We start from the raw sequence: 60,948 nt of genomic DNA, 5'->3' as shown, positions 1-60,948 counted from the left end.
TAAAAAATTACAGTGTCTATTTAGGGTCAATTTTATGTGTTCATGTACATATATTGACTTTTGAACAACCTGAACAAATGCAAAAATTGGTTCATTTGTTTTTTCGAACACCCTGATTGAAAATTCTGGATCCGCCACTGACTGTAATTCACATTTGTTGTATGCATATTGGCCTATTCTTGGCCTTTTTAGTTACTCATGTTGAAGATACTCCTGATCAATGTAAGGCTCGAGTGCAAATGGTCATAAAATCAAAAATGTTTGTTTAGTGAAAAAAAAAAAAAAAAGATACTCCTGATCAAAAAAAATTAGGCTCTACCTTATAGAGTATCAATTTGTTGCACCGGTAAAAGCTATTGCATGGATTACTATCAAATTTGCTTTCTTACTTTATGAATTATACTTTATCTTTCACGTTTTTTATAATGCAAAAATAATTAATTTTTGTCTCACTTTCCTTATATGACTAATTTGCTTCATGTTGACTTTTCTTTTGTGCTATAATTTGTGAAGGCCATTATGTTGGATTCTTCATATTGAAGTGCATAATACTATGAAGAAGTTAGTAATTTGTTTTCCTTGAAGATGTATGCTTGGTTAGTAATAAGCTTACATGGGGGTATCATGAATTGAGATGGAGATTGTTTTTTTAAAAGACAGTCGGTGCATGTAGATAGAATTAAAGAATAGAAAATAAAAGAAAAAGAAAAACAACAAAATGAAATTTTGAAAGAATTTGATTAATGAAAATGCAAAACAGATATCATAAGTCCGCAACTTGTACTGCAATTTATTCCTTAAAATGAAATAGAAAAATTATGAAAGAAAATATTTTATTTGCCAAAACGAAAGAAAAAATTGAAAAAGAAAGTGTAATTTAATGAACCAATATCACAACCTTGTGTTGCTGTTTTTCTTTCTCTTTTTTTTTTTTTTTTTTTCCTTTTCCCGTCCCGCTTTTAGTTATTATTTTTCATGATTTCACGTTTTCTTTTTATTTATATAAATAGAAAGAAGTTACAGAAGAACAACATTTAATGAATGAAATAATTAAATACCCTATACACAAATTTATAGATATTACATAAAGAAAATCATGTATTAAAAGTTACTACCCAAACAAACACACGAATTTGAAGGTGAAAATTTTCCTTTTAAATTCTGTTTCTTTCATTTCAATTAAAATTTGATAATGAAAAATGCAGTTCATTTGAGCATTAATTATAATAAAAATCATATATCTTTATAATATTTCAATACATTCAATTAATTTTTGTATATATATATATATGGATAATTTTTTAATGTTTTCTGTTTCAACTACATTGTTTCTTTTATATCTGAGCGAAGCGCGGACTAATTCACAAGTTAACAATTAAAGCAAGTGGATCAGTTGTAAAATCTTTTTTCCTAATCTCACTAATAGACAGCCCCTAAAAAAAGTCCTAAAATCTAATACTCATGCCTCAGCAATCCAACTTGTCATAGACGAGAAATTTTATCATGGGCGAGGCACACCAACTGGGCAGACATTAGTTGTGTGATATTCCTCTCAAAATTTGCCATGTAGAATTGGTGGATCCGCTGTCAGCACTCTCTCTCTTACCTACATTTCTTTTGGTTTTTTATTTTATTATTTATTTTTTTCTTTCTTCTCTTATTATATTTTTCCTCAATTTTATCGTATCTTCACTAAAATAAAATAGAAAAAAAGATTTCTTTTTTTTTCTTTGTTTTCTGAATTTTATTTCTAACATTCACTAATAAAAAGTCAAGGTTTCGGTTGTAATTTATTTCGGTTCCTAAAACTTGTAAATTACTTTTAAATTAAAATTACATAAAGAAAAAAAAATAGGAAGATGATTGTTAATCTCATATAAAGCATGACAATGATGAAGCAAAACAGAGTGAAATTTTTCACTTTTTCGTAAATCGTTTTCACTTTATTTGAAAATCAACATCACACAAATCATTTGAAATTGTATATAAAATATATAAAACTTGTTTTCACTTTCAACACATTCAAACAACCAAATATTCTATGCAAAAACTTACTTTATCTTCAACTCTAACTCCAAGATATCAAATAAAGTGAAAAATATTTTATTTTCATGGCCAAATGCCTACTTAGAAACTGATATTACTTGAAACTTCACTTTTTCTAATTTTTCTTTTGATTCTATATTTACAGTTCAAGTCTTTTGAATATATTAATATCGGTGAATACATTGGGAAAAATAAGAGAAAAATTCAAAAGCTTTGGCTAGTATCAATATAATTTTACAAATAGAAATAAGATCATAAAAATAAAAAGAAAATAATAAAAGAAGAAGAGGAGAAGCACACAAGTGATAAGTACTGAAAGAGAGTGTGCTGACAATGACGAGCCTTTTGCCAATTTTTGTTGAAGTGAGACCTAAAAATTTTGAAAGGAGACTCACACAAGTTTTGTCTTTCACATTATATTTGTGCCTCGCACATAATAAAATTTTCCGTCATAGACCCACTCATCTTCTTCTTTAGTCTCAATAATAATTACACACACACACATATATATATATATATATACATGTGAAATTTTAGACTAGAAGTTGATATTAATTAAAATTTTACTAGTAATTTTCACACACACACATATATATATATATATATACTCCGTGAAATATACTGAGTTCGATTAAAATCTATCTTTGCATCTTCCTCAGCCAATAACATCCCTTCTATTTCTCTTGTTATCTTTCTTAAGCAGAGTTGGAAGTAGAGTAAGGTACGGGTTCGGCAGGACACTGTAATTAAAGTCAAAATTCTATATTTTTAATATATATATACAAGTTAATAATTTAGGGCCCACACTATAAGAAAAAGTATAATTCCTATTTCAATTTATGTGAACCTATTTTCTTTTTAATTCGTGTCAAAATAAATGACCTCTTTCCTGATTTGAAAATAAATTCACTTAATGAAATGATTTACAGCCACACAAATATTCAAGACTTATTTTGAATCACAAGTTTTAAAAGTCTTCACTCTTTCTTAAATGTCGTGCCCATTCAAATAGATTCACATAAATTGAAACGGAGGAAGTATTTGATAATAATTTTTTTATTGCTATAAATTAATTATTATTACAAAAAGTATTTTTGGCAATAATTTTTTTTACTGGATAAACTTTTCCCAACGGTAATTATTGCAACAATTTTTTTTATTATTGCCAAAAATACTTTTTACAATAATAATCAATATTATGACAATAAAATTAAATTCTTTAGCAATAAAAAAATTTATTTGATAATAATAAAATTAAATTATTTTTGAATATTAAATTTTTTATTGTCATTTGTATACTTTCTGTCCTTTTAGTTCCAAGAGTTTCCCATTATAAGGGCAATGATCACAAAAAACATATATAGCTGTTCCACTCATAGTCTTATATTCTACACCAAAAACAAATCAACAGTACATATCAAATAAGGATCTCCCACTTATAGATGGATTTGAAGATTCAAGATCATGAGAAACTACTCCCTATCAAAGTTGAAGTTGAATCACTAGAAAATGATCAAGATTCCATCTCCAAGGAAGAAAAACACTATATAGGTGTCCGAAAAAGGCCATGGGGAAAATATGCAGCTGAAATTAGGGATTCAACAAGGAATGGAAGAAGGGTTTGGCTTGGAACTTTCGACACTGCTGAAGAAGCTGCTTTGACCTATGACCAAGCCGCGTTTTGCACAAGAGGTCCTTCAACTTGCCTGAACTTCTCTGTGGAAAAAGTGCGTGAATCACTAACAAAAATGGAATGTAACAACCTTAAAGATGGGTTGTTGCTAGCCCTAAAAGAGAAACACAAGAAGAGAAGTAGTACTTCAAGAAAAAAGAAACAAGTGAATAGTATTAAAGAAGAAGAGAATGTGTTAATATTTGAAGATTTAGGTCCTGATTTATTAGATGAACTCTTATCTGAGTACACCTCTTGTTCAAATTAGTCTACAGTTTTCCACATCTGTAAGTAAATCTTGTATTTCTTTGTTCATGGTTTAATTCTATATTGTTCGAACTATCCAAAATGTTGCCACACCTGTACCGTCGGATGCTCCAAGCACTGCTTTTGGAGGATTCGACACGCATGTGACGCATTTTTATAAGTCCGAGCAAAATAGGTTTAATTGACCATTCTTTTTTATTTGGTCCTTTTTTTCTGGTCAATGTACTGTTTCCTTTTTTTTAGTTAATGCAAAGGATTCAAAATCCTATAATTCACAAACTTTGATTGAAGCTGAGGTTGAAAAAATGCCTTTGAAAGTAACTAGATCGTGTTTGAACAAAAATTTCACATGAAAAAAAAAAAATCTTAATGTTCTGTAAGGGGAACACCCTTATTTTACCTGACATACGAATCAAACAAGTTTTCCAATATTTCATCAGTATTTCAGATATTGAATTTCAGTATATATTTGCAAATAATAATGTCCAAACCATTATTAATTTCATTATTTGTGAATAATGATGTCCAAAACCATTATTAATTTCATTATTTGCGGGTAATGATGTCCAAACCCATTATTTCTAGATACTAAACTTCAGTATTTGCAAATAATGGAATTTTTTTTTTTTTTTTTTTTTTTTTTTTTAGTTAAGGTGTACTTTTTATTGATAAAATAAGAAGTAATATTATTTGTTTTCAAACATCTTAATTCTTCTGCTTCTCCGGATATTCTTCATCTTGATTGTTTATCAGATATGATGTGTTAAATTTAAGTTGTTTTGGTGTCCATTTTCTTACTTTCTATTCTTTAGTTTCCATTGATTTCTTAATTTTAAAAGAAAAAAAAAATTAGACACACTTCATTTTCTATAAAGTTTTGACGTCTTACTGTTTTTGTGACACAAATTTAGATATTACTGACGTATTGTAATTACATGTAGAAAGATTTTGATCTCCAGGAATTAGAAAGTCATTATCATCTACTTTAACTTGAGGCTCCCACATACTCAAGTACTTCAACCACTAATTAGTATTAACTTTTTTAAAAGAAGCTTTAGCATAACATATGTTAGTTTAATTTTAGAAAATTGTCTTGTCTTTGGTCAAGGATGGTCCTTGAATAGGTCTATCATAGACACTTTGACATGATTAGATCACTAAAACATAAGTACATGTAACTAGCCATAATTATAGTTACCTTTGGTGCAAGGGTTTAATTGAATTTAATTCGCCGAAAATGATATTGAATGATATATTGCTAATTTCTTAAATTTAGTCTTAAATTTGCATAATTATTATTTCTATTGAGGTCCTACAAATTCAATGAGTTTTATTTTGGTACTGTTTAAATCGTTGATCATTCTATGCATTTGATTGATCCCGTGTTATGAATTCAGTTCAAGGATAGAAGATTCCAACCATAATTCGATAATGTGTTAATTTATTTGTTGTACGTTCGTAGAGGAAATGAGTTGTTATCTTCTTATATATGGGCAACTTTCAATTCATGAGCTAGTTTTGAAATTACTAGTTTTGAAATTAAGTTTGGCACAATGTTTAGTTCTTATTATAGTATCAGAGTCATTCCTTTTCTATTTCTTAGTTATTTATTATGTGTTGGGCCCCAGTGTTATGTTGTCCACGCTCCAGATGTTAAGCCTTGAGCGTGTCAGGATGTGTGCACAAATTGGTGGGGGAAATGGATCGTTATCTCCTTACATGGTCTCAGGCAATCATAATCCTTTAAGCTAGCTTTTGGGTTGAGCTAGGTCCGACCGTTCATTTCTTCATGGAATCAGTCCATCAGACTCACACATATTGGTGGAGCTTATATGATCTCCTACAATCATATAACCTTTTAAGCTAATTTTTAGAATTGAATTATGTCTAGCGTTCATTTTTTATTAGTATGGGATGCTATTTTGTGCCTAGTTAGTTTTTCTTTCTCTATTGTGTTTTGAGCTTTCATGGTTAAGACAGCACATATTATGTGATACCATAATACTTCTTTTAATTATGTGTACATACTAACAGATGCAAAGCTATAATTTTGAGTTTGTGAGTTCTGGACTGGAAAAATTTAATGCAATTTAGTGTGTTTTTAGTAATTTATTTATACATATAATGTGGATATTTAAATAAAAAAACAGAGTGTGAGCCAAAGTTACTGAAGTCTATTGGATATGTAGGTGAAACTCTAGCTACGCCCTTATATATTAATCAACTACTCTCCAATATTCTAATTTGATGCAAGAAAATCTAAATTTTGGGTAGTAATGTTACTCTATTTAAATTCATTTCATTTCCACACTAGTAATTATTATTTTTATTCCGAAAGTCTGTATAACTTTAAATCATTTCTAAAATTATAAAGAAATATATCAACTACCATAAAGTAATACTACTAATTAATTGGGAGTAACTAATAACAGGGAATTTGACGGAGAAGAAACTTAAGTTCCAAGAAATAACCACCATTATTCCTTATATTCAAAGCTGTTAACACCCGCCAAAACTCATTTGCAACAAAAAAACGAACTTCTTTACATTTCAGTTCTTGAAAACTCTCTTCAATGGCAACACAAGAATCAGCAAGAAAACTATTTGGACCCGGTTCATACCCTCTTATAAACCTTCTAAATCATCTCCAAAGCGACGACGATAATCTTCGTAAACAAGCAGAAACTCTGTTCAATTACACCAAGAAAAACTACCCAAATGCTCTAGTTCAGAAACTTTTCGAAACAGTTCAACGTAGTACCCCGAAAACGAAGATTCCAGGTATTCGATGTTATGATGTTTTAAGTGATATTTTACCAACCCTTTGGATTTCTCTTTCGCCAACTACAAGAAATGATTTAAAGATTGGTTTGAATTACAAGGTTTGGCTTGAAACAGATTATGAAATGCTCAAGGCTTGTTGTTCTTGTGTATCGAGTTTAGCGTGTTTGCTTTTCAAGAAAAATGAATGGGATATTCTGTTTTACTTTATGTTTAGGAACTTGAGTTCGAATTCTTGGAATAGAAAGTTAGGTGCTTTGTTATTATGGAATGATTTGATACCTAAATGTCCTGAGGTTTTCGGAATTTATGTTGATGTTTTGATTGAGGGTTTTAGGGCATTAATGCCTACTGTATCGGAAGATCATCGATGTGGGGTTGCTGCTGCTAGAGCATCTGTGAAGTTGATGTTGTATTTCGCGACTCCTTCGAGTTATTCCAAGTTTTATGGTCTTTTAGGGCATGTTATAATGACCTTGTTTATGGCACTTGGTGAGGAGGTTCTTGTTTGTAGTCTTCTTGAAGATTTGATTGTTTTAGCTGGGGTGGAGACCGCGTTCTTTAAAGTTCAATTTGATGTTGTTTTCGAGTCTATGGTTAGGTTAGCTGCTAATTTGGACTTAGTGGAAAGTTTAAGGCAACTTGCTATAGAGTTTGTTGTTACTGTTGCTGAGGATAGGGAGAGTGGATGTGGGATGATGCAAACGGTTAATCAAGAACTTGTTACGAAATTGCTTCTTGTGTTGATTGATATGTTGGTGGATATTGATGATGACCCTTCTTGGGGAAATGCAGCTAGTGATGATGAAAATGAAGGGGAGTTTAGTTCATGTGGTTATGCTATGGAGAGATTGGATAGGCTAGCAATTGCATTAGGGGGAAATGTAATTGTGCCTAATTGCCCTTCGAGCTTGTTCAACTTGTTGCATAATGAAGATTGGCAAATTCGCCATGCTGCCGTTACTGCATTTGGGCTTATTTCAGAGGGATGCTCAAAGGTAATAGAAATATGCTCAAAGGATATGGAGCAGCTTGTCGAGGCTATTCTGAAACTAATCCAAGATACGCACCCTCGAGTGCGCTGGGCAACAATTCGCTCAATTGGTCAGCTATCAAAGTATTTGAGCCCGTATTTTCAAGAGCAATATCAGCAACAGCTCCTTCCAGCTTTGTTAGAAGTACTGGATGATTTTGATAATCCCAGGTTGCAGGTACTTCACATCCTTTGACCTTACCCAGAAAGACTTCTATTCGAGAATTTACAAATAGGCTTAACTTCAATGAATATTGCGCATCGATGTTTGATATCATCCTTGTATCCCCTAACATGTTTACTGTGTATATTAGCTCTAGGCACTTCATGTTTCACTGTTATATCATCTTGTTAATGACATATGACCAATGTATTAACTTATTGTTCTCAAATTAAGCAATTAGTGCGCTACCACCTGCTAATGCTTGGCTTGGCCTGATTTTACAGACAGTATAATTTACCTTTAGCTTTTAGCATCTGAACTATATGACTCATCAAACTCATCCATTGCAAGTACATATGGTTGGCTACTAATATTTTCTCTTCTGCATAGACACGTGCAACTTCAGCTCTACTTTTGTTCAGTCACAATTGCAGTGCAGATGTCTTGAAACCTTACCTGCACAAGATAGTGAGTAAATTAGTCGGGTTTCTACAGGTATATCACCTTTACCAATCTACAACGTAATTATTTGTCCATGTGTATAAAAGTAATAACATAATGCTTGAGCCTGATGTGTTTATGTCAGAGTAATGACATAAGCTTTTAACAGTGATATCTCTGATGTGATTCGAGTTTATCTTTAACAAATAACTCGCTGTATTCTAGAGAGGAATGACAATGATGAAGGAAGCAGCTCTGGAAACTTTAGCCTCTTTAGCTATTTCATCACAGGTACTTCATTTTTCGGGGTTTGAAAAAAGTATTTTTCTTTCAAAGTTCTGGTGTTCTAAACTTCATTTGCCTGGGATACTGCAGGAGGACTCTGCATACATATATGATTCTATAATGCCTTATCTGAAAATTATCTTGCTAACTGCTACTAAAGATACAAGTCCCATGCTCCTGGCCAAATCCTTGGAATGCCTTACCATGATAACAATGGCTGTTGGAAATCTAGCAATCCTTGATTATGTTGAAAAGGTGAATACAGTTTCTATCTTTTCATTTTCTTCAAGCAGGCATTATATACATGTGGACTGTTTCCTTGAGCTGTCGATTTTGCCAACAGAGTGAACTTTTTAGACTTTAAGTTAGACCAACATAGAGGTAACCATTACTTAAACCAATCAGTTCAGCAAAAATGAATTTATATATGATTAGAAATGAGGAAAATTCGACTTCCATTTGTTCCTACACCAACTTCTTTTAAAGACTGAGCTTCGATACAGTTCTTATAAAGAAGCTGAAAAAATACATGTCATACAGCATGAAACTATCAACATCACTTAAGTTTGGACACTGCATTGAAATGCCGTGTAATTTTAGGTCATTACTGCGCTCATTTCACTGCAAGAAACTGACATGGAGGTGGAAGATCCAATGAGGTGCCTCTTGTTACAAGTATGTTGATGCACTCTCAATTTTCTTTTCTTTTCTTTATCATTTTTGGCTAATTTACACCAGAGACATTATCGGTTTTGTACACTTGATTCTGTTGCAGGCATGGGGTAGACTATGCAAATGCTTAGGGGTGGGTTTCATTCCTTATCTGAGTATTGCCATGCCCATTGTGCTAAAATCTGCTACGCTGAAGAATTATATGAGTGTTTCTAATAATTCAGATACAGATGATTCTGATGATGAAAGGTTGGCTTTTCCTATAACACTTGTATAAAATTTCACTTGAAATGCATGTCATATGTATTAGTATATCAGTTGCTTAGCCGAAAGCATCTCTCAATGAGTTTACTGACATTTATTTATGTGTAATTCTCAAAAACATACTCCTAAGAAAGGTGCAGAGAGATCTCATTTTATTACAACAGGTTTTTGTCAGTCTAGTAAGTATCTCTAATGTTTCTCAGAGGAAAACTAGGATCAACATCCCAGAGCCAACTATAATTCGACATTTTCCATGGAAGAACTTTCATGTCTATATGAAGCTATCTTAGGATTTGGCCACTATTATGTGTGAAGGATGCGTTCATGTAGATGTAGATTCATGTAGGGAAAGATGCACAGTACTTAGAAATTAATATCTAGGAAAACTTTTAACAATGTGGTTTTGATTTGTTCAGAAGATGCATTTTTTTTTTTTTTGACAATGTCCCAACATTGATTCACATAGATAGTTTGAGAAATGTAGATTCCAGCAAGTAATAAGAGAAAAAAAGTCACTGAAATAAGCAACTTATTGTGGATGTTTTGAACTGACATATAAAAATTATCTGTAGCATGATTGATGTCACTACTGGGAACAAAAAGATGGGGATAAGAAGTGCACTTCTGGAAGAAAAAGCCTTGGCGTGTCATATGCTATGCTGCTTTGCAGCTGAGTTGAAAGAAGGGCTCCATTTGTGGGTTAATGAGGTCTGTCTAGAAATTTACAGGTCATAGCTAAATTTTTTTTAACAAGGCTTTACAAAGAAGCATGCAGATTTTTACCTGACTTGTGCTTTGTGCAGGTTGTTAGTGCTTTAGTTCCGAATCTTACCTTCAAATACAGCGAAGAAGTAAGAATGGCCGGCATTCCTGGTAAATTTCTACATGTGTCTTCTAATCATTCCTGTCGCATTATAAACCGAATCTGATGTTTGCTAAGTTGCATTTATTCCTTTTGTAGCAATGCCATTACTGTTAAATTCAGCTGCTTGTGCTATGGAGAAAGAGCTTCCTGTAACAGGTTGTGGCAAGTCCCCGGTTAAAAAGCTATCTGACACTATTATCACGGCTTTGCTTGATGCGTTAAAGGAGGTAATTAACCTAGTGCTTCAGCAAAAGTTTAATCAATATCATATTGATACGATCCTTTAAACAGTGCTATTTTTCCTTTAGGAGTCAAACATACAAATTCAAGCAAGATTGTTGGAGGCATTCAATGAAAGCATTCAGGTAAGTCATTTAGACACGGACTGTATTTTCAAAGATCCGTTTAGGACTGCATTCAGGTCAATCGCCTAGTTTAGTGATAAGGAAGCTATTGTTAGATTCATTGGTCACCAATACAAGCTGGTGTGACCTAGCTTTTCTTAATCCAATGATACATCACTCCATACTTACTGCTGATTATGTTCTGTTCCTTGCTCAGCTATGCTAAGCTTTTAGCATTAACTTTTTTCTCTTCTGTATAGTCCACGTGTCTTGTCGTTGTGATTATTTGACTGTGCACTAAAAAGTACTTACCCACAGATTCCGGGTTCACATATGAGTAAACACCAAGCTGAAAATTTTGTTGATGGCATATCAAAGGTTCTCTCAACTTGCTCATACCACAAAACAGAAAGAGAGAAAAGAGCTAAAGAACACGAAGATCTAAGGGAGCTGGAACTACTTAAGGAGGAAGCTGAGCAACACTTAACTATCTGTCGAAACGTTAGTGTTTTATCTCAACGCAGCCTCTAATATATATACTTATAAGGATCTTAGACTTACCTTCATCGGTTTCTTTGTTTTCCTGAACTCAGATTGGTATTTGCCTGGGAACTATGGTGAAAAAACTCAAGGCATCATTCTTGCCTCTTTTTGACAAGTTTTTGCCTTATCTATCACTTATGTGGGTAAGTTTTTCTCTCTCTATGATGTACGATATGTATAATTCAAGTCATGACACCTCTTACTGAAGCATCAAAAGTGACTCAATTGAGCTAAACTGCTAGTTAAACCAGTCTATTGAGAGATTTTTTTTATGGTTTGCTTGACCTTACACATCTCCTTTTTGCTTTAATCCTCTGTCAATTTCCCTTTACTTTTCCACATACTTCTGTACAGAGTAATGATAGAACAGCAGAAGAAAGAAGAATCATAGTGCACCTTTTCCGTGATATTGCTGAGCAGTGCCGAGAAGAAGCATTCAGGCAAGTCTTATGTGATTTTCAATGTCTTATTAGTCATGATAAGCACAATTAGCTTAGCTGAACTTCATTTTTGATTGTTTAAAAGCAGATACTATGAAGAGTGGATACCTCTCCTGCCTAAAGTTTACTATCATAAGAATCCAGATGTTCCACAGGTTCTATTTTCTCTACCTTTACAGTTGTTTCCGTAGTCAGTCTTTCGTATATCCTTCAAATCTGACGTTCTTTATTTTTTCAGATTGTGGGAACTGCAATTGGTATTTGTGCTGAATTCGGAGGAAAATTCCTTAAGCCTCATACTATAGGTAGCTTTGTGCATTATAATATGCTTAAGATATTTATTTTCTCCACTAGAAGCACTGACTTAGCTTTTTAATGTTGTTTGCAGTAATATTCAATCATATAAAAACTGTAATGGAGCATCCTAATGCAAAAAACCCGGTTAACATCATGGCTTATGAGGCTGCTGTTTCTACCTGTGGGAAGTTAAACCAGTATGTCTCCGAAGGCATCTACACCTATGAGGTTCTCTCTTACTACTCCTTCCTATATCATTCGCATAAATAACACATTCAGTTTGCTCTACAAGGATCTTTTCTTACCATCACACACCAGAACACATTCAGTTTGCTCTAAACCTTTTTTTAACAAGGATCTTTTGCTTAAAATAAGCCCAAAAAATAATTGAAATGAAAACTTCACACACCAGAACATATTAACACTCATCACAGACTTGTCGTTTACTGACTGGCATATTATAAACTTTCTCATCTTATTGGTTTACGGAACTATTTTACATTGCAGTTTATATTGCTTTGGCTTAGCCACTTACCAATAAGGTGTAATCTCGATGAGGCTAAAATCAGTCACGAACTGCTTTGTTCAATGATGGAAACGTAAGTATTCTCCGTAGGCTATAGCAATAAGTAATCAATGATTATCAAAACCTCAACATTTCTTATGGATTGCTTGCACTGTTCCTTGATCTTTCAGGTCAGAGCAGAAAGTTATTGGCCCTGATGGATCTTATATACCGACTATAATAACAATTTTTGCTGAGGTAGTTTTCCTTATCTGTACCCTGATGTGCAGTTCCATATATCAACTGAGATATCCTTCATTTCATAAGTTTGTCTTTATTTCTTTTCCTCTCTAGGTTTTATGGGCAGGGAACAACTTGGCCACAGAAGAAACTACGAGGCGAATTATCAATCTATTGAAGAAGTTCCAAAAGGAACTGCAGCCGCATGTCTTGTCCAACATACTTGAAACATTACCTTTACCACATCAAAACATGTTGCGCACTGTCCTGACCACCATATAAATTGTTTGTACATTCTTTGAGTAGATATACATGTACAGAGCACAGAAGCAGCTAACAGGAAAAGTAGCAGACTCATACTTGTAGACACAGAAAGATTACTGTAACGAGTGTGATTGTATGCAAAGGATGAAGTAGGAGTGTGATTGTGAAGGGGATTTTTGTTACCAGATTGATGAAAATAAGATCTAAATATAGATGGAATATTTTCTTTCTGCTATATCTTGTGCTATACTTTGTTAAGTTTCTACAGCTATTTCTTAGTTACACTCTTAATTTAGGCAAAAGCTAGAAAACTCAAAAGTGAAAAGGAACAAAAGATGCAATCTATGAATTGTGCATAAGAGACATGACTTTAGACATGGCTATTTAACTTGTCATCATATCAAATTAGGAACACACAATCAATAACAGCACAATGAGACAAAGAAACGGCTAGTCTCTCTGGGGACATTCGACAAAATTGAAACGAGACAATAAAATGATAGAAGTTAAGACAAATGTGAAATTACAATATGTGGCCTTTGGTCAATGAAAAACGTTGACTTGGAGAAAATGTTACTATTGTGTAGACCATATCCTCTTTAGGTGAAAAGTGTAACCTTTGATCAAAAGTTGCACTTTCTGAATCTCCAATATCTTCATTCATCACTTCATTAATTGCTAACATCACTTCATTAATTGCTAAATCACATTGGCTCATTGATGCAAGAGTATTTATTAATATCAAAGTCGCTCGATCACAAAGCGCGGCAACTCCAAAACTAATAAATGCAAGATCTCGTATCTTCTAAGTTCAAAATTAAACTTATTATGTAAGCATTGCATGGTGCTTTAATAATATGCTAGCAATTTTCAGCTTAAAAAGATCGGTGGTATATGTAGATAACAACAACAACTCAGTTGTAATCCGCAATGTTGTGGTCCTGGGAGATATAGGTGCAGACTAACCTCAATCTTTTGAATGAGAGGTCATTGCTCCGATGTAGATCTACCACGGCTCAAAAAGAAACATAGTCAATGCTGTGGTATATGTAGATCTAAGATTATATCACATGGAATTAAAGAGTACAAAATGCATTAAAATCTCAGTGTTTGTTGAACCGTGCCGCAATGTTGGGAGCAAATGCATGAATGCAGCTCGGTGCACTAATAGAATGCAATACAAGTCATTGTTTTTGCATTTTTATTTTTCTGCTTGTGTTCCGTACCATATTGTGGTTCGACATATTCTAACTTGAGCCATATGAGGCCTATTAAAGCGTAAGCTAGCTATCCCTAGGACCTACTCCCTACCAAATTTTCTAAATCGAAGAAGAGACCGCACAAGTAACCTGCTAAGGATCTCCATAAGTATTTCCTCTTGGAAGTGAATTTCCTGATTAACAACATCCATCAGCTTTGTATTATTATTTGACGGCTTCACAACCTTTTTCCCTTCAATTAAAGATTTGCCGTTAGTTCCATTCATGTAGACAATAGCAATGCAAGAGTGCAGCGGAGGCAAGCAAATCTATCAAATCTATCATAATGGTAATTTACTTTTCCCATTAGGACAATACAACCCTCTACTATTTGCGCTGATTTTAGTTTCTTAACTTAAAAAAAAAAAAAAAAAATTGCTTGTTCAAAAACATGGAACAAGTCAAACTCAACACCTAATTACTATATTTAGTTAAATGAAATTTTGGAAATCATAGCAAAAGAAAGATGAGTATGATTTTTAAACGGTAATTGTGTTGCGTAAATTGTGACGATTTGGATCAAAATCCTTAAAAGGAAAAGGAAAAAAGAAAAAGGAAAAGGGGACTACAAGCCTTTGACTTCAAAAAAAAAAAAGGAGGGCTAGACAAAACCCGTGACCAAAATATATAGTGCCTTTAACATATTTGACCTGCGGTCAAAACTATTACAGTCACTAGTCAAATATACACTGATTATGTATAAAATATGTATATTCTATATTAACATAAAAAAAAAAAAAAAATTCGGTTACCATTTTAAGAGCGTTTATATTATGTAAAAATCTCGAATATTAAATTATATAACCACGGTTGGTTAGCCACAATAATCATCGCTTAATTCGGGCGTGGCGAGAAAGTTAATTATCGAGCGCGATAACTTTATGTTGTCTATTTAGCCACAATTGATCATTACTAGTGGAGTACTCCCTCCGTCTCAAATTATATGTCGTATTTTTTAAAAACGGTTGTCTCAAATTATTTGTCATTTTAAAAGTTGAAGACAAAACTCATCATTCATTTCTCATTATACCCTTAATGATATTAATATTTTCTTAAAGGGTGTGTAAGAGAAAAAACACGGCAGATAATTTGAGACGGAATAAGAAATATTTTCCCGCATTTTTCTGATACCCACAGATACTTAAGAGAACAACGAGATATAGTTTTACTTGATCCACACAATATATTTGAATTATCTTTTGTGCGAATTTCAATAGCACTATTCTAGGGAACAAATTTGATCCCTGACGATATGAGAAACAATGCACTCTTTTCAATTTCCCACATTCACGACAAGCTATATAATAGGTAAAATAGACGAGGCCGGGTTAACCACTTTTTTCTACGCAATGAAATGGCTCATATTTTTTCTCTGTGAACATGAAATAAGCAAGCTGACACCTTTGGCAAATAAAGTTTGAAACTTAAGAACTGGAGTGCAATAGATAAATGAAACTAATAGGAATATGAGGTTGTTACATGATAACTGAAAGAAAAACAAGAAGTGTCTAGATCATAGATAAGAAACTAATAACTATGTGATTTGGAGAGATCAAGCTTTCCGTAAAAGCGATTCCATTCTGAATGCCACCTCGAGGCCATACTACAAAAAGATGTCCTAAATGCATTCCCACGACCTTGAAAACGAATGCACCAGAATAGCACTTCACCTATGTTTAGGTTGGACATTATAAATCTAGGGATCTTCTAGAATAAACAATGCATTCCAAAATTCCTTGCCACCATAGTGTTTCAATACCCACAGCTTAAAAATTTCCTTTCCCAGACAAGTAGAAGCAGAATGAACACAAATGCATTCCAATAATGGAACGCCAATAGAGATGTTGCCCCTCAAGCATAATATTTGTTCTGGCAACGGTATCTCTCCGTACGCTTCATTTGAGATGCTAAGTGAAACCATAGAACAATTTCCAAAAATACCGATCCGATGAAATACCTCATGTACAAATGCCAAAGAATCCATACCAAACAACACATTGGATTTGCCATGAGGATGTTTATCAGTCACTTTTAACGGGAGAATTTCACTAGGGACTTCGCAACCATCTATGTCAGTGCGAACTTTAAGGATCATATAGTCACCAGTAGTTGAGTCATAACCCAATCCCAAATAAGAATCTCCCTTCAGTGGAAATTTTGGATCACGAAGTACTATTGATTCTCTTTGTCGAGGGGTTCCATAGCAAAAGAATGGAGTGTTTATCATTAATATTTTCAATAACATGGATAATCAAGCCATCGCAACAACAATGGAGTGCATAATGCCATGGTTTAGAGCTTAAAGGGCAATTAAGTTCTTGTACATCCTCAACCAGTTGAATTGACAATAAATGACAAGAATACATGGAATATATACCATCCTTAGGGCAATACTAGCAAATAAGAAAATTTTAGGAATTTTGGTTATTCTTGGCATGACTAAGATGCTTCTTCTTAAAATAAGGATCAGAGCTTAATGCCTTCCAATATTTTGATACACATTCAAATTGAAGAAGGGGCCGCAAGGGTAGCCTGGTGAGGAAATCCATAAGTATTTTCTCTTGGAAGTGAATTGCCTGATCAACAACATCCATCAGGTTTGTACTATTTCAAGGCTTCACAACTCTTTCCCCTGCAATTAATTACAACTGTACAACCATCTAATGTTTGCGGTGATTTCGGTCAAATATTTATTTGACTCTTTAATAGTAAATAACGATAACGAATGTTAACTGCGGTATTATCGACCACGCTAACCTTATGTTAGCCTCGGTTAACTGTCTTTTTGGCCACAATTGATCATTACTAGAAAAATATTTTCCAGCATTTTCATGGTATTTATACATAATGAAGAGGCGAAGGACTTCACCTATTACCCACTCTTATGACGTACATGTATCTTGAAAAAGAACAATGAGACTAGCTAGAGATATAGTTTACTTACCTAGTATATTCCCACGAGTGGTCTGCTATCAATTTTTTGTCCCTTCCAGCAAAAAAGTGGACTCTTCACGTCATATGGCATTAGAACAACAACACACCCAGTATATTCCACAAGTGGAGTCTGGGGAGGGTGGGTATACACAGACGTTACCCCTACCTTTGTGGGCTAGGGAGGTTGTTTCCAATAGACCGTCGCCTCAAGAAAATCATTTTCAGGAAAAATTGTTTCAAAGAAATGTAATAGTAAAAGCTATGATAAAAGAATTGAAGGAGGAAAAGTACTGACAGTACAAATAATTAAAGATAACCAAACTAAAACAAAACGTAGTAATAGAATCGGAGGATAAATTACAACAACAACAACAACAACAACAACAACATAATACCCAGTGTAATCCCACAAGTGGGGTCTGGGGAGGGTAAGATGTACGCAGACCTTACCTCTACCTTTGCAGGGTAGACAGGTTGTTCCCGATAGACCCAATCGGAGTATAAGTTAATGCTACTATAATAGTAATACCACTGGTAAGGGAATAGATAAATGCTCCAGATTGCCATCATATGGAATTGTACTCCAAAAATATTCAAAAACACTCTCCAGATCTTCCAGGTAAGCAGTATGTTTCTCAGACAAAAAAACATCTTTGGTAAATACATCTTGAAACTTAAAACTGGTGAGCAATAGATAAACTAATAAGAATAAGAGGTTGTAACATGATAACTTGAAAAATGGAAAAGAAAAAGTGCATCGAGCATACATGAGAAACTAATAAGCAAGTGATTTCGGAGAGATCAAGCTTTCTGTAAAAGCGTATCCAACCTGAGAGGCAGATTGAGGCCATGATACAAATGGTCCGCTGGGTGTCCTAAAGGCCCGCCCAGGACTTTCAACAATCATGCAAAGGAATAAGATTTCACCATTCGCAAACCTATATTTCGATACGACACTAATAACCAAAGGATCTTCTATAGCAAACAATGGAATCCAAGATTCCTTGATAGCATACTCTTTCAATGCCCATAACTTAAAAGTATTCCTCCCCGGATGATAATTATTAGAATGAATACAAAGCATTCCTTCCAACGCTGAAACGCCAAACTTGGTGCAGCCCCTCAAGCTTAACATTTCCTCCGGGAAGGGTATCTCTCCGTACAGTTCATTTGAAATACTAAATGAAACCACCACAAAATAGCTTTCTCTTGAACAACCGACCCAATGAAATGCCGCATGTACAAATGCCAAAAAAGTCATAGCAAACAACTCGTTGGAAAATCCATGAGGATGTTTATCAATTCTTCTCCAGGAGCCACCTTAACGTGAGAATTTCAGTAGGTATCGAGCTAAAACTATCTAAGTCCTGGCCCACATGAAGGATCTTATACTCACCACTGGTTGAGTCATAACCCACTCCAAAACGAGAACCACCATTTGGCTCAAATTCTTGAACGGGAAGTAGTATTGATTCTCTTGTGGAGGGGTTCCACAACAAAAGAGTGGGTCGGTAACTATTCAAATCATCCAGAACCTCAACAACAACAAATCCATCGTAATAGCAATGGATTTTGAATACGGTTGGTTTAAGGCTTAAAGGGCTATCGAGTTTTTGCACATCCTGAACCAGTTGAGGAGACGACAAAGGACAACAATATAGGGAATATAGTCTATCCTGAAGAGACCTTTGGCTAATCTTTTGGGAATCTTGGCCATTCTTGGTACAATTGAGGTGCTTCATCTTAAAGTAAGGATCAGAGATTAATGCCTCCCAAAATTTGGAAACACATTTGAATCGAAGTAGAGACCGCACGGTAACCGCCGAGGATCTCCATAATTACTTTCTCTTTCAAGTGTATTGTCGTGGCCTAAATAGGACAAGAAAGAGCGAGCGATCGACAATTGTGTCAAAGTATTAAGACATTTCAACCAAGAAAGATAAACCTGGAATTGCTTTTTGATTATTACTACTAATAAATTTGAATACTGAAATTACTGTCAACAGACATAGCCATACCTAGAAGAAATTGAACCAAAAACAATGAGACTAAATTATTATTATTATTATAAGTAGGTAACACCCACCACCTGATCAACACAACTTACGCTCCTCCGATCAACCAAATTTGATTTGGAGATGTGATTAAACTTTTGATTGCAAACAATAATTTGATTAGCCTTTTTTGTTTTCTTCTTCTGGTGTATCTTTGGAGCACAACAACGAGTGTGTCGTACTTAACCTCATTCTTCTTTCTCTGCCTCATCAATCAATCTTTTGCAAACGAAAAGGATTTCTCTATCCCTAATTTGCAGTTGGATGTGTAGTTGCTTAGGCCGACTTCGGCTCTGATTCTCCTTTGTATCTATATTATTATTATTGTTATAAAAATTAAAGGGAAAAAAGTGACTTGATCCCATTATAAAATAATAAAGCAAGCAAGCAAGAAGAATTATAGGGAAAAAAGTGACTTGATCCCAAAGTCACTAAACTTAATATTTTTCATAAAAATAGACATCCATAATAATAAATAATATTTATAACACTCCCCTTGGATGTCTATTTGATAGATAATGTGCCTCGTTAAAATCTTATTGGAAAAAATCCAGTGGAAAAAATTCTAATGAAGGAAAAAGAGTACACATTTCTAATAATACGCCATTTGGTTGCCTCATTAAAAACCTTATAAGGAAAAACCCAGTGGGACAAAAACCTTAAAAGGAAAAAAGAGTACAACGCGTATTAACTCCCCTTGATGAGAACTTCAATCCAAAAACTTGAATCTTCACATCTCAGTCTTGTGCATCATCTTCTCAAAAGTTTCAGTTGGTTGAGACTTGGTGAATAAATCAGTCATAGTATCGCTTGAGCAAATCTCTTGCACGTTGATATCACCATTCTTCTGGAGCTCGTGTGTGAAGAACAACTTTGGTGAAATATGCCTTGTGATTTTATGAATCCTCTCCTTAGTTGAGATATGTATCTTTGGTGCATCTTCGCCTTTTTGAATAGAGTTGTATTGTTAAAATCACTCCAAGTGCATTCCCGACTTGCTTTATGAATGTACGTTATCTTTATATGATTTGACTGTCATGTAGAACAACATTGTATGACTATAATTCCTCATAGTCATAGCAAAATATATAAATGCATCAATTGCATAAAGATATGACACTTCAGGACCCAAAAATTCTGCAAGTTTCTCATTTTAACTTCTTTTAGCAGATAATCTATTTCTTTTGAAAACTCTTCAAGAGTTTCAATAATTCTCAAGTAATCAACTTGCACCAACAATATGACAAATTTTGATTTTCATAAAGACGTAAGGATAGATAGAGTCATTTGTGCCCTTAGTCAGTAAATATTTATTAAGGTAATAAAATCGCCTTCACCTTGCTTAACTTAATTCGTATAAGAATTATGAACAAATTTCTACAATTTGTATATGCTTCAGGCATTTAAAATTCTTCAGGAATTTTCATATAATTTTGTCAAGTAATTCATATAGGCTATGACAACATCTATTTATATTTAAATATGTGACATCTTCTGGTGTCTGAACAACATGTCCAATAAGCTTTACACTTACCAAGATGCGTCATTTCACTTGATAATAATTTCTACGTTAACATGCTTTAATAGACGTAGAATTTAGATCCTCATAATCTTTTACAATATTGCTCTATATTGTACCAAAGATATCGTCGACGATGTGTCATTTGTATCAGTTCGCAATGTGACATAACTTATTGAGATCTCATTACTTTAATTATTTTTAGGTACCTAAACCTCTCATGAGGTTTCATGAAGTGTTATGTCATAGGCTCTTCAAGAGCACATTGCCTCCTTATAGTGTTCATTGATCATTTGCTCCTCTTTCTTTTTAATGTTTATTGCGATTGGAACCGGTTAGTCTATGACGCTTCATGCATGATGTAGACTCTGTCCTTCAGGGATATGAATTCAATAGGAGCACTTTGCAGCTGAAGTTAGAAATTAATTTTGGGTTAGCAAATGCTTCTAGCATGTGAGTTGAATTATCTTTTGAATGAGGATCATACTAATGATAACTCATAACATATTCCTCAGCTGCTTATTCCCCTCCCCCCCTTATGTTAGAAAAACTAACATATGTCCCATCTTCTTTGGGGGAATCCATCTTTATGCATCATGATAGATTAATTAATTATATACCACACATAAAAAACTGTAAGATGGAAATATCTGATTCCTAACCCTGAACCAATTGTGAGGGAGGAATTTATCATAATTTATTGGTCTGAAGCATACGAGTGATGTTGTATACAATCTATCATATCTCAGACCAGCACATAAAGCTTTGTTCTTATTAGCAATGGTTTAGCTAGTTATCGGAGGCATTCAATGTCAAACCAACTTTGATATAAACTAACATTAACAAGATGAATTATCTTGATTATATAATCTGAAAATTGTGCTCTCAACTCAATTATTTTGAGCAAATAACTTTGCATATGTCAAACTGCGGGTTGACAATAAATGCACATGTGACCGTCTTATCGATGCATCTATTTAAGACATCACATAAGAGGTGAACGGGCCCATATTCACCTTTTATATTTTTTTTCTTTTTAGAATTTGGGGAATTCAATCCCAATATTAGCCAGTATAATCAACTTATCATGAGAACAAGCAACAAAAATAATTTCTTGAATAATCTTCTAGTTCTTCAATACATGTCAAATATTAATCATCTTTGAATCGGGATGCCGAACAAGCCATGCCGACTAATAAAATTATCTGTAATAGTAAACTTTAAGTTTACCATGACATGCGTTATTTGTTTTAGTAAACTTCTGGTTTACTATGACATGAATTATTTTTTGTACCAATAAACTTCTGGTTTACCGTAACACGTGATTTCATCATGGTTATATTGTACTATACGTTGGAAAATAAGGCGTGTAACCTTTCACATAGATATTTATTACCCACCATGATTTTGTAGATATTTGATCATCCCATCATTAATAGCTACAATATGATAGTCATTTACTTTAGTAAACTTCGGGTTTACTATTTGTATTTCGATCATAACAACTTTGGAGATAGAATGAATACCGTAATTGTAACACCTCGTGCATTAGGGCTAAGATTTGTCTCATAAGACGGGGGTATAATGAACCCAATTTGAGTAGTGTATAAATGGTGTTTGAAACCCAATAAAGACATGAGAAGAGCCTTTGGGCAAAGCAAAGTTGAAAGCCACTCGGGGCATGTTTGCAAGTGAGTTTGTAGAAGGTCTTACTTTCAACGACCATAACCCCTTTATTAATTTGGAATTTGGGAAAACTTCCTCCTTGAAAGTTGTAGATCTTTGAAATACCTTTCCAACGGTATATTATGGAGGTCAAACGGACATCTGTACAAAAAGTTATACCCGTTTTACTAGAAAGTGTTCGTCGGTCTACGGTGGAAACATACGAACGAAGTAAAAAAATTATACGGTGGAACATACGTCCGTACAAATTATACGGGCCGTATATTTCAGCCGTATAATTGGTCCAATGTCCAAATCACTGGAATGGTTTTACGGTGTGATATACGGTCCGTACAAATTATACGGGACGTGAAATGGAGCGTAAAATGGGTTCGAAAGTAATTATAAAACTTCGTTTTAAGGCTTTTTTCACTTCATTCTTCACACCCCCAAGCCCTAGAACGACCTTATATTCTCTCCCATCATCAAGAACACCAAGGTAAGCATACTCTAATCATTCCAAGTCAATTCTAATATATATCCTTGTAATCTAAACAATAAATCATCATTCCTAGCCTAGGGTTTTCAAGAAAAACCCACCTCAAGGTTCAAGAATTCAAGATTTTGAAAATCGTCTTCAAAGTTAAAATCTTTGATTCAAGTTTTGGAGCGATTAAGGTATGTAGAACTTCCATCCACACGTGGGAACCTCTACGTTCTTCCCCATGCTCCGTTTCTTGATATCCATGAAGATCAAACCCTAGGGCATTAAACCCAACATATTGGTAGCCCATAGTTACGTATTTATGCATATGAATTTTTGGTATCTATATTCGTCATTGTATTCCTAATCTTCCATTATGGTTATTAGGAACCCTAGCTTAATCCATGAATCATGAATTCTTCCTCATGCATTCTCATTATGTTCATATGAAAGTTTATGATTTTATGCAAGTCACATGCATGTTTTCAAGACAACTACTTATATAATTATGAACTATTGTTATTACTTCATGAATCACGAACATGTTTGCAAGACTACAACAAGTTATCTTATGAAACCATGTTACAAGTTATTTCGTGAAATCATGATTACAAGTTATTTATAAGTTATTTCACGAAAATCATAGGCTTCTTAGCCAACTATATCATGTTCCATGTTTTGGGATTGCTTAGTTAACCGAAGGCTCGGATAGCTTGAAACTACGTTGCCACCGTAGGATAAGGGTTGTCGGCAAAGTAGCAGTAAACACCTTCATTATGCGGTTGGATCCTTACATGTATTATTACTTAAATCTCATATCCTAGCAAGGTGCGAGTGTTCTCCGGTAGGGCGCAAGTACCGATCATGTTGTCGGTTACAACTATAGCATTCCCCACGTTACAAGAAGTTTTATATACATGTACTTTCATTGAATTCGCTTTTCGGGCTTTACTCACGTTTCATGCTCATGTTACGTTTCATGCTCATGTTGTTACGTTCGGTTTCGGTTCATGTTCTATACCTATGTTGTGCCATGTTCTTCATTTCGGGTTTTACATACTAGTACTATTCACCATGTACTAACGTCCCTTTTGCCGGGGCCCGCACTTCACGGTGCAAATGGATTTTCGGTGAGCATACACCGCGCGAAGAGACCGGGACCCGCTAATCGGGCCATTGGTGAGCCCCACTCCTCTTGGGGTTCAACATGGAGTCTATATTTAGTATGCGCATTATGGTAGTCCAGGGCCATGTCTCGGGTAGTCGATAGTCGACATGTTTTAGAGGTTTCACAGACGAGACATTAGTTCACCTAGTCACCATGCTTTCATGTTTGCAGACTATTATGTTTCATGAATTTTCATGCTATGAGATAATTTCAAGACTTTATTCCGCAAATTATATTTTCATGATTTATTTAAATAGCATCATATAGTATATATTGTTTTGATGCCCATGTTGACAAACGAAGCCATGAGGTTCGCTCGGACACGCAAGCAAGGCCCGAGTGCCGTGTTACGCCCTGTGCCATGGTTCGGGGCGTGACAAAGCTTGGTATTAGAGCCCTGTTCGAAGTGTCTTTAGGGGTCTATGAAACCGTGTCCAGCGGGGTCACTTTTATATGTGTGAGGCCCCATGCATATAAACAAGGTTGACCACCAAGACATCCAGATTGTCTCACTTCTTTCATATTCTAGATCGTGCGGTTAGAGCAATACTTTTAGATGTCTTTCTAATTCGTGCGTGTACGTATTTTCGAGAAAATACTGCGAAAAGGAAATACACTAGAAAGGCTACGGCCACTAGCCAAGGGCTCGCGGAAGAACTCGGCGAAGAGACGGTTCCGACTCGGACGGCCCCAACCGCTCCTACCGTTACACCTCCTCCGATTCGGATGGGGATGTTAGGAGTGCTATCAATATGCTCACACTGGCGGGCGCGGCTCGGCCCAACGTCGGGGAGGCTGGGTCGAAGTTCGAGGAAATAATGGAGTATCTTTAGGACTAAGGATTTCCTCGGAATGAATCCCCCAGGTCTTCACGGGAACAAAAGACGAAGACCACCAGACTACACGATGCTCTTCGTAAAATCTTCGTGGATTATGACACGGTTACGGCCCAAGCGGCTACTTTTAGAGCTCGTCGGTACAGAGAGTTCTAACACATGGTATGAATCTTGGGAATTGTCCGCAGGTGAGGATGCGCCGATGCTACGTGGGATGCAGTTTGCAAGTGCATTTCTAGACCACTTCATGCCGGTGAGGTTGGGAAGCTAAGGGCCGAGCAATTACCGAGCAAAGCGAGCCATCGCGCATCAGGTTCGGGGACTACTATTGGAGTTTGTCGATGCGGCTAAGCATGCTTCAAATATGGTACCTGATATGAGGGCGAGAGTGAGAAAGGTTTGTTGGAGGACTTGATTCTCATTTGTATGATGGGGCCAACATTCCGCACAAAATGGAGGAATGACCATCTCGAGATGGTTGCTTTCGTACGGGGCAATGAGACAAGGCTAAAGGAGGAGGAAGCTTTGCAGAAAGAGAAAGACAAAGAGTTCAATAAGAGGGTCAAGTCTACCGGACAGTTCAGCGGGAATGGAAGTAGGAAATTCTTTAAGAACAGGTCGGCGGGGACTCGCTCCGTCCACGGCAAGTGCTCCGGTTTCCAAGTTCGGGAAAGATAGCGAGTCGGCGCGAATTTCCAAGTCGTCGAGCTCCCGTCTCGAGCCGGTGTGACTCAGAGTAACTTCACCAATCCGATTTATGCTAAGTGTGGGAAGAGGCATCTTGGGAGAATGCGCTCCGGATCGAATATTTGCTACGGGTGTGGTCGGCGGGCCATATTCGGCAAATGCCCTTCGATCGGACGGGCATAGTGAGGTAATCGGACTCGGTCCCGATAAATTCGTCAGTTCCTCATAATAACCAGACTCAGACAGGACGTGCACCAGCTAGATCCGGCGACACAAACGGTGGCCCAAATTATTTGTATGCTTTGACCGGGCGTCAGGATATCGATGCCCGTACTGATGTTGTCACAGGTATACTCACCGTTTTCAGTTTCGATATTTATGCTCTCATGGACCCTGGATCCACCCTATCCTATGTCACCCCTTATGTTGCTAGGAAATTTGGTATTGAACACGAAAAGCTAAAGGAACCTTTTGAGGTATCAACTCCAATTGGGTAGTCATCCGCAGAAACGTGTCTATAAGGTCGGGTCATCCGAGCAGTTCTATCATCATGTTGTTCAGGCTGACCTATGTGAGTTAGAAATGGTAGATTTTGATGTAATCATGGGCACGGGTCGGTTATATTCATGTTATGCGTCGATTGATTGTAGAACCAAAGCCGTAAATTTCAAGTTTCCTAATGAGCCGCTTAGAGTGGAAGGGCGATCCGGTAAGCCTTTAAGGGTAGGTTTATCTCTTACCTTAAGGCAAGAAAAATGGTGTCTAAAGGTTATATCTATCATCTCGTTCGGTCGGTGGATCCGGTTTCCCGCACCCCTAACTCTTGATCGATCTCGTTGTTAATGAGTTTCAGTCTTTCCCGAGGATCTTCCCGGAATCCCTCCCGATAGGGAAATTGATTCGCAATTGACCTACTCCAGTACGAAACCTATATCTATTCCACCTTATAGGATGGCTCCGGGCCCGAAGCTCAATTGGATCTTTACGAGCTCAAGGCTCAACTCAAAGATCTTCTGAACAAGGGTTTTATCCGACCCGGTGTCTCCTATGGGTGCTCCCATCCTTTTGTGCGCGCAAGAAAGATGGTTCTTTGCGTATGTGCATTGACTATCGCCAACTCAATAAAGTCACGGTCAAGAACAAATACCCTCTTCCACGAATAGATGACTTATTCGATCGACTTGGTGCCCAATGTTACTCCAAGATAGATCTCCTGGTCGAGTTACCATCGGTACCCAAGGTTGGAGACAAGATATTCCTAACGACCTTTAGAACCGTGATATGGTCATTTCGAACTCGTGTCATGTCCTTCGGTTTGACTCAATGCCACGGCGTAGCATTTATGGACCTCGTGAATAGAGTCTTGAAGCCATATCTCGACTTCTTTGTCATTGTCTTCATAGATGATATCCTCATTTACTCCCGTAGTGGTCGAGCATACGGTGAACACCTTCGTATAGTTCTTGATTCTCAAGGACGCAAGTTATATGCAAAATTCTCTAAGTGTGAATTTTGGCTCAAGTCGATAGCCTTCTTAGGTCATGTGATTTCGGGTGAGGGTGTTCGGTGTTGACTCTCGAAGATTCGGCGCCGTTAAGAATTGGCCCGGACCCGCATCGATTTATATATCCGCGGTTTCTTGGGTCTAGCCGGGCTATTATCGACGTTTCGTGAGGGGTTTTCGTCTATTTCAGCACCATTGACCAAGTTGATGAAGAGGAAGCTAAATTTCGGTGGTCGGATGCTTTGTGAGCTAGCGGTTTCGAGGAATTGAAAACGAGATTGACTTCTGCGCCGCTTTGACTCTACCGCAGGGAATCGAAGGGTTCGTGGTTTATTGTGATGCTTCAGAGTTGGTCTCGAATGAGTCTTAATGCAGCATGGTAAGGTTGTAGCTTATGCATCTCGATAGCTCAAGGTTCATGAAAATAATTATCCGACTCATGACCTGGAGTTGGCATTTGTAGTTTTTTAAAATTAAGATATGGCGTCATTATTTGTATAGAGTGCATGTTGATATTTTCACAGATCATAAAAGCCTGCAATATATCTTCAAGCAAATGGAGCTGAATCTTAGGCAGAGGAGATGGCTTGAATTGCTTAAGGATTATGATGCGGATATCCTCTATCATCCGAGGAAAGCGAATGTTGTAGCCGATGCTCTTAGTCGGCATTCCATGGGAAGTTTAGCCCACGTGGATGTAGATAAAGAGAGTTATGACAAAGGAAGTTCATCGTTTAGCCAATCTTGGAGTTCGACTTTTGGACTCGAGGGATGGTGGCGTGGTTGTTCGAAATGAGCTCTTTCCTCTTTAGTTGTTGAAGTCAAGGAGAAACGGTTTAATGATCACTGCGTGAGAAAGAGGGGATTCACAAACACAAGACGACGACTTTTGAACAAGGGAGATGATGGTACCTCGAGTACCGAGGTAGATTGTGTGTTCCAGATGTAGATGGGCTCAGAGAGCGAATCATGTCGGAAGCTCACAATTCCAGGTATTCCATTCACCCAGGTTCTACTAAGATGTACCATGATCTTAAGGAGATTTATTGGTGGAATGACATGAAGAAGAATGTAGCAGACTTTGTAGCTAAGTGTCCGAATTGTCGATGAGTGAAAGGCGAACACCGAGAGGCCAGGTGGCTTGGCTCGGAATATCGATATTCCGGCTGGAAATGGAAATGATCAATATGGACTTTGTATCGAGTCTACCTCGTTCAGCTAGGAGACATGACTCTATTTGGGTGATCGTTGACAGGCTTACTAAGTCAGCGCACTTTTTGCCAGTCAAGACCACAGATTCAGCAGAAGATTATGCCAAGCTGTATGTTAATGAGATTGTCAGATTGCATGGGACACCAGTGTCCATTATTTCAGATCGTGGTGCTCAGTTTACGGCGAACTAAAATCCTTTCGAAGGAATTTGGGTACCAAGGTGAACCTTAGCACGGCTTTTCATCCGCAAACGGATGGACGGGCGGAGAGCGTACTATTCGGACTGCGGAAGACATGTTGAGAGCATGCGTCTTAGATTTCAAGGTAATTGGGATGATCACACCCCGCACTCTCCTTCAGTTTTCCTATATATGACTATCATGCTAGTATTGGGATGGCACCGTTTGAAGCTACTATGGGCGAAGGTGTAGGTCACCAATTGGTTGGTTCGAAGTTGGTGAAGCACAATTGTTAGGACCCCGGATTTGGTTTTCAAGCTATGGAGAAAGTCAGAAGTTAATACAAAGAGCGTTTGAAAACGGCTCGGAGTAAAGCCGAAGTCTTACACGGATGTGAGGCGAAGGGACTTAGAATTTTTCAGTTGATGATTGGGTGTTCTAAAAGTCTCACCCATGAAGGGTGTTATGAGATTTGGCAAGAAAGGCAAACTCGGTCCCGGATATATTGGACCTTATAGTACCAGAAGGGTTGGTCTAGTAGCCTATGAACTTGAGTTGCCACAGATTTGGCTGCTGGACATCCCGTGTTTCATGTGTCCATGTTGAGGAAGTGTGTAGGGGACCCGTCGTTGGTTGTTCTGTTGATACCATAACGATTAAGGATGGTTTGACTTATGAGGAGATCCCGTAGCCATTCTTGACCGTCGGATTGCAAGTTGAGAACTAAGGAAGTGGCCTCGGTGAGAGTCTTATGGAGGAGCGAGAAAGTTGAAGAGGCTACATGGGAAGCCGAAGACATGAAGTCTAGATATCCTCACTTGTTCGAAGAGCAAGCGAGATAGACTTCAAGGTAAATACCTTTAGTATTCATGTCATGTCCCTTATGTATTCATGCCTCACGTTTCACGTTCAAGTTCATGTATTCTCTATTCATGTCTCATGTCTTAGCACTCATGTTTTCATGAAACTATGTCATGTCAGTTTTCATTGTTCCATGTCATGTTTCTTCACGTTCATATATTGAGTTATGTCCGTAGCGCATTCTTAATCATGACCCATCATTCGAGGACGAATGATCCCAAGGGGGAGATATTGTAACACCTCGTGCATTCGGGCTAAGATTTGTCTCATAAGACGGGGGTATAATGAACCCAATTTGAGTAGTGTATAAATGGTGTTTGAAACCCAATAAAGACATGAGAAGAGCCTTTGGGCAAAGCAGTTGAAAGCCACTCTACGGGGCATGTTTGCAAGTGGGTTTGTAGAAGGTCTTACTTCCAATGACCATAACCTTTATTAATTTGGAATTTGGGAAAACTTCCTCCTTGAAAGTTGTAGATCTTTGAAATACCTTTCCAACGGTATATTATGGAGGTCAAACGGACATCTGTACAAAGTTATGCCCGTTTTACTAAAAAGTGTTAATGGAGTCTACGGTGGAAACATACGACCGTAAAAAAATTATACGGTGGAACATACGGTCCGTACAAATTATACGGGCCGTATATTTCACCCGTATAATTGGTCCGAAATGTCCAAATCACTGAATGGTTTTACGGTGTGATATACGGTCCGTACAAATTATACGGGACGTGAAATGGAGCGTAAATGGGTTCGAAAGTAATTATAAAACTTCGTTTTAGGCTTTTCACTTCATTCTTCACACCCCAAGCCCTAGAACGACCTTATATTCTCTCCATCATCAAGAACACCAAGGTAAGCATACTCTAATCATTCCAAGTCAATTCTAATATATATCCTTGTAATCTAAACAATAAATCATCGTTTCTAGCCTAGGGTTTTCAAGAAAACCCACCTCGAGGTTCAAGAATTCAAGATTTTGGAAATCGTCTTCAAAGTTAAAATCTTTGATTCAAGTTTTGGAGCGATTAAGGTATGTAGAACTTCCATCCCACCGTGGGAACCTGCGTTCTTCCCCGTACTCCGTTTCTTGATATCCATGAAGATCAAACCACAGGGCATTAAACCCGAACATATTGGTAGCCCATAGTTACGTATTTATGCATATGAATTTTTGGTATCTATATTCGTCATTGTATTCTAATCTTCCATTATGGTTATTAGGAACCCTAGCTTAATCCATGAATCGTGAATTCTTATCATGCATTCATTATGTTCATATGAAAGTTTATGATTTTATGTAGCAAGTCACGTGCGTGTTTTCAAGACAACTACTTATATAATTATGAACTATTGTTATTACTTCATGAATCAAGAACATGTTTGCAAGACTACAATAAGTTATCTTATGAAACCATATTACAAGTTATTTCGTGAAATCATGATTACAAGTTATTTATAAGTTATTTCACGAAAATCATGGGCTTAGCCAACTATATCATGTTCATGTTTTGGGATTGCTTAGTTAACCGAAGGCTCGATAGCACTTTCAAACTACGTTGCCACCGTAGGATAAGGGTTGTCGACGAAGTAGCGACACGCTTCGTTATGCGGTTTGGATCCTTACATGCTATTATTACTTAAATCTCATATCCCACAGCAAGGTGTGGTGTTCTCCTGGTAGGCGCAAGTACCAGATCATGTTGTCGGTTACACTATAGCATTCCCCACGTTACAAGAAGTTTTATATACATGTACTTTCATTGAATTACGTTTTGAGCTTTACTCACGTTTCGTACTCATGTTACGTTTCATGCTCGTGTTCAAGTTACGTTCGGTTTCGTTCATGTTCTATACCTATGTTGTGCCATGTTCTTCATTTCGGCGGGTTTTACATACTAGTACTATTCACCATGTACTAACGTCCCTTTTGCCGGGGCACACTTCGCGGTGCAAATACCGATTTTCGGGAGCATACACTGCGCGGTAAGGACCACTTCGGTTATCGGCTTATTGGTGAGCCCCACTCCTCTCGGGGTTCAACATGGAGTCTATATTTAGTATAAATTATGGTAGTCCAGGGCCATGTCCTGGTAGTCAGTAGTCAGACATGTTTTAGAGGTTTCATAGACAGACATTAGTTCACAGAGTCAGCTATGCTTTCATGTTTGCAGACTATTATGTTTCATGAATTTTCATGCTATGAGATAATTTCAAGACTTTATTCCGCAAATTATATTTTCATGATTTATTTAAATAGCATCATATAGATATATTGTTTTGATGCCCATGTTGACAAGCGTTTACATGAGGTTCGCTCGGACACGTACAGCAAGGTTGTGTCTGAAGTGCCGTGTTACGCCCAGGCCATGGTTCGGGGCGTGACAGTAATAATAAATAAACTCTTTAGGAGCTTTCAATTTATTTTTCATAATTAGATATTTTGGACACTACTGGTGTTATGATTCTTGTATATAAACAATTAGGTTCTTTCCGGACCTTGATTATTATTCGTACTACCAAATATTGCTTAGACACTCGCAGTGTCTAGAAAGAGAATTTGATTAGATATTTATGATGTCATGAAAGAAAACGGTAAGCGAGTGGACATTTAGAAATAATAAATTCATAATTGAATTTTAATCTGAACTTGCTTTGAGAGTTATCCATATCTTCAAATGAAATGACGTACGCAAAGTAAAATAAATACACATTAAATATTAGTATTATTAGAAAATACAAAGTAAAAACTAAGTAATATAACAAACCAATGGTTATATTCTGATGAGAACCAATACAGACATGTGATATCAAATACTAATGAATATGGTACGATTTACATACGCACACATGCAAAACATTCTTTGAGCCATGGATATACACCATAAACACATAGTGATAGCCATAAAATAAAAATGCACAGAGACTACAAAACTTATAAAGAAATGGTTTAAGATATATTTCACACCTTTCCTCCCATGATTTCGTAATGGTCTAATTAACAAAGTGATGGACACTTCCACGCCATATACTTAAAGTTTCAGGTCCTTGTTTTCATCAAATAGAATTACATCCATCTTGATAAATTTTCATCAACATGAAAAAATAATGACTAATTAATAAATCCTACTAGGATACAATAATTCACTTTTCTAACTTTAAAAGATTTGCATACATATAGTACTTTTTAAAGAGAATCCTTTTATGATGTATCGAAGACTTAATTTAATAATATTAATTTAATAAAATTGGGTAGTGACCCATATCTCCTTATACCAGAACAAAGGATGAAAACGCAGAAATTATTATGGTTCTTATTAATGTATCTAGTGCCTATGTGGTTTAGGCTCAATCCAAAACAACAGTATGTACTACTCGTGGTTTACACCTGCCTTAATATTCGACAAACAAATAATAGCTGTGCAGTTGGTTTTGACATATTTTAAGAATATGCACTACATGACATATTGGCGTACTTCCTCAAGGGAAAAATATATAAATTGTTATTTCCTTCAGGAAAATTAAAAACATACAGTAGAAAACATTAAACAAGATCTGCCATCTTTTGCCTTAAAATAAAATTGATCAAGATGTTTCTACGTACGACAAATACGTGCGGCAATTACTTTATACCACAAAATAACATTTATATTCTTTGTTATTTTATCTCTTCAGGAGGTGTTGTGGTATTTCTTCATTCACTTCGGGGAATGATCTGGTCACTTAGATGCGCTTTATACAGAATTTTTAATAGCTCTTTTTTTTTTTTCAAGAAGATATTGCTTCAAATTATTTCTCATATATCTTACAACTTCTTTCTGCTTTAGGAGAAAATTTCAAAGTTTTACTTCTTAAGGAGTATGCAAAGTTTAACCACTCGAGAGTAAAGTTAGAAGTTCTACCAACTTCGGGGGTAAATTTAAGAGTTCACTACTTCAGGAGCAAATTTCAAAGTCTTACTACTTCGGGAGTAACTTTCAGATTTACTACTCTAAGTGTAAATTTAGAGTCTTACTACTTCGGGAGTAAACTTCAGATTTATTACAAGTAAGGAAATTCAGAATATTTCTTCTCGATTATGCTACCTCTTCTGGAGGTGAGTCGTGATATCTTCACAACCAAGTACATGTTCATATTTATAGGCTTTACAATGTTGTCACCTTCACTTCAGAGAATGAATCTGTATTTGTAAGTTGTTTCACTCACTTCAGGGAGTGGAACCAAATCACATTGACTTGCCTCAAACACATCAAAATTACAGTAACTTACAACTTCTTCTTATAATGTTGCTACTTCAGGAGCAAATCGAAGCGTGCATATAATTTTTTTTTAATACATATTTAATTGCAATCACAATAAAATTATTGTCACTTCTGGTGATTATGAGCATAAATAAATTTAGTCTAATGAAACTTAGAATTTATCGTCACTTCTGGTGATCGATCATATATTTCTTTTCACAATATATTTCTTTTCACAGTATTGTTCTTCAGGGACGAATGAACCTATTAGGTTCCTCAAATCCAATGTACAAAATTAAACGTTACTAGCAAGTAATGATAAATTTATTAAACCAAGAACAATCATAAGGCTCATAGTACTTAACCTGCGTTGGCCACCTCAACCGTTTGCCCCATAGTAATATAACTTAATAAAGCCACAAATCTCATAAAAAATTGTAATCGCACCTTATTCGGGCACTGGACCATTCACCTCTACAAAAGGATTTATCTTTCTTTCTCACTTGATTTTCAGTAACATCAAGCTCTCAAATACGTAGTATTATTATCGACCAAACTCCAATAAAAGATTAGAGACTCGTGCTGATAACGTGTTATAAAATAATTAAGCAAGAATAATATTTGTAGAGAAAGAGAGAAGAGGGAGAGTTCTTATTTCTCTTGAAGGGATTAATTTACAATGAAGGAGAACCTCTATATTTATAGGGAAAAAGTGACTTGATCCCAAAGTCACTAACCCTAATATTTCTCTTAAAGATAGACATCCATAATAATAAATAATATTTATAACAATTATTATTATTATTATTATTATTATTATTATTATATTGAGTCTTATTTATAGATACTAACACTACAATCCTTATTTAGGTAGAATATTTTATACAAATCATATTCGGAAAAGGGTTAGATTTACTGTTGTACTCTCATAAATAAGTTATATTTACCCTTCATTATACTTTTTTGATATATTTGCCCTTACTTTCCAGCTAAATTTGCTCTTGCACTCTAAAAAGTATTATATTTACCCCCCTACTTCGTTAAATGCTCATTTCCACCTTAGCTTTCTATCTCCATGTGGCAATTTTTTTGAAAAAAATAAAATAAAAATCTAAGAAACTAATTTATTTTTTAAAATAAAAAATCAAAATTTTTAAAACTCGTTTAAAAAAAACTGATAAACTGGATTTTTTAATTAAAATATTTGGAAAAATAGTTTTTTTTTTTTTTTTAAATATGGAATACTAGATCTGTTTCGAAAAAAAAAAAAATCCTATCCATATTCATGATTTCACTTTTTTAGGACACTTTTTAAAAAAGAAATTCATAAAAATCCAAATTTTAATGACTTCATTTTCTTAGGACACTATTTAAAAAAGTATAAGGAAAAAGTATTTCTCAAAAATTGAAAAAAAAAATGGATTTTTATAAAATCTAGAAAAATTGATTATTTTTTAAAATGAGGAAAACCCTTTTTTTCCAAACTAATTCTGGAAAACTGGTATTTTTTAAAAAATATAACCAGTTTTCCACTTTTTCTTGAACAAATTCAGCTCTCCATATTTATTTTGTAAAAAAACGGGTTTTCCACCTTTTTATTAAAAAGTTCTGTATTCCATATTTAAAAAAAAAAATTTATTTTTCAGATTTACCAGATTTAAAAATTCCTAATTTCCATAATTTATTTTTAAAAAATTCTAGATTTCTAGATTTATTGAAGAAAAAAAAGGGGTTTTACACTATTTTTTCTTAAAATCAATTTTTATAGATTTTTATAAAATTCCAGTTTTTTCAGATTAAAAAAAAAATACTTTTTTCAGATTATTTAAAAAAAAAAGAATCAGTTTATTAGGTTATTTTTTAAAAGAAATGCCACATAAACATAAGAAAACTAAGGTGGAAATGAGCATTTAAGGAAGTAGGAGAAAATATGAGCATTTTTTTAGGGTACAAGGGCAAATATATCCCGAAAGCTGGATGAAAATGACAAGTATATCAAAAAAGTATAACGAAGGGTAAATATAGCTTATTTATGAGAGTACTAGGGCAAATCTGACCCACTTTTCCGAATCCTATTTTTATTCTTGTTTTAACACTCCCCCTCAACCTGGTGCATACAAATCATATGTACCTAGTTTGTTACAGATGTAACTAATACGAGGACCAATGAGCGACTTGGTGAAAATATCCTCAAGCTGGTTGCTTGTTATCTCTCCTTGACAAAGTAACAGTCAATCTCAATAGACGGAACTCGATAATATTCTATTTAGGTGATGACTCTATGCAATTGTATTCCTTCCTTTTTTATTTGTCAAAGTTTTGACTTCTACAGTTTCCTTTTCATTTTAATTATATGTTTTTGCTTCTCTTCTGTATATGAAGAACTAACTGAAAATCCACGTAGGATTTTAGAAGTTCAGCCATAAATATTCACGAGAAAGAGAATATTTGCATTTTAAACCTAAAAGATATGATTTTAACAGTTTCTTGATGTGGCCCAAGGATCATTCGATTTAGATAATTATTGCACAAGGTACCAATATCATCGATTACTATTCATGATCAACCAAAAAAGTTAATACTTGTGTTCTTTTAAACGTCATTCATTTTTTTCCTAATTGATTATCTTTTAATTTGAATAATTTTATAATCAGAGTAATGCTTACATTTAAGTGTCCGCGTTAAAGCTAAGAGCTTAAATTCGTAGATAGTATTGTTACAACAACTTATAAGTGTGAAAAAAAAAATCCTACTACTAACATGTGAAAGAGTATTACTGTAATATTGTAGACATCATGTAATTAAACAGTCAATTTGGATTGATTACCGTAAAATAATTTTAGTTGAATCACGTTTACATGGGATATTCGTGCAAAGCACGAACATAGAGACTAGTATAACTATATGTAAAAAAGTCAACCGGTGTCTACGCTTATGCCTGTTACATGCCCTGGCGAGCTCAACATTGTTTGAACAATTACAAAATATACATTTCTTTCATAAGTAGCTCCTCTCGTATCTGCGCAAAACACATTGCTAACAAAAAAAAGAGGAACTACGCGCACTTGAACCATATCAAAAAGTCTCTTCCTGCATTAATAACAGTGTATTGCCTTTTGGAGTATTGCGTAACAGAAATAGTTCTTTATATTTCTAACAGGTGGTAGTCAAACTAGGAATCAATGCATAAAATGTCAAGACAATAATTTCTCAACAGAATATTAAGAGAATGGCCAAAATCTAGATAATTCACATTGTCAATGATTAATGTGACAGTACAAGAGATATTAGATTTCCAAAGTCAACAACACGTTCTTTCATAAATTCTCTGGGATTATGGCCGACAAAATTAACTTGGTTGACTTGCGTTTGATATGACGCAAAACATTTTCATTTTGAAAAAATAAGTTATTTTTTGAGGTATTTTCCGTCTTTGGTTAGTGAATGAAAATTCAAAATAAGAGATTGAAAATAATTTTAGCTGTTTGATAGTGTTTCAATAAGAATTTTGAGTATCCGAGATTTATCATAATATCAAAGTGTCGATTTGAGTAGTGATAAAATTGAAAATTAAGACAGTTATGAAGAGAAATGACTTTAGCTCAAAAGTAAATTAAATTTTTATTTTTCCTTTTGATAAAAAGTATTTTAGACTACCAAATATTAGAAAATGAAAAATGACAATAATAAGGCGGCATGTGATGGACAATGCAAGTCCGAGAACTAATACTGTCTTCCGTTTTTACGTGGTATAATTTTGTTTTTTTTTAGTTTGTACAAAAAAGAAAGTTACATTTCGATAATTAAAAATAATTTAACATTAAAATTTTCTTTTTACCCTTAGTGAAAGATTTATAGCCACACAAATTTTTAAGGTTGTTTTAGACCACAAATTTCAAAGCTCTTTCATTTCTTTGTTAAACTTTGTGTCTAATCAAGCGGTGCCATAAAAATTGGGATACATCATACATGGAGTAATATAACATGCCTCTTTACAATTTAGGATCCGTCAAAAGATGCTAAGGCACAAAAAAAAAAAAAAAAAAAAAGAGAAAGAAATACCGACATTTGTATCCATTATCATCGTACTTTTCAACTTTCTCTTGAAGAGAAGCCGATGTAGTACCGAACTTAACTCTGGTGGCTTAAAATTTATGAATTTTGTAAAAGTTCTGGACTGCCTTATAATTGTAACTGGCTGAACAACCGGCTGAGGGGTCAACTGAGACATCTGAGGAGCTGCAACATTCAACTGAACTTGTGTTACATCCCGTATTTTCGATCAATATATGCAAGAGTATGTTGAGGTTAACGAATGTACTTCACCAATTATTGATCATGGTAAATGTTTTATAGTTAAATTTAAAAACTATTATAGTATGTGTATTATAGTTAAATTTAAAACATTTACCACGATCAATAATTGGTGAAGTGCATTCGGTAACCTCAACATAGTCATGCATATACTGATTGAAAATACGGGATGTAACACAAGTTCAATTGAATGTTGCAGCTCCTCAGATGTCTCAATTGGCCCCTCAACCAGTTGTTCAGCCAGTTGCAATTATAGGGCAGTCCAAAACTTTTGCAAAATTCATGAATTTTAAGCCACCAGAGTTCGATACTACATCGGCTTCTCAAATACTTGGTAGTTTAAAATTCATGAATTTTGCAAAAGTTTTGCAAATTTATTGAAATTATTCCTAAAATTAATTGCTAAAGGCAAAAATTAAATACCAGCCCATTTGAAGGACAATTCGTGCAATTTCTTCCATTTTTTAAGTTTTTACTTTGTAATAGACAAATTCCCTTTTTTAAAACTAAATTCAATAGTGAGCTATAATGAAGAAAATTATATTACACCCTCTATAGAAGCATGAGTTGAAAAAGTGGATCGTCGACCAACCAAGGGCAATTTGGTCAAAGCAGTTGTCATTGAATAATTCCATTAGTTAAAAGTAGAATCTTACTGTAGCTTAGTATTAAATATATTCGTACATTTCCTATATTACCCCTGCTCATAAAAATTGCATCACAACAGATGATGTCATTTCAAGTGGTAGGTATTAATTATGATTTTGGTCACGTGTCACTTTTACACTCTTTTTGCTTTTCACTATTTTATCATGCTCACATAATTCCACTTCTTCTTGGTTTCATCTAGATTGTGGCACATATAATATCAAATTATTCAATTTTTCAGTATTTTTAATGATTTTCACTTCTCCTTGATAATCAATATATAGTGGGATATTTTTATAAAATATATCGTGGAATAACGTTTTTTAAATCCAAATAAAGTTTTACCCTTTTAATAACTAATTCCACTATTTTTATGAACTAAATAAAACGTTCACATGTGCCTCTTTTGCAAAATATTTTTATTACTAGATGATGAAAGCCCGTGCTAACACAGGCCCAACACAAGTAGTATCACACTTTTTTTTTTTAGTTTGTGTAAAAAAGAATGATATATTTTTATGTTTAAAAATCATTTAACTTGAAACTTCCCCTTTTACCTTTAATGAAATGATTTAAATCCACACAAATATTTATGACTTGTTTTAGACCACAAGTTTCAAAGATTTTTCTTTCTTTTTTAAACTTCGTGCCTAATCAAACTATGTCACATAATAGGATAGAGAGAGTATCTTTTAGTAATATAATTATGGAATTTTTATTATAGAAAGTATTATAATTCAATTAACTGAAAATGTCAATAAATTATTTTACTTAATCCGCTTCTCCCATATATGACTTTCCTGGTTTGGTTCTTCAATTGAAAGATTTGAAATACACCTTCTTCTACCGAGTTTCATGCCATCATCTCTTTCTACTCAACAACACTGAAAAGCGCTTTCATGTGTTAGCATCTGTTGTAGTCTTAAATTTTTAAGTATATATGTGTATACGTTTCTTGACCGTTTATATTTCGTCTTCTTGATGTTATTCCTCTACAATTAGTAGGCGTTTGGACATGCGATTTCATCTCATGAAATGAAATCCAAAATCATCCAAAAAGACATGATTTGGGATTTGAAATCATGATTTCAAACAATAAAAATGTAAAATTTGATCCATAGATTTATGTTTTATAAAAAAAGACCCATAAGTTAGTAGATATATTTACCAATCATGTTTACCTATCATTTGTATTAAATATTAATCTGCAAGTTGGTAAAATATATTTACCAATCATATTTACCATGTGGGAGGATTATATTAAAGAGTAGTTACATTACTATTCATGTTAAATTTTCCTTTTTATTGAACTAAAGTTTGATCAATTGATGTTGTATTTTTTAGAAAGACCTTCTAGTAGTGTATTAATTTTATTATGCACTATGATTTACTCATTTGGTAAGATTGTATAAGAATTGGAAATTTTTTGATGGTTTTCACAACTTGTGGGGTTTTTATGTTTATAAAAACACTGCAACTTAAGAAATTCAAATTACATGTCCAAACATGATTTCATCTCATGAGATGAAATCATGTCCAAACAGCTCCTTAGTGCATTTTTATCCTTACCCAAAGGTGTAAGTTTTAAATTTTTTTGGTTTTATGACTTCTTTAGCGGTTTTTGTGTTCAATTTAAATCGTTATTTCTTTTTTCCTGAATTTCTCTTCTTTAAATTTTCTCTAAGCGTACCTTTATTATTTTCTGAACTTATTATCATTATTTAAATGTCCTATTTTTTATTTTTTCTGTAATTGTCTCCTATTTCTTCACGTGGAACCTTTTTTTTTTTTTTTTTTTTTTTTTTGCAATTGTCTCCTACTTCTTCACGTGGACCCCACCTTATTTTTTTATCTCCTACTTATTCATGTGGATTCCACCTTAATTTTTTTTAAAAAACTATTTTTAACTTAATTTTATAGAAGAGTGCGTTGATGACCAAACCCACTCTTCTATAATAATAATAAAAATATATAATATAATAAACTCTTAATAATAAATATTTGTTTAAGAGGTCTCTCTTTTTTTTTTTTTCCAATTCTTTTTGTTTTGTTTTTTTTTTCAGAGAAGCCGCCATGTCTCGTCTACCATTTCAATTTTTTAATCATTCTTCTAGATTTTAATGGTAGAATGATGAAAATGCGCTTTAGTATATTTAAGACATGTTGACGATCTGAGTGGGAAACCCACTCTTATATTATATATATATAGTTAAAATATAATTAGAAAGATTGTAATCTAACTTAAGAACAAACACAATATCAGAACAAAACATCAAAATCTTAAAAAAAAAAAAAAAAAAAAAAGTCATTTCCATTAATGCAAATATGACTACTTAGTTATATGTATCTTTAATCTATAAAAAAAATGTTTTATTATCGAGGAGTTCTTTAAAATATAACAATAAACTACTGTTTTAGCTTTACTTGATAAGTTTTTGGTGCAAGATTCATTAATTTTTTGTTTCTTGCTCCCTCCATCTCAAATTATTTGTTTGAATTCTTTTACATTCTTAAAAATATTAATTATGTGGGCTAATTTAAGAAAAATTTAACTATTTTTACCTTCATTTATTTGAATATCATAACATCACCCCATAATTGAGGTGTTTATATTTTTCAAGAATAATTACTACCAAAAGTTAAAATGAATATATAATATTTATTTGTCTTGAACTTCTAAAATGACAAACAATTGAGATGACTATTTTTAGAAATCATAACAAATACTGATTTTAGAGACGGATGGAGTAGTACTTATTTCAATTTGGGAACAACACGCCGAAGGAAAACTTGGTGGACAAAAGTAAATTTAAATTACCTAACTAAAGTAATGCATTTAACTTTGTTAAACTTGAGTTTTATGCACAATTAAAGGTAACAATGGTTGACATGCATACGCTAAAATTACAAGAAAAAATACTTGGCATAGCTACCTCTAAGAGGTAATTATTGATAATAGCTACATTTTAATTTATTTATATTTAATAATTACTATAATTTTGAAAATTACCATTGGTAACTATACCAAATACATTAATAAAATATAATACTATTAAACAAATAAAAACGAAAGGTGTAACAATTAATAGGGCGATCATTCGCAATGATGGAATGCCCCTCATTGGGAACAACAATGGATTGATACGCATTAATTTTTTGTTTCTTAATGGTCAATTAGCTTTTTTGCCCCTTAAATACTATAATTAAAATGCCTTTGGTCTTTAATTTTTTGCCCTTCGAGTAAAAACCTTGAGGTTCGGGGTTCAATTATTTTTTTTTAAGATAAAAATAAATAATAATTTTGCAAGGCAAGGCTTGGGAAAGTTATTCGGATTTTAGATAAATTTTATGCCTTAAGACAATTTTTAAGGCAAACTTTTATGCTTTAAGGCAACCTCTGCCGGAAACAACATAAGTTGTCTTAAGGCATAACTAAAAAGATGCTGGATCCAACATAGGTTGCCTTATATTTTTGGCCACCTTTTCAAGTGAAGGACAAAACTTAAATATATATATATATATATATATATATATATAAAGACCACCCCAAAAGAAGGGTAATTAATATAACAAAAAAAAATGCAATTAATACGTGACACAACTAACTCAACCGCACTACTATTACACTCTCTACTTCCATCACTTGAACACTTCAGCCAATTTTAACAACAAATTTCTACAAATGTATTTTATTTACCATGGCGATTCACTTTTTTTTTTCTCTTACAACATGCATGACTATATATATATATATATATATATATATAACATTTGTGTATATATATTAATGTTCATCTATATATATGCATAGACAGTGCAAACTCATGTATGTTTATTAGCAATATAAAATATATATACTATCACTACCCAATACATAAATTTTTATAATTGTACACAACTATATACACATAGATACACTATATAATTCAAAGTGTTCGTCCATTGTTTGCCATCTAGTCTTTAATATATAATGGTGCTGTCTTCAACTTGAGCCTACTTTGACTATTATATCAAATACCCGATACATACCTTCCACCAAGCATAGTTATCGGGTAAATCCATCTACCAAAACTAAAGTAGATGAAAAGAAATAACCTACTATTCTTCTATTTATAATAGAATTTGAACTCTGATCTCCCATATTTACACCCTCTTATTAATCACTATGTCACACTCTTGAATACATATATTTTAATGTTCTCTCTTCTAGACATTAGATTATTCCTATTATTACCATTCTTATATGGTCTAGGATTTGAATTAGACGCCTGAATTTATAATCTATGGATTTCATCTTCATGTACTGTCTCCCTCTGCTTCTTTTTTCTTTTGAGTGTTCAATATCTTTAAGACTTTGAAGTTAGCAGTTAGAGGTAGGCCAATGCCCTACATGTTGAAACTCTGTATTCATTTCAATTATCAAAAGGTCAAAAGTCAAAAAATTACAAAACACTCATGAAGTACCAATAATTGGTGAAGTGAATGGGATTTTTCATACTATAATAGTTTTTAAATTTAACTATAAAACATTTACCACGATCAGCTTATTTTCTCATGTCATAACATATAATGTTTTTTTTTATCATTATTAATTTCATTTATTATGAAAAAGTTATCTTTAATTGTCTTTTAAAAAAAATGTTTTATAAATCCGAAGACTCTGTATAAAAGTTAAACTCAATACTTTATATACCACAGTTTTGATTTCTCTATTCAAAAGCAAATTTGATGTGCAATGGCTTGCTCCACAACATATCCTATGCTTTTTGTTCTTCTCATCTTTCCCCTGCATATTTTAGCACAAACTAAGTTTACTATACCATTGGGCAGCTCTCTCACAGCAAATCAAGAAACCACCCCTTGGCTTTCTCACTCTGGAGATTTCGCATTCGGATTCAAGCAAATTCAACCTCAAAACCAGTTCTTGCTTTGCATATACTATGCCAAGATAAAAGACACCACCATAATTTGGTATGCAAATGATGGTTATCCAGTTCCGCGAGGCTCTATCGTGGAATTAAATCCACAAAATGGACTAATTCTCCGCGATCCTCAGGGGAAAATGATTTGGAGCACTAGTCCGATTATAGCTAGTAATGTTGCTTATGCTGTCATGAATAATACAGGAAACTTTGTTCTTGTTGGAAGTGATTCTTCAGTTTTATGGGAAAGTTTTCGATATCCAACTGATACCCTTCTGCCTACTCAAATACTAGAGATTGACGACAAGCTGGTTTCTCGAAAATCGGAGTCTACCTCCCAAGAGGTAGATTTTATCTTCGTATGTTGAGTAATGGGAATTTGGTGCTTGTTACTCAATCTAGGCCAACAAATTTCGATTATGATTCTGAGTATTACATTGGTCATACTTCGATCCTGAGACGAAGCCAATTAAGTTATCGATTGATATTCGATGAGTTAGGTTTAAACATATTAAAAAGAAACAATCAAAGACTTTTATTGACACCTCCCAATGTCCCTTCAATTTCAGAAAATTATCACAGGCTAAGTCTTGATTTTGATGGTGTTTTAACTCATTACTATCATCCCAAGAGTACTACCTCTACGGGGAACGAAAGGTGGAGTACTCTTTGGTCTTTGCCTGATAACATATGTCTAGCAATTCTTGGAGAAACTGGAAGTGGAGTTTGTGGGTACAACAATGTGTGCCATCTAGGCGAAAATCAAAGACCATATTGCGTGTGTCCAAAAGGGTATTCGTTGACTGATCCCAACAATAAGTACGGGAACTGTAAACCAAAATTTATACCAAGTTGTGATGAATTTGGAAAGGGCAATCCTGAAGATTTGTATGATTTTGATGTGGTGACGGACGTTGATTGGCCATTATCAGATTTCGAGAGGATTTATCCTTCGGCTGAAGAAGAATGCAGGAAGGCGTGTTTAGAAGATTGTTTTTGTGCAGTTGCTATTTATAGAAGCAATAGTTGCTGGAAGAAGAAACTGCCATTGTCAAATGGGAGAGTAGATACCACTTTGAATGTAAAAGCTTTCCTTAAAATAAGGAAAGTTTCAACATAAGAGCTTCTTAAATTAGATGAATGTGTGTCCAACTTGCAATTTTACACAATTCAATAGTTTGGATCTGGAATAATCAATGGACCAAATTGTAAAACAAAAACGTTCTTTTTCAAAATTATGGTGGGAAATAAAAACATTGATGTGCCAATAACATTTCAAGTTGAAGCTGAAATAATGAAATATTGCAAATCTTCCTAGTTCAGTGTCAATAACAGAAGTGTTAAGCAGCTCTTTGAAAAGTATATATGAGATGCACAAAGCTTAGAAATTAAAGAATTCGTTGTTTAACCACATAAACATTTGGAAATGTAGAAGAAGTCTTTTATAGCATAACTTTGCAGTAGTTATGGCTTAAAGATCAATGGATCTTTTACATTTCTTTTTCTATGATTAAACTGGACAGGAAATGGAAATCATACATTTCAAGAAACATATTGCACAGAATATACAGATACGGAATTGACTTTGGGTACACAGTTCTTTTTTTTTTGTTTTTTGTTTTTTGTTTTTTTTTTGTTTTTTGGGTACATTGAGTACACAGGTTATTGCTATACTCTTTAGGTGCAAACAGAAGTACAAGGGAAAACATGGTTGAGCTATACAAAATTGGTAGAGGAAAAAGGGTCTGTAGGAATTGATACTTCAACAGAACCTTCAAGCATTAATATGACTTTATTCATGCTAGGCCTTAATGCTGGAATTTCTTGAATACACCAAATAGCAACCATCAAGAACTTCTCAAACCTCTTGATATCTACTAATGCCTCTTCATCATCACCCACAAGTAGATGCAATTCGTTTCTTTTGTAGCAATCAAAAGCCCACTCCACTAGTATAATTTCATTCTCATTTTCCACCTCCTGCTCATAATTTTTTCTGCAGCAAATCAACTCTAAGAGCAAGACCCTGAAGCTGTACACATCCACCTTCACATTTATAGGCACGTTTCTGAACCACTCTGGGGCTACATACCCTCTCGTTCCACGTATCCTAGTGGTTGTTCGAGTCTGATTTTTTCTCAGAAGCTTGGCCATACCAAAATCTGCTATTTTTGCTGTCAAACTTTCATCCAAAAGCACATTTTGGGGTTTGATGTCACAATGTATAATTTGGGTACTGCACTCTTCATGCAAATAGCAAAGTCCTTTGGCAGTGTCAATAGCAACTTGTACCCTTTTGGACCAGCTAAGCCTGGAATCTTTGAATAGCAAGTGTTCTATTGAGCCGGTTTTCATGTATTCATATACTAAAAGGCGGTGTTGGCCTTCGTTGCAGAAGCCAAGGAGTTGGACCAAGTTCTTGTGATTAGTCCTGCTGATTGAATTCACTTCAGCTTCGAATCCTTCTTCTCCTTCTGTTACCATTTTGTTTAGTTTTTTGACAGCAACAACTTTCCCATTTTCGTCCTCAAGAACCGCTTTGTAAACTGTTGAGAAGGCCCCAGTTCCTAATTCTTCCTTGAATCCATTTGTAGCTTCTTCTAGCTCATTGAAGCTAAAACTTCTTAAGTTCACTCCTGGAACAACCGCAATCTTCTTTGGCTTTTTCCCTTTAAACTTAAAAACGCACGGAAGGACGATTAAGTTCATGAAAATTGAACTGGCCAACAACACAGAACCAGAAATTACTAGAGTAGATTGATTTTTCTTTTTTCTTTTTTTGCAAGTTGATGATCCCATTGTGGAGTTGTCTTTCCTTATTTTTATCAAAGCCTTCCCTCCAACTTTTGGATCTTTCCTCCCATTTGAAAGTGGATGCCTTTTCTTCCAACAAATGTTATCGTCACTGTAAATGGCAACAACACAAAAACAATCACTCAAACAATTTTGTCTGCACCAATCCTCAGAAACCTCCTTGTAAGACTCATAATCAGAGAGCGGCCAGTTAGTGTCGCTCATTTCTTGGAAAGTGAAAGCCTCAACTTCTCGCGATTCACGGTTACAGTCTTGCTCAGAGAAATTTCGTCTGCAGCTGCCTAATTTGTCGTTCGGATCATTCAACATATATCCGAGTGGACAATCACATCTTGGCCTCTGGTCAATTCCCATTGAGCAAAGGCTGTTGAAACCACAGGCACCTCCTCCTTTATCTTGACCGATAGCCAGACAGATGTTATCAGGAACTTTATCCAAAGTAGACCATTCCATCTGCATCCCACTAGAAGTTTTCGGATAGACGTAGTGCCTAAATACTCCATCATATTCAAGAATCGCTCGATGATACATTGATTGGGTTCCTGAGTTTTTCTCATTGGAAAATATCGAATTTAACAGAGTTCCATTCTTGGCTTGAAGAAAAATATAGCCGGATTGGTTGAAGATCACCTGGTAACCACTGCCAACTGACGAGGTTTTCCAATATGAAGATATTACATGATCAACTGCTGGATAATTGAGCGTGGAAAGCGTCAGATTTCCATCAGTTTGAAGTGTGAACTTGAACCTCCCACTCGATACATTCGTGTCAGAGAAGCTTGAAACAAGACTGCTATTTAGATTAATTTGCCAACAGATATGCTACCTTGTTCTGTTCATGGTATATGTGCTTTAGTATCGGAAGGCCCAATTTGTGCATGATTAACCTGCATTCAAAAATAACAGCATTGTAGGAGTATTGCCATTTTTTTAACATATTGATTACCTCGGTGGAATCATAGTTGATTTCCAGGGGCTTGAGATTAAGCCCGTGCCAATTATAGTCCCTGCAAAATAGTTGGTAGTTCAGCAAAAGTGTTTATAATGTTAGGCAAACCTTCATAGAAACCCACTACCCAGTCTCCCTTGTTATTTCTAATTATCCCGCCTACTCTTCGATTTCCTAAACAAGAATCATCAGTGTCGAGCTTAAAGGTGCCATTATCGGGGCGGCGGGGGGGGGGGGGGGGGGTCTCCCATTTTAAGGATATACTAACTTTTCTATTCTCAGTATTCGAATGGTTTGTGAGTTTAGTGTACTCTATAGCCTTACCATAAGAGCCTTCAAACTTAGGGTGATCAGTCTTGTTATTGAAGAGATTGGTGTTCCTATTGGTCCATATTTCCCATAAGCAAAAAGGGATAAAAGTGTCCCATTTTAGGTGATTATACCTTTCTTTCCTCATAGAGGGCCACCTGTTATAGAAATTTGTACATCTATCTGAGGTGTTGACAGTGGTCAGAGTATAGCGCTGAACTACATTGACTCAGATAGTTGTGATACTATATTCAAAGAAAAGGTGATTCATTGTTCTCATTAGGATAGTGGTAGAGCTTGCACTGGGGGTTAACATTAAGACTAATATGGTGGAGATAAGAACTGATTGGTAGCTTGTTGTGATTCATTAGACAAAAGAAGAATTTGATCTTGTTGGGCACTTTTAATTTCCAAATCCAGGTTAGATTAATGTTATCCTTGTCCCTGAGCTTGGGGGTTTTCCCAGGGATGAAGATTTCTACACTATTTCCTTTACCCTTTTTTTCTTCCTGGTATGATTATCCATATGATGAACTTTGATGTATGAAACTGTGGTTTATGAGAGAGGCTCATTTGATATCTGACAGACTTGGGGTTTAGGAGTTCCATCTAGGCTTATGAATTGAGCAGTGGTTATGCATTGTAATTGTGCTCACGGATTAATTGTTCGATGAATCTTCTGTTATGGATAATCGGTTGTGGTTGCCATACTCTTATGGTTATTATTGTTGGGTTGACATTCATGCATGGCATACATCGTCATTCCACATAATACATTGATATCTAGCGTGACTCTGACCTGATGATGATAAATGAGAAAGGATATGAGCCCACATTTTCAAGAGCTATATCATCAGCAGATCCTTCCAGCTTTGATAGAAGTATTAGATGATTTTGACAATCCCAGGTTGCAGGTACTTTTAATGCAAAAAGCCTTACCTGCTATATCATATTGTTAATGATATATGACACTAAAGCTTACCTTCAATGAGTATTCTGCATTGATATTTGATGACATCCTTGGATCCCCTAACATGTTTACTGTGTATATTACCTCTAGACACTTCATGTTTCACTGTTATATCATCTTGTTAATGACAGGTGACCAATGTATTAACTTATTATTCTCTAATTGAGCAATTATTTAGCTACCACCTTCTAAGGCTTGGCCTCATTTTACAGACAGTTTAATTTACATTCATTGCAAGTACATATTGTTGCCTACTAATGTTTTCTCTTTGGTATAGACACGTGCAACTTCAGCAATATTGTTGTTCAGTCACAATCGCAGTGCAGATGTCTTGAAAGTTAGTCGGGTTTCGACAGGTATATCACCTTTACCAATCTACAGCGTATTTATTCGTCCATGTGTATAAAAGTAATAACATAATGCTTGTGCTTGATGTGTGTATGTAAGAGTAATGACATAAGTTTTTAACAGCGATATCTCTGATGTGATTTGACTTCACATTTAACAAGTAACTTGCTGCATTCTAGAGAGAAATGACAATGATGAAAGAAGCAGCTCTGGACTTTAGCCTCTTTAGCTATTTCATCAAAGGTACTTTACTTCCAGGGGTTCAAAACGATCTTGTGTTTTTTCAATCTCTGGTGTTCTATACTTAATTTGCCTGCAGGAGGATTCTGCATACATATATGATTCTATAATGCCTTATCTGAAAGTTATCTTGCTAACTGCGACTAAAGATACGAGTCGAATGCTACTTGCCAATCCTTGGAATGCCTTACCAACTACCATGATTACAATGGCTGTTGGAAATCTAGCAATCCTTGATTATGTTGAAAAGATGAATACAGTTTCTATCTTTTTATTTCTCCTTCAAGCGGGCATTATTATATAAATGTGGACTGTTTCCTGGAGCTGTCAATTAAGCCAACAACGTGGAACTTTAGACTTATAAGTTAGAACTACATAGAGGTAAACCAGAACTTAATCCAATCAGTTCAGCGAAAATGAATTTATATATGATTAGAAATGATAAAAGTTCGACTTCTGTTATCCCTTCAGCAACATCTTGCAAACTCAAGCATGTACAGTTCTTATAAAGAAGCTGGAGAAAAACATGTTATACAGCATGAAACTATCAATAATACTTAAGTTTGGACACTGCATTGAAACGCTGTATAATTTTAGGTCACTACTGCCCTCATTTCACTGCAAGAAATTGACATGGAGGTAGAAGATCCAATGAGGTGCCTCTTGTTACAAGTATGTTGATACACTTTCAATTTTCTGCAGCCTCTTGTAACAAGTATGTTGATACACTTTCAATTTTCTGCAACTTTCTTTTCTTTTCTTTACCTTTTTTGGCTAATTTACATCTGAGACATTATGGGTTACACATGATTCTGTTGCAGGCATGGGGTAGACTATGCAAATGCTTGGGGGCAGATTTCGTTCCATATCTGAGTGTTTCCATGCCCAATCCCCATTGTGCTAAAATCTGCTACGCTGAAGAACTATTTGAGTGTTTCCGGTAATTCAGATACAAATGATTCTGATGATGAAAGGTGGGATCTTCCTATTTGGCATCATAGTCTTTCAATACCCACAGCTTAAAAGTTACCTTTCCCTGACAAGTAGAAGTAGAACGAACAAAAAAGCATTTCAATATTGGAACACCAACAGAGATGTTGCCCCTCAAGCATAATATTGGTTCTGGCAGTGGTATCTCTCCGTACGCTTCATTTGAGATGCTAAATGAAACCGTAGAACAATTTCCAAAAATTCCAATCCACTGAAATGCGTCACGTACAAATGCCAAAGAATCCATACCAAACAACACATTGGATTTTCCATGAGGATGTTTATCAGTATTTCTCCAGAGCCACTTTTTAACGGGAGAATTTCATTATGTACTTCGCGACCATCTATGTCAGTGCGAACTTTAAGGATCTTACAGTCACCAGTAGTTGAGTCATAACCTGATCAACAACATCCATCAGCTTTGTATTATTTGATGGCTTCGCAACTCTTTCCCCTGCAATTAATTACAACTGTACAACCATCTAATGTTTGTAGTGATTTCAATCAAAAATTAATTTGACTCTTCAATAGAAAATCACGAGAACGAATGTTAACCGCGGTATTATCGAGCACGGTAACCTTATGTTAGCCCCGGTTAACTATCTTTTTGGCCAAAATTGATCATTCCTAGAAAAATATGTTCCAGCATTTCCATGGTATTCATACATAATGAAGAGGCTAAGGACTTCACCTATCACCCACTCTTACGACGTACATATACCTTGTAAAAGAACAATAAGACTAGTTAGAGATATAGTTTACTTACCCATTATATTTCCACGAGTGGTCTGCTATCAATTTTTTGTCCCTTCCAGCTAAATAGTGGACTCTTCATGTCATTTGGCATTAGAACAACAACACACCCAGTATATTCCCACAAGCGGAGTCTCGAGAGGGTGGATATACACAGACGTTACCCCTACATTTGTGGGGTAGGGAGGTTGTTTCCAATAGACCCTCGCCTCAAGAAAATCATTTTTCAGGAAAAATGGTTTGAAAGAAATGCAATAGTAAAAGCTATGATAAAAGAATTGAAGAAGGAAAAGTACTGACAGTACAAATAATTAAAGATAACCAAACTAAAACAAAATGTGGAATATAATCAGAGCATAAGTTACAACAACAACAACTACATACCATCACACAAGGGGGGTCTGGGGCGGGTAAGATGTACGCAGACCTTACTTCCACCTTTGCGGGTAGAGAGGTTGTTCCCGATAGACCCAATTGGAGCATAAGTTAATGCTACCATAATAGTAATACTACTGGTAAGGGAATAGATAAATGCTCCAGACTGCCATGTGGCGTTGTACTCCAAAAATATTCAAAAACACTCTCCAGGTCTGCCAGGTAAGCAGTATATATTTCTCACAAAAAAAAAAAAAAAAAAAAAACATCTTTGGTAAATACATCTTGAAACTTAAAAACTGGTGAGCAATAGATAAACTAATAAGAATAAGAGGTTTTAACATGATAACTTAATAATGAAAAAGAAAAAGTACATCGATCATACATAAGAAACTAAATAAGTAAGTGATTTCGGAGAGATCAAGCTTTCTGTAAAACGTATCCAACCTTTGACGGACAGTTGAGGCCATGATACAAATGGTCATTTGGGTGTCCTAAAGCCCCACCCGGGGGCTTTCGGCAATCATGCAAAGGAATAGCACTCACCATTCGCAAACCTATATTTCGGTACGACACTAAAAAACGAAGGATCTTCTATAGCAAACAATGGAATCAAGGATACTCTTTTCAATGCCCATAACTTAAAAGTATCCCTCCCCGAATGATAAGTATTAGAATGAGTACAAAGCATTCCTTCCAACACTGAAACGCCAAACTTGGTGGGGCCCCTCAAGCTTAACATTTCCTCCGGGAAGGGTATCTCTCCGTACACTTCATTTGAAATACCAAATGAAACCACAAAATGGCTTTCTCTTGAACAACCGACCCAGTGAAATGCCGCATGTACAAATGCCAAAAAATTCATAGCAACCAACACATTGGAAAAGCCACGAGGATGTTTATCAATTCTTCTCCAAGAGCCACCTTTCAACGCGAGAATTTCAGTAGGTAGGGAGACAAACCTATTACCCACTCTTGTGACGTACATATATCTTGGAAAAGAACAATGAGACTAGCTAGAGATATAGTTTACTTAGATATTTCCACGAGTGGTCTGCCTTGCTAAATAGTGGACTCTTCACGTCATTTGGCATTAGAACAACAACACACCCGAGATATTCACAACGGAGTCTCGAGAGGGTGGGTATACACCGTTACCCCTACATTTGAGGTGTAGGGAGGTTGTTTCAATAGACCCTCGCTTCAAGAAAATCGTTTTTCGGGAAAAATGGTATGAAAGAAATGCAATAGTACAAGCTATGATAAAAGAATTGAAGAAGGAAATGGGGCGGGTAAGATGTACGCAGAGACCTTATACCTTTGCGGGTAGAAAGGTTGTTCCCGATAGACCCAATTGGAGCATAAGTTAATGCTACCATAATAGGAATACTACTGGTAAGGGAATAGATAAATGCTCCAGATTGCCACGTGGCATTGTACTCCAAAAATATTCAAAAACACTCTCCAGGTCTGCCAGGTAAGCAGTATATGTTTCTCAACAAAAAAAAAAAAAAAAAAAAAAAAAAAAATCTTTGGTAAATACATCTTGAAACTTAAAAGCTGTGAGCAATAGATAAACTAATAAGAATAAGAGGTTTTAACATGATAACTTAATAATGAAAAAGAAAAAAGTACATCGATCATACATAAGAAACTAATAAGTAAGTGATTTCGGAGAGATCAAGCTTTCGTAAAAGCGTATCCAAGGATGATTGAGGCCATGATACAAATGGTCCGCTGGGTGTCCAAAAGCCACCCAGGGCTTTTAACAATCATGCAAAGGAATAGCACTTCACCATTCGCAAACCTATATTTCGGTACGACATTAAGAAACGAAGGATCTTCTATAGCAAACAATGGAATCCAAGATTCCTTGACAGCATACTCTTTCAATGCCCATAACTTAAAAGTCTTCCTCTCCAAATAATAAGTATTAGAATGAATACAAAGCATTCCTTCCAACACGAAACGCCAAACTTGGTGCGGCCCCTAACATTTCCTCGAAGGTATCTCTCCGTACACTTCATTTGAAATATTAAATGAAACCACAAAATAGCTTTCTCTTAGTGAAATGCCGCATGTACAAATGCCAAAAAATTCATAGCAAGCAACACATTGGAAAAGCCACGAGGATGTTTATCAATTCTTCTCCAGGAGCCACCTTTCAACGAGAATTTCAGTAGGTAGGGAGATAAACCTATCTATCTCCTGGTACACATGAAGGATCTTATACTCACCATTGGTTGAGTCATAACCCATTCCAAAACAAGAACCATCATTCGGCTCAAATTCTTGAACGAGAAGTAGTATTGATTCTCTTGTGGAGGGGTTCCACAACAAAAGAGTGGGCGGTAACCATTCAAATCATCCAGAACCTCGACAACAACAAATCCATCGTAACAGCAACGGATTTTGAATACGGTTGGTCTGGGGCTTAAAGGGCTATCGAGCTTTTGCACATCCTGAACCAGTTGAGGAGACGACAAAGGACAACAATATAAGGAATATAGTCCATCCTGAAGGGACCTTTGGCTAATAAGAAGCTTTTGGGAATTTTGGCCATTCTTGGTACAATTGAAGTGCTTCATCTTAAAGTAAGGATCAGAGATTAATGCCTCCCAAAATTTGGAAACACATTTGAATCGAAGTAGAGACTGGACGGGTAACCTGCTGAGGATCTCCATAATTATTTCCTCTTTCAAGTGTATTGTCGTGGCCTAAATAGGACAAGAAAGAGCGAGCGATCAGACAATTGTGTCAAAGTATTAAGACATTTCAACCAAGAAAGATAAACCTGGAATTGTTTTTTGATTATTACTACTAATAAATTTGAGTACTGAAATTACTCTCAACAGACATAGCCATACCTAGAAGAAATTGAACCAAAAACAACGAGACTAAATTATTATTATTATTATTATAAGTAAGTAACACCCACCACCTGATCAACACAACTTACCCTCCTCCAATCAACCAAATTTGATTTGGAGATGTGATTAAGCTTTTGATTGCAAACAATAATTTGATTAGCCTTTTTTGTTTTCTTCTTCTGTATCTTTGGAGCACAACATACAACCTTAACCTCATTCTTCTTTCTCTGCCTCATCAATCAATCTTTTGCAAACGAAAAGGAAAGGCTCGTCCTTTTTGGCTTGCTAGGCTTTCTCTATCTCTAATTTGCTGTTGGATGTGTAGTTGCTTATAACTTCGGCTCGGATTCTCCTTTATATTATTATTATTATTATTATTATTATTATTATTATTATTATAATATTGAGTCTTATTTTTATATTATTATATTAGTTAGTTATTTTTCTACTATTAATAAGTGAAAGTTTGTGGATACTATGAAGGGTATTTATGTAAATTTAGTGAATATGGCCAGAATAATGGTCTAGTGTTATATTAATGTTTGAGTTTGAGTGTATTTTGTTTATGATTGGTGTGTTTGATTTAGAGTATTATGTTTTCTACGGGAAGCAATAAAAGGTTGTTGGAATAATATATGAGCTATGTATTAGGCATATGGCCAGAATAATGGTCTAGTGTTATATTAATGTTTGAGTTTGAGTGTATTTTGTTTATGATTGGTGTGTTTAATTTATATTATGTTTTCTACGTGAAGCAATAAAAGGTTGTTGGAATAATATATGAAGTTTGTATACTTTTGTGCTTTGAGCTGACTTATGAGTGATTCATGGTTGGCTGCGTTCTAACATTAATTAGTTGAAATGTTGTGTTATGCACATGATTATGATAAGTTTTCCTTGCAATGACCAATGTTTTTGTTTCCCCGGGTGCCCTTGCTCGACAGTCGGTAGTCGAATTCGTATCGAAAATTTGCTTTTGATTTCCTCACAAAAGATGATTTTATTCACATGACTCATGCCTCACAAACTTATCATCTCGTCACAACTTTTACTACTACAATATGACCTGCTTTCTTTGAATACTTACTTTTTAATACACATATATATATTGGACTATAGAAGTACTAATCAAAATGGCTACTATAATGGCGATTCGCTATAGTAGCCAAAAACAGTTTGGAACCCAAGAATGCTGTTATAAGTGTAGAAGCAATTGAAAGTTTGTATGCAAGATATATTCGTGCAAAGCACAAACATAGAGACTAGTATTATAAATTTGAATAGTGAAATTAGCAACAGAGGAGCAATGTAGTCCGTAATAACTAAAAGTGGTGTGAGAACAAATTAAATTTCACATTGTTTGTGCATGGTTCAAGTAAGTGAAATAGAATGTAAGTCCAACCAAAAACAACAATTTCTGAGACACAAAATTCCAGTAGTTATCTTTAAGCATTAAAAAAACTCACAATTGTAAGTAAGTAACGCAACTTACCCTCCTCCGATCAACGTCCATCTGTTCCACAACGCGCTTGCCTGATTTAATTAAAATTTTTAATAAAACAAAATAATAATTGATTGAAAAGAAACAGATAGATACCTTTGGAGATGTGATTAAGCTTTTGATTAGCCTTTTTTGTTTTCTTCTTCTGTATCTTTGGAGTGTGTCCAGACTTAACCTCATTCATCTTTCTCTCCCTCATCAATTAATCTTTTGCAAACGAAAAGGATTTCTCTATCTCTAATTTGCAGTTGGATGTGCAGTTGCTTAGGCCGACTTCGGCTCGGATTCTCCTTTGTATCTATATTTATAGTTATTAACACTACAATCCTTTTCCAGGTAGAATATTATATAGGGTTAGATTTGCGGTTGTACTCTCATAAATAAGTTATATTTACCCTTCGTTATATTTTTTTGATATATTTGCCCTTTTCATCCAATTTTCCAGCTAAATTTGCCCTTGCACTCTAAAAAGTGTCATATTTACCCCCCTACTTCGTTAAATGCTTATTTCCACCTTAGCTTTCTATCTCCATGTGGCAATTTAAAAAAAAAAAAAAACTGATAAACTGGATTTTTTAATTAAAATATCCGGAAGAATAGTTTTTTTTTTTTTTAAATATGGAATACTAGATCTTTTTTGAAAAAAAAAATCCTAAAGATCCATATTCATGATTTCACTTTTTTAGGATACTTTTTAAAAAAAAAATTCATAAAAATCCAAATTTTAATGACTTCATTTTCTTAGGACACTCTTTAAAAAAATATGGAAAAAGTGTTTCTTAAAAATGTGAAAAAAAAAATGAATTTTTATAAAATCTAGAAAATTTGATTATTTTTTAAAATGAGGAAAACCCTTTTTTTTCCAAACTAATTCTGGAAAATTGGTAATTTTTTTAAAATATAACCAGTTTTCCACTTTTTCTTAAACAGATTCAGCTCTCCATATTTATTTTGTAAAAAAACGGGGTTTCCACTTTTTTATTAAAAAGTTCTGTTTTCCATATTTAAAAAAAAAATCAAATTTATTTTTCAGATTTACTAGATTTAAAAATTCCTAATTTCCATAATTTATTTTTAAAAAATTCTAGATTTCTAGATTTATTGAAGAAAAAAAGGGGTTTTACACTCTTTTTTCTTAAAATCAATTATTATAGATTTTTATAAAATTCCAGTTTTTTCAATTAAAAAAAATACTTTTTTCAGATTATTTTTTTTTAAAAAAAAAATAATAAGTTTTTTAGATTTTTTTTTTAAAAAATGCCACATAGACATAAGAAAACTAAGGTGGAAATGAGCATTTAAGGAAGTAGGAGAAAATATGAGCATTTTTTTAGAGTACAAGGGCAAATATATCCCGAAAGCTGGATGAAAATGGCAAGTATATCAAAAAAGTATAATGAAGGGTAAATATAGCTTATTTATGAGAGTACTAGGGCAAATCTGACCCACTTTTCCGAATCCTATTTTTATTCCTATTTTAACACTCCCCCTCAAGCTGGTGAATACAAATCATATGTACCGAGTTTGTTACAGATGTAACTAATACGAGGACCACTGAGGGACTTGGTGAAAATATCCTCAAGCTGGACGCTCGTTATCTCTCCTTGACAAAGTAACAGTCAATCTCAATAGACGGAACTCTATAATATTCTATTTAGGTGATGACTCTATGCAATTGTAATCCTTCGTTTTTTATTTGTCAAAGTTTTGATTTCTACAGTTTCCTTTTCTTTTTAATTATATGCTTTTTGCTTTTCTTCTGTATATGAAGAACTAACTGAAATTCCACGTATGATTTTAGAAGTTCAGCCATAAATATTCAGGAGAAAGAGAAGATTTGCATTTTAAACCTAAAAGTTATGATTTTAACTGTTTCTTGATGTGGCACAAGGATCATTCGATTTAGATAATTATTGCACAAGGTACCAACATCATCGATTAATATTCATGATCAAACAAGAAAAATTACTATTTGTGTTCTTTTAAACGTCATTCATTTTTTCCTAATCGATTATATTTTAATTTGAATTACTTTTATAACCATAGTAATGCTTACATTTAAGTGTACGCGTTAAAGCTAAGAACTTAAATTCGTAGATAGTATTGCTACAACAACTTATAAGTGTAAAAAAATCCTGCTACTAACATGTGAAAGAGTATTACTGTAATAATTGTAGACATTACGTAATTAAACAGTCAATTTGGATTGATTACCATAAAATAATTTTAGTTGAATCTTGTTTACATGGGATATTCGTGCAAAGCACGAACATAGAGACTAGTATAACTATATGTTCAAAAGTCAACCGTTGTCTACGTTTATGCCTGTTACATGCCCTGGCGAGCTCAACATTGTTTGAACATTTACAAAATTTACATTTCTTTCATGAGTAGCTCCTCTCTTATCTACCCAAAACACATTGCTAACAAAAAAGGGAGGAACTACACGCACTTGAACGCCCATCAAAAAGTCTCTTCCTAGCGCCTTCCTTTGCCAATAGATATGCTACCTTGTTCTGCTCATGGTATATGTGCTTTTGTATCGAAAGGCCCAATTTGTGCATGAATAACCTGCATTCAGAAATAACAGCATTGTAAGGAGTATGGCCATTTTCTAACAAATTGATTACCTCGGTGGAATCATAGTTGATTTCCAGGGGCTTGAGATTAAGCTCATGCCAATTATAGTCCCTGCATAATAGTTGTTAGTTCAGCAAAAGTGTTTAAAATGTTAGGCAAAACTTTACCCACTACCCAGTCTCCCTTGTTATTTCTAATTATCCCTCCTATCCCACCTGCTCCTGGATTTCCTAAACAAAAATCATCAGTGTCGAGCTTAAAGGTGCCATTATTGGCCGGGGAGAGGGGGGAAGGGTTGTGGGTGTCTCCCATTTTAAGGATATACTAACTTTTCTATTCTCAGCATTCGAATGGTTTGTGAGTTGAGTGTACTCTGTAGCCTTACCATAAGAGCTTTCAAACTTAGGGTGATCAGTCTTGTTATTAAAGAGATTGGTGTTCCTATTGGTCCATATTTCCCATAAGCAAAAAGGGATAAAAGTGTCCCATTTTAGGTGATTATACCTTTCTTTTCTCATAGAGGGCCACCTGTTATAGAAATTTGTACATCTATTAAAGATTGAGGTGTTGACAGTGATCAGAGTACAGCGCTGAACTACATTGACTCAGATAGTTGTGACACTACATTCAAAGAAAAGGTGATTCATGTCCTCATTAGGATAGTGGCAGAGTTTGCACTAGGGGTTAACATTAAGACCAATATGGTGGAGATAAGAACTGATTGGTAGCTTGTTGTGATTCATTAGCCAAAGGAAGAATTTGATCTTGTTGGACACTTTTAATTTCCAAATCCAGGTTAGATTAATGCCCTGAGTCTAGGGGTTTTCCCACTGATAAGTATTTCTACGCTATTTCCTTTACCCTTTTTTTCTTCCTGGTATGATTATCAGTGGTGGATCCAGAATTTTTAAATTATGAGTGCTCAACTATTTCTAATTTGGAATTGCTCCTAAAACTGGGTGTTCAATTAAGATATTTCTACTAATTACCAGGTCTCCTATTTAAGTAATAGGGTTGGCTCCATATCTAATGGGTGCTCAAGCACCTATGTGCCTGAATGTAGATCCGCCACTGATGATTATCCATATGATGAACTTTGATGTACGAAAATGTGGTTTATGAGAGAGGCTCATTTGATATCTGACAGACTTGGGATTTAGGAGTTCCATCTAAGCTTATGAATTGAGCAGTGGTTATGCATTGTAATTGTGCTCACGGATTAATTGTTCGATGAATCTTCTGTTATGGATGATTGGTTGTGGTTGTCATACTCTTATGGTTATTATTGTTGGGTTGACATTCATACATGGCATACATCGTCATTTTATATGATACATTGATGTGAACTGTGACTTGGTACTGCTGATGATAAATGAGAAAGGAAACATCCGAGGTCTTTGCTTGATTGTGAAAGAGAGATGAGAGTCCGTGATCCGAGGTTGCTACCGGAGCGGAAGATGGAGTGCCCGTGCCTGAGGTCATTTGTCGGGACGAGTGGTACATGGACTTCGCGGGTCCACCATGTGTCATGACAATCGAGACGTGGAGGATTTTCGTCCGTTGCATGTATGTATGGGTTGAGACATTGGCCATTGCATTGCATCTCATCACATTCATATGTATTATATCTTACATCCTACGACTTCCTCTATCGTGTCTGCTCTTGGTTATGTAATGCTTAGATGATTGATCGGTTGTGTGATAGACAATTAGAGAGAAGAATGTGTATATATCGAGGATTAGAAGTTGAATTTAGGCCATGATCAAACTAAACAGAGACTTATCCATACCATGCGTTATGCCTTTTTCAATGATAATGTATATAAGTTCCACGACTGACCTCCTATCATCTTATCTGTTAATTTCCCCTTAAACATATATCTTACTAATCGTTGTGGTCCTAAGGTGGTTCTTTGACCACGTTTTCACATTTTTTTTAAATTATTTGAATTATAAATTATCATGACTTATGGTATTTTTTATCTAATTTCTAATTATATAAGTTGTATTTTCACAAACTTGAAAAATTTATATCAAAATTTACTATCAAAGTTATAAAGAGTTAACATAAATCGAAACAAAGGGAGCTTTTTTTAATTTTAATATTTTGCATTTTATTAAATAAGATACGATTTATTTTAAAATGATAAAATGCTAAATATCTTGCTCAATTAAACACTATACTGTAAATTAAAACGCAATGACTATGAGTACAATTTTTAAAGGCTTTGGGACTTTATAAACATGAATCCCTTACTCACGGCAGTCATATCCTCTCATTTTATTTTATTTTCTTTATTCTTTTTTTTTCTTTAAAATTAACCTTTTATTTTCGAATTTTTGATAATTTTGGACGAATTCATACAAAAATTAAAGTTAATTTTCTTAAAATATATCATTCTTTTTATAATATTCTAAAATAATTGTATCACAGGAATTTATTTTACCAATAGGCATTTTCTTTTTGACACGTCACTACTTAATATATTGATCAATGTTCTTTGTAAGAGAGTATGGTAAATGCTCGTAAAAGGTTCTTTCCTGCGTCACAATTTGTTTTATATCATTCGATTGCCCTAAACTTTCACCAACTTCACGGGTTCAAATGAATTATTCAGAGTTTAATTTTTTATACCAAAA

At 34.7% G+C, this 60,948-nt stretch overlaps 4 protein-coding genes and 2 pseudogenes across 4 annotated transcripts; 3 read left to right on the top strand and 3 right to left on the bottom strand.

Annotated features, from left to right (window-relative positions):
- Window positions 1–3,369: 3,369 nt before the first annotated feature.
- Window positions 3,370–7,697, top strand: LOC132058845 (ethylene-responsive transcription factor 15-like). The gene is made up of 2 exons (XM_059451216.1): window positions 3,370–4,005; window positions 7,562–7,697. Exon 1 carries the CDS (start codon window positions 3,489–3,491, stop codon window positions 3,984–3,986), a length of 498 nt encoding a protein of 165 aa, XP_059307199.1. The 5' UTR covers window positions 3,370–3,488; the 3' UTR covers window positions 3,987–4,005; window positions 7,562–7,697.
- LOC132058844 (uncharacterized) lies at window positions 6,453–13,357 on the top strand. The gene is made up of 19 exons (XM_059451215.1): window positions 6,453–7,977; window positions 8,353–8,457; window positions 8,629–8,694; window positions 8,779–8,943; window positions 9,289–9,363; window positions 9,464–9,609; window positions 10,197–10,332; window positions 10,428–10,497; window positions 10,586–10,716; window positions 10,798–10,854; window positions 11,152–11,334; window positions 11,427–11,519; window positions 11,731–11,816; window positions 11,905–11,971; window positions 12,055–12,121; window positions 12,205–12,341; window positions 12,621–12,712; window positions 12,810–12,876; window positions 12,973–13,357. Exons 1-19 carry the CDS (start codon window positions 6,559–6,561, stop codon window positions 13,138–13,140), a joined length of 3,330 nt encoding a protein of 1,109 aa, XP_059307198.1. The 5' UTR covers window positions 6,453–6,558; the 3' UTR covers window positions 13,141–13,357.
- Window positions 13,358–17,745: 4,388 nt separating this feature from the next.
- LOC132060474 (F-box/kelch-repeat protein At3g23880-like) lies at window positions 17,746–20,171 on the bottom strand (annotated as a pseudogene).
- A 23,251-nt stretch (window positions 20,172–43,422) lies between these two features.
- LOC132060473 (G-type lectin S-receptor-like serine/threonine-protein kinase LECRK2) lies at window positions 43,423–44,729 on the top strand. Its single transcript, XM_059453508.1, has 2 exons — window positions 43,423–43,937; window positions 44,012–44,729. Exons 1-2 carry the CDS (start codon window positions 43,423–43,425, stop codon window positions 44,727–44,729), a joined length of 1,233 nt encoding a protein of 410 aa, XP_059309491.1.
- A 307-nt stretch (window positions 44,730–45,036) lies between these two features.
- On the bottom strand, window positions 45,037–48,717 carry LOC132060471 (G-type lectin S-receptor-like serine/threonine-protein kinase LECRK2). Its single transcript, XM_059453507.1, has 4 exons — window positions 48,664–48,717; window positions 48,481–48,620; window positions 47,370–47,430; window positions 45,037–47,245 (listed from the first exon to the last, which is right to left on the bottom strand). Exons 1-4 carry the CDS (start codon window positions 48,715–48,717, stop codon window positions 45,326–45,328), a joined length of 2,175 nt encoding a protein of 724 aa, XP_059309490.1. The 3' UTR covers window positions 45,037–45,325.
- A 3,060-nt stretch (window positions 48,718–51,777) lies between these two features.
- On the bottom strand, window positions 51,778–58,620 carry LOC132060470 (F-box/kelch-repeat protein At3g23880-like; annotated as a pseudogene).
- Window positions 58,621–60,948: the final 2,328 nt, after the last annotated feature.

The sequence above is a fragment of the Lycium ferocissimum genome, chromosome 6 (genome assembly GCF_029784015.1).
Source record: "Lycium ferocissimum isolate CSIRO_LF1 chromosome 6, AGI_CSIRO_Lferr_CH_V1, whole genome shotgun sequence".
In the NCBI taxonomy this organism is placed as follows: Eukaryota; Viridiplantae; Streptophyta; class Magnoliopsida; order Solanales; family Solanaceae; genus Lycium; species Lycium ferocissimum.
Note: the sequence above shows the minus strand (reverse complement) of the source record. Positions and strands in the feature narration are given on the sequence as shown.

Coding starts and splice junctions, on each gene's coding strand:
- LOC132058845 (XM_059451216.1), top strand. CDS start 3,489: ATGGATTTGAAGATTCAAGATCATGAGAAACTACTCCCTATCAAAGTT.
- LOC132060471 (XM_059453507.1), bottom strand. CDS start 48,717: ATGTTAGGGGATCCAAGGATGTCATCAAATATCAATGCAGAATACTCA. Junction 48,621..48,663: donor ATGCAGAATACTCATTGAAG/GTAAGCTTTAGT, acceptor ATGATATAGCAG/GTAAGGCTTTTTGCATTAAA. Junction 47,246..47,369: donor TCAACTATGATTCCACCGAG/GTAATCAATATG, acceptor AGAACAAGGTAG/CATATCTGTTGGCAAATTAA.
- LOC132060473 (XM_059453508.1), top strand. CDS start 43,423: ATGGCTTGCTCCACAACATATCCTATGCTTTTTGTTCTTCTCATCTTT. Junction 43,938..44,011: donor CTGGTTTCTCGAAAATCGGA/GTCTACCTCCCA, acceptor TACTCAATCTAG/GCCAACAAATTTCGATTATG.
- LOC132058844 (XM_059451215.1), top strand. CDS start 6,559: ATGGCAACACAAGAATCAGCAAGAAAACTATTTGGACCCGGTTCATAC. Junction 8,695..8,778: donor CTTTAGCTATTTCATCACAG/GTACTTCATTTT, acceptor GGGATACTGCAG/GAGGACTCTGCATACATATA. Junction 12,713..12,809: donor CTTTGTTCAATGATGGAAAC/GTAAGTATTCTC, acceptor TTGATCTTTCAG/GTCAGAGCAGAAAGTTATTG.